General features: G+C 37.0%; 3 protein-coding genes across 4 annotated transcripts; all 3 read left to right on the forward strand.

Moving 5' to 3' along the window:
- Nucleotides 1-4,098: 4,098 nt before the first annotated feature.
- On the forward strand, nucleotides 4,099-9,442 carry LOC143853921 (translation initiation factor). The gene is made up of 6 exons (XM_077363614.1): nucleotides 4,099-4,384; nucleotides 5,803-5,900; nucleotides 7,217-7,288; nucleotides 7,577-7,701; nucleotides 7,919-7,991; nucleotides 9,221-9,442. Exons 1-6 carry the CDS (start codon nucleotides 4,099-4,101, stop codon nucleotides 9,323-9,325), a joined length of 759 nt encoding a protein of 252 aa, XP_077219729.1. The 3' UTR covers nucleotides 9,326-9,442.
- A 2,972-nt stretch (nucleotides 9,443-12,414) lies between these two features.
- Nucleotides 12,415-15,940, forward strand: LOC143854611 (S-adenosylmethionine synthase 1). Of its 2 annotated transcripts, none has more exons than XM_077364654.1 (3): nucleotides 12,415-12,526; nucleotides 14,308-14,692; nucleotides 14,878-15,940. In XM_077364654.1, the coding sequence occupies exons 2-3, from the start codon at nucleotides 14,310-14,312 to the stop codon at nucleotides 15,671-15,673; spliced, it is 1,179 nt and encodes a 392-aa protein (XP_077220769.1). In that variant the 5' UTR covers nucleotides 12,415-12,526; nucleotides 14,308-14,309; the 3' UTR covers nucleotides 15,674-15,940. The 2 variants fall into 2 exon arrangements, with proteins under 2 accessions (XP_077220769.1, XP_077220770.1); XM_077364655.1 differs by lacking the exon at nucleotides 12,415-12,526 and adding an exon at nucleotides 12,580-12,702.
- Nucleotides 15,941-18,451: 2,511 nt separating this feature from the next.
- Nucleotides 18,452-53,078, forward strand: LOC143854047 (vacuolar acid trehalase). Its single transcript, XM_077363771.1, is given in 8 exon segments — nucleotides 18,452-18,737; nucleotides 21,604-21,677; nucleotides 30,755-30,796; nucleotides 31,368-31,409; nucleotides 38,044-38,127; nucleotides 51,281-51,368; nucleotides 51,904-52,001; nucleotides 52,682-53,078. Coding segments are annotated over 8 exon segments (639 nt in total). The 5' UTR covers nucleotides 18,452-18,547; the 3' UTR covers nucleotides 52,703-53,078.
- The last annotated feature ends 19,011 nt before the right edge of the window (nucleotides 53,079-72,089 follow it).

The raw sequence follows: 72,089 nt of genomic DNA on the forward strand, positions 1-72,089 counted from the left end.
CTCAATTATGATGTTCATCGCGTTGTATGATTTCCAATAGCTAATAGTTATACCCCAATGCATATTGATATATTCTCTTATGATCCTTGTACGGACATCTTCTGGGAGAGCGAATAAACGTAAACATGTCTCAGCTACCCAAGCTGCTGTAACGAGAGAGTGATCATTGCCCCTTATTTTAGCTGTACACGTACGGTCGACAACAAACGACATCACTACCACAAAAGTCATATGATTCACACCCGTTATACCCCATTTGTAACCATCTTCCTTGCATCGAATGGAGTATACTTTGCCTTCTTAAAGATGAATCTCTGTCAAATAGCAGATTCTCGAACAACCTTCTTGAAGTGTCTCATGTCATAAAACAATGCCCCAACTATTAACTGGTCAAATTTTAATGTATCAGCTTCTATCTCTTGGGCTTCAACAAACATGACATCTACTTCCATTGGCCCACTACCGTCACTCAGAACCGATTGAGTACTACCTCTGATAGGAGTACCCCCTCCGTTAGGAAAGCCTCCGTTAATAGGCTGAGCGGTTGGACTAACAACGATATTTTCTCCTCCTCCTCCTCATCATCATCATCATCATCATTATCATCATTTCTTTCTTCTTCATAATCTAAACCCCTTACACAGAAATCATTTTCAAAAACATTATTGACGTCCACTTCATGATCTCCAACATTTTGTAACTCATCTATACCTCCGGTAACATGGTTAGCATGCTTGTCAATGTTTCATTTAAGTCAAATCGAATCCTGTATAGTTCGAAAATATATAATTAGCCACACTCCATATGATTAATTCATAATTTGAACTATGGAAGTCTTGAAAGATTACCAAAGAACAAAAGTACATTATGCTGCGTTCTCCTGGACCACCTCCTATACTGGTATCAAGGATCTCTTCACTTACAAATTCACTTTCATAGTCTTTTTGCAAATCCACTTCAAAACGTGGGCGAAGTTTGACATTTTCCCGTTCGCGTGCACATTCTTGGAGCAGAATCGAAGTAGATGGAATGTTACGATTAATAGAGGTTCTACTAGTACAAACATTGTTTGGGGGAAGCATTGACGAATTCAATAAATTAATATCGTTCTCACTTATGGTTTTCGTCATGTATATCATCATAGAATTGAACATGTCTCCGTCAAACATCCTCAACATTGTTTGAAGGACATCATCATCAACGTCGATTAAAGTGATTATATATGGGTCAATAATGTATCGACATTTGATCGATAGTAAAACATTCATTTCTATTATACCAATTCTTCTTTGGATTGCACTTTGAAATTCATCAAAATTAATTCGGCGGGAAACCGATAACAATGTCTTCCTCCCCCCGACATAGTCCCAAGAAACCTCATCCTTCAAATGTCCATCATAGTGTAAAAGAAGAGAAACCATTGATTCGGGCATTTTTCTATAATTTTACACAGGGGTTCTAAACTCTCTAACATAAACTTCAAGACTCTAAAAGGGGCTATAAAGTTGTGGCTTAATGGAGCTTACCTAGGGTGTTTTCAATTTGACAGATTGGAATAAAATATGGTCATGGACTAAAAGGTGGTTTTCAGTACCTAAATGGGGGTTTTCTATGGGATTATCAAAGCCAAAAAATAAGGGATTATTTTTTGGATAATCCCTTAGACAACCCTAATCACGGCAGTTATGAAATACCTATCAAGGGTTCAACTCAATGGCAGGGCCATCAAACATTAATAACACTTATCAACCCTTATAAACCCTTAGACAACCCTAATCACGGCAGTTATGAAATACATAGCAAGGGTTCAACTCAATGGTAGGGCCATCAAACATTAATAACACTTATAAATCCTTATAAACACTTAATACACCCTTATACACCATCATAAAAAGACAGAGTTATCAAACACATTAAATGAGATATTATGGGTTATAAGCACAAACCCTAAGAGGACAAAAATAAAACTCACATTTTTCTCCTTTTTTTTGTTCCAGGTGTTAATGGGAAGGACCAATTACCAATGGGGGACAAACATTAGGCAAAATTATCAATAGGACCCATGCTTTTCAAAAATTATCAACGGGGGACAAAAGAGGTCTTGTCAGTAAAAGCTGGACGAAAATACCCTTTGGCATTTACAACACGTTTTGACCTTGTTTTCTCCTTCTTCCCTCTTCTTTTACTTTTCCATTATCACCTTTTTTATTTTTTACCCTACTAGTCATCTTCCTCCTTGTTCAGCCACCATTGTTGCTGGCAAATCTTGAAAACTTGAATGTTGAGTTCTTACCATCTATCTCTTTGTATTTAGGTTTTCTTTTTCTTTTTCTTTTTTTAAGGGTTTTGCACTATTTTTCATTCCTTTGTTTCTGATTTATCTTGTTTAGGGTTTAAGCGATTTGTTTTTTAGGGTGAGTTCTGGAGATAATGCATGGATGGCTTCACTCACTTTTTTGGAAGACAAGTGATTGTATAAGAAAAAGTTGATGTAATACATGAATGAATGGCTACACATTTTTTTATTTACTTAATTTTTTTTTGTAATACACAAATTGGGATGTAATACATGAAGCACATTTAATGAAAACAACATTCATTTCTTTTGTTATTTCTATCATGAGCAGAATTATAATGCCATTAGAAGAGTTGTTATAGGCAGGGGGTTTTGTAGCAGAAGGGGTTTATCAACTCTCTGGAACGAGGTTAGTAGCTCTCAAAAGTAGGGTTACCAATTTTTCGAATGGGCTTATCAAGTGCTTGAAAATTGGCCGAGGGTACTGGAGTTTTGGAAGAGGGTTTTCAAGTCTCTAGGATTGGGGTTATCTAGTATAAAAAATGGGGTCACCAATTTCCGAATGGGGTGATCAAGTCCCTAAAAATTGGCCAAGGGTACTAGAGTTTTGGAAGGGGGTTTTCAAGTCTCTGGGATTGGGGTTATCTAGTATAAAAAATGGGGTTACCAATTTCTGAATGGGCTTATCAAGTCCTTGAAAATTGGCCGAGGGTACTAGAGTTTTGGAAGGGGGTTTTCAAGTCTCTAGGATTGGGGTTATCAAGTATCAAAATGGGGTTATCAATTTCCGAATGGGCTTATCAAGTCCCTGAAAATTGGCTGAGGGTACTGGAGTTTTGGAAGAGGGTTTTCAAGTCTCTGGGGTTGGGGTTATCCAGTATCAAAATGGGGTTACCAAATTCTGAATGGGCTTATCAAGTCCCTTATGAACACGTTTTTACTTCCTGTTTTTTTTTCACTCGTTCATTTTCATGTTTTTTTCTTTCTACCGTACGATTCGTCTTCCTCACCTTCCATTTAAAGGGAGAAGGAGAAATGCAAAACCCTAAAACAAATGAAAAACAAAACCTAGATATTGAGAGAGAGATGGGAATGAACTCACGTTTCAAATTTTCGAGTTTTCCCGCCTCCAATGTTGGCTAAATGATGAAGAAGATGACTGGTAAGGTAGAAAAAAACAAAGTTGAAAATGAAAAAGTAAAAAAAATAAAAGAGGGAAAGAAGAGAGGAGGGAAAAGTGGAAAAGCAAAATGTGTTGCTTAAGAAAAGGGCATTTTCGTCCAGCTTTTAATGACAAGACCTCTTTTGTCCGTCGTTGATCATTTCTGAAAAGCATGGGTCCTGTTGATAATTCCACCTAATTTTTGTCCCCCATTGGTAATTGATCCTAATGGGAATTGGGGAAGGAAAAGGGTTGGTAGAAAAAGAAGGGAACACTTTTTTATCCAATTTTTATGGCTTAACATGTATTTTGAGGGTGGAAGGGTATTTCGGTCAAAAACCTTGTCATAAAAAGCAAAATGAAACCCTTTGACAAGTTTGAATTCAAGGGATCCGTCTCTCTAATTTCCTTAAGAATATTTTGTTAGAACAAAAGTGGTACAACAACCAATCTTGCAAAGCATACGTGGAAAGAGCCCTGTTCTTCTATTCTCTTCTGGCCTTCCTTCTTCCACGACTTCCAATATTGCATCAATCCAATCTCAGTCTCCGTACCTCTCTCCTTATCATCTCTCTTTCTCCCTCCTTTTTTTAACTGAGGAGGAATAAGAAGAAAGAGAAACAACATTCATCCGGTAGCAATGGCAACACAAACCTCCCTTTGCCTTCTCTATCCTTCTTCCTATTCTTTTATCCCCATTTCCTTCACACAAACACCATTTTCACTCCCTACATCCTCACAGTATCAAATAAGAGCTAAGCCTCTTTTGGGTCATCTTCAAGGAGGCTCTGTTATTAACCTCAAGAAGGAGGTTTCTGAATCCGAACAAGAAAATGGTTTACAGAGAATGATAAAGGAAGAAAATAAGAAGAAAGAGACCATCTTGTTCTCGCTCTCTCCTTTGCCTCTTCTCGCACTTCCTGGAGGTAACAAAACCAGCACATTTATTTCTGCTCATAAATTTTAGATAAAGTATGATTTGGAGATGAACATTCAAACCCTAAACTCTTCTTTTGTAAGAAAATCAGAAACCCTATCTTAATTTCCTTTCTCAACTGATTCAAAGCAAGAAAAAAATTATACGCGTATAAATTTTAGAATTTAGATAGAGTGTCAGCATTGCATTGCGACAATGAAATTCGTATTTTGAAACTTAAAACACTGATAGCCAACCAACATTGAAACCCTAAAAATTGTGTTATTAGTAAATCAGAAACCTTCTTAAATTCAAAGCAAGAGAAAAAAATTCTGCTTAAATTTTAGAAAGAAGTATCAGCATTGCATTTCAGCAATTAAATTTGTATTTTGAAACTGAAATAAAAAATGCACGTTGCAACACTGATAGCCAACCAACATTGAAACCCTAAAATTTGTTGTTATTAGTAGATCAGAAACCCTTATTCCCTTTTCTTATCTTTCTTCAGTTACTTAGAATTTCGAAGAAAATGGAATATCATAATGCCAAGAAAATAAAGATAGCAGAGCGGGTAGTGAACGAGGGAAATGGGAAATGAGGAACAAGGGTTTTAAAAGTGTTAGCTTACCAACTTCTCCAAAAGCTTAAGCTGTTGGAGAAAGGTGTTATTTATCTTTTATACTTTAACACTCCCCCGCACGTGTGGCCCACTTGGCACATGTGGTCCCACTTTGGGCCGACCATCGCATGTGGATTTTTGCTATCGGGAGGTTTGAACTCAAGACCTTTAGCTCTGATACCATGTTAACTTACCAACCTCTCCAAAAGCTTAAGTTGTTGGAGAAAGGTGTTATTTATCTTTTATACTTTAACAAAAAGTAAGCAAACCGAAAAGCACCAAGTTAGCACTAAATACAGGAAAGAGAAAACGTGTGGGATGCATGATTGGAAGTGAACATAAAGCATGTAATAGTTCTCTCCAAAAGCAATGAGAAGCATAAAGAGAGGATTATTGTAGGATAAGATTGTAAGGTAGCTAAAAGAGGAGTTTGTGATTGATAATTTCTGGTTTGTCAGTGCTGATCTACCCCATCCCCCATCCCATTGATTAGTCACCCTAATTAAATAGTGTAGTGGTGACTTATGTGGATGTCAACCAATCAACTATCAATCAGATAGCAATTATGGCCCCTTCTGCTGATCATTGTTAGATTGCAATTTGGGATTTCTGTATTGATAATTGATAGAAACCATTTAATTTGATTATATGATGTACATTGGATAGTTGCTTTCCAAGATTATAACCCAAATGCCATTATTCTTTACAAGATCCAACTATTCTTATAAAGTACTTTTTACTCTGAATTTTTTTTAATTACTTATCATGCTACTAACTTTCGACTATTTGCTGAACACATTGTGCAATAGCTGAAGCATTGAGGTCATCATTTGGGCCTTTTGTTGAGCTTGTCAAGTCATGGAATCTTCCTGATTGGCTTGTACATTGGGGTCATCCTGGGAATATGGTAAATGCCAGTCCTTTTCTCTTTATTTGTCAAATCCTTTTGTTTTCTATTTGTTTGAATTTTGAAATGAGTTTTCATCCAGGTGTTCTGTTATGTATCTCAATTCTTACCAGATGAAAGATAACCCTAAATTATATATAAATATATATATATATATATATATATATATATATATAATGAGAGAACATTTCCTACACACTTGTGTAGGTAAGTTACCTACACACTACCTTAAAATACAGTGGGGGCCCACAATGTTTGGGTGATCCAAACAATTCATTTGAATGGTCCTCACATAGATAGGGTGTCCACAAAAAATCATATCCATAGGATCATCCCAACCCTACGAGGGACGTGTATAAACCTTCACAAATTAGTCCATTTTTTGCCTCCATAGTTTGAATGGTTAGGATGATCCTATGGATCTGATTTTTTGTGGACACCCTATCTATGTGAGGATCATTCAAATGAATGGTTTGGATCACCCAAACAATGTGGGCCCCCACTGTATTTTAAGGTAGTGTGTAGGTAACTTACCTACACAAGTGTGTAGGAAATGTTCTCTCATATATAATATATATATATATATATATATATATATATATATATGAGAAAACATTTCCTACACACTAGCTTAAAATACAGTGGGGGCCCACATTGTTTGGGTGATCCAAACCATTCATTTGAATGGTCCTCACATAGATAGGGTGTCCACAAAAAATCAGATCCATAGGATCATCCCAACCATTCAAACTATGGAGGCAAAAAATGGACTAATTTGTGAAGGTTTATACACGTCCATTTTACCTCCACAAATCGTAGGGTTGGGATGATCCTATGGATCTGATTTTTTGTGGACACCCTATCTCTGTGAGGACCATTCAAATGAATGGTTTGGATCACCCAAACAATGTGGGCCCCCACTGTATTTTAAGCTAGTGTGTAGGTAACTTACCTACACAAGTGTGTAGGAAATGTTTTCTCTCTATATATATATATATAAACAATATCCTCCCTCTCTTGTTTTAATAATGACACTCTTATTTGTGTTTAGAGAGGGACAGTGAAGGGATCTTTCTTTGGGGTATTGTACAACCATCATTGAATGATTAAGGGCTCTTTCTTTAAAATTAATACTGGGATAGTCCCAACAGCCTAACTTTCATCTGGTGGTAAAACATTTTGTAATTTTTCCTTCTTGTAATAATTAGTGGATATACTTGAATAATACCTATAAGCTATTCCAGATTTCCAAGACTAATGGTTTTCTTATGATCAAGTGTGAAATTAAGCATTTCCCTTATCTTGCAATTTCACAGGCTGTTGTTCTCTTTGCAATGGGCGGCTTTGGATCATATTTAGGTTTCAGAATTCGGTTCTCTGATGATGTGGTAAGCCATACTCAAATTCATATTAAAATATTAGTCTTCATGATTTGTAATGAATCAATTAATAAACGCTTTTTCCCTGATATAGCAACTACAAAACAATGTCACTCATCATTCAAAAAGAAAAAAAAACAATGTCATTCTATTGTCTGGTTCATTTTCATCTGCCCCTCTTTGTCCCTCACATGTGTGAATTAGAAATGCCTTTAGCATTAAAAAAAATAGAACTTTGATCTTTTTTAATCGTACTGGGCATATACCTGTTGAAACTTGTTTCTTTCATCATGGCAGGAAGAGAAGGCCAAGGCCAAAGACTTGCACCCAAAGCTCCTAGGTGGCATGTTTTTCTTCTTTGCTCTTGGGGCGACTGGTGGAATTACATCTCTACTAACTTCTGATAAACCCATCCTGGAGAGGTACTCTGAGAGTTAAATAGGGTATATTCACCAAGAGAAATCAAAAGATATTTTCTCTATTTTGGACTATGTGTACTGCACTTTCTTTTCCATTCTTTGATCAAAGATCATATTGGTGAAATTCTTATAAGAAGAATTGAAGTTGTGTTTATCTGTATTTTGCTATCATTTGTTTGGAATTTGATTTTCTTTTACGCTGACATATTTGTTTGTGCAGTCCTCATGCTGTAACAGCTTTTATTGGCCTTGCTCTCTTGACAATTCAGACCATATTACCTTCCCTGTTTGAGGTAAGAGCTCGTGCTTTGGTAAATTTGATTAAACCCATTCTTTCATGATGCTAAATTTTAAATTTTAACAGAGATGCCCCATCACGAATGACTTTTTTTTTAAAAATGGAAAACATGGCTTGTCATTTTAATTTAAACTATTTATCTGTTGAGAATTCAAAGTCAAAATCCACCCAATTTCATCGAAACATTTCTCCATTTGTTAGTATGTGAATAGACAAATAGGATTTGGTTATATAATTTTTTGGTGTAGCGAAAATAAGTTCCATGTCTTCTTAGTTGCTAGAAATTGATTTCCATGAGAAACTAAGAAAAGAAAGTGCAGTCAGATTTTTATGTGTTTTACCCGTTGAGGAAACCAAAAGATGCAAATATAAAATGGTTTGAAACATTTCCACAACCTGCCTGATATTTTATTTCCATAATTACTTACAAAAGTAAACACAATCGGATTTTTGTTATTTTTACCTGTTGAGGAGACCAAAAGGTGCAAAAATATAACTGTGTGAGACGTTTCCTCAACCTATATTTGATCTTAATACTATGGCATACAAGTGTGGGGACCGTAACCTACTTGGTGATCATCCCCATGCCGGAGAGCCAGCAAAACTTGATTGGATCACTGACAAAAATGTCTCACATTCATGATTCAATGTGGCTATTACCATGGCTTATTTCTCAATACAGAAATCTTATATAACTAATGAATATTTGCTCCTCTTGAAAAAGTGTCTTTTGGTGGAGGACTTTGGTTCATTGGAATGGAAGGGGGAAATCAGAAACATATTGATTCATTCTTTATTTTTTATGAGGGCCCGTTTGGATACCTCATGCATTTGTATTTTGATTTGGATTTGAGTTTTGGATACAAAACACATCAATCATCTTCATGATCATGTTTTAAGAGAGAGAGAAAGAGAGAGAGTGAGGGAGGGAGGGATGCCTCGCTGCTGCCGGAGCAATGTCGAGGAGCAGCGATGGTGACGGAAGTTGCCACAAACATTGATTTCCAAATAATGTCTCGCAGAAAAGATTTGAAAATTGGAATTTTTTGCACTGCTGTAACTGATTTGGAAATTCTAAGGATCTGATCTAGCTCAAAATATCAACTAAATCTAAATCTTGCTGGTATCCAAACGTGGCCTGAATTCATTCACTGATTTTGATTCGAAAATTTGCAGACCTGGTTGAGGGAGAATTAATCTCTCTTATTATCTATCTTGTTGCAGGGAAATCCAGGACTAAGGAACGTGCATGGGCTCTTGGGTAGCAGCATCATGGCCTTATTTCTTTTTCACGCCACACTTGGCCTCCAACTTGGTCTCAGCTTCTGACCTGTTAGCCATACCAGCAATTGCTGATTCAAATAATTTACACAAATTCTGCATATGTAACAGAAAATACAGAAGCCGCAGTGGTTTTGGTTTGAAACCCATTACTCTAATAGTCTTTTCTTGTTTTATCACTCTTGAAATTTTTGATTTGTTGCAGTTATTTTGTTATGAGAGAAATGTTTTAGCATTTACAAGGTAATAAATATGATTTTTCCCATACTGAAAATAACAAGGATTACTTTGAATTTTTCTTATCTTTTCAGCGTATTGACAAGAACAAAGTAAATTCTTTCTTCATCACTGTATTAGATCAACAGGTATAACAGGCGACCCAGTTTTGGGTGATAGAACTGCTTAAAAACCTCAGATTTGTTTGATGTTGAGTTACATGGCAGAGTACACATACTTCAGAGCATCAATATCACAGTTATTTCTAATTCAATTCATCATTCTAAGGATACACATATATTGATATGTAATTTTATCACATTTTTTTCAAGTTTTGCATGAGTCAAAAATTTTAGTTAAAATAGATTATGAAGCAACATGACATGGAAGTAATTTGCGCCCTTAATAAGGTATCATCTCAAAACAAGATTAACATTTAGACCACAATACACCCAAGCCTCTACCCATATGCCCTGTTTGGATTGCAAGAAAAACATTTCTCACAAAAAGAAAATTCTCATGAAGATTTTTCTTCCCTCAATTTACAGGAAAATAATATGATTATTATTAATTTAGAGGGATATCTTCATAAATTGAAGGTCTCTCTAATTAAAATTGAATAGGGTTGGTTCAAATTATCCTTTTTCATGTCTTAAAAAAGTAAGAAATTTTACAAATATTTTTCCTTTCTTAACTTAGAACCCCACTGTAACCCTTCTCATATTTATCCCCAATAATTTTACGCCATGGAGCGTCCTTTCACACACACACACAAAAACAAAAATACATTGGTAATGACAAGCCCCCAAAGTACTGCAAGATCCTTTAATCTATACTAAGGCATTGACCTTCGCAGCCAGAGTTTTCCACAGTTTATTGTAAGCCCATATTCCATCTTAAACTATCCAAGATTAGACTGAAAATTATGGGCTTCTTCTTCACTGTTACTGGCAAAAGGTCACAATATCTTCCGGAGTCATTTCTGTTTATGGAAAACAATTTTCTTGAAAATGTGTTTTTTTGTAGTTTGGTAAACTCATTTTCCATGGAATCAGAAGTATTGAAAATGAATTTCTTTAATATCGGAGATATTGGGGTTGCTTGTTTAAAATCATTTTTTCTAAATAAAAAAATAAATTTTCAGATTAAAATTCTCCATGTTTTCTAGGAGCACATTGATGGATAAGAACTATGTACTGTGATGCAAGAGGAATGCGTCAATAGAACATGACATCATTGATATATAACTAGGCGTGCCCCTTTGCATAGTGGGTCCCCTTTGATTGATCAGGACCGTCCGTCCGATGGTCCCTACGTTGAGTCTCCAAAGGTCGGGATTGGGTGTTTTTTCGGGAAGGCGGGGTCCCAAATGTGTCTGCGTGTGTGCGTTTGTGTGTGTGTGTGTGTGTGAGAGAGAGAGAGAGAGAGAGAGAGAGAGAGAGAGATGGCTTCCCTACCGCATCACGGTTTTCATGAAAGGAGACACAACTTCAACTTCGGCAATGTGGGGTGTGCCTTCTGAAGGCATACCGAGTCATGTGGGGTGTGCCTTTTGAAATGGCATTTTTGCTCTAGAATTCTCTAGAAACTATGACATCTTCTTTTAATCACCATCATTCATTTGTCTTTTTTATCCTACAGCTCACATTTGTTGCTTCATAAAGAAGCCATGTCAAACTCCAAGAATGCCCTTAAAATGAGAGATTACTTCATTTACTACCCAAAACGCTTTTTGTTTTTGTTTTTTTCGAAAAAGAAAATTTACTTTTCTTTTAGAAACAAAAGATAGTGTGTCATTACAAAAAAAAAAATATTAATGATATTATTAATAATAAATAAAAAGAATTTACTTCTCGGATTCGGATGTTAAACGGATCGGATATACCATTTACCAGATTCACATCCGCTAAGAGCCGGATATCTCATAAACGGATTCGGATAATATCCGCTTGAAACGGATCCGGATAATATTCGCTTTAAACGGATTCGGATGCGGACGGTAATTGAATTTTCGAATATCCATTTACAGCCCTAGTCAGGGCATTGAATCCAGTTGCCCGGGTACCCATCCACATGGACACACTTGGGGTTGCCCTTGGTAGTTTGAGGGTTTTGAAAGTATTGTTGGGGTTCTAGGAAGGCTAGTTTCAAGTGTGTTCAGAGATTGAGTTGTGCTTTTGGTTCGGTGAGCTCAGACTCATTATCACAGTGCTAGGCTTCGATCGGTCGTTGTCCATACAAAATGAGGTGTCTACATAGGTGTCAACGGATCCACCTATGTCTTAGTCATGAATTCATGATCCATTCAAATCCCTTATTGCTCGGATCGGATTTAGAGTCTTCTTTGGATCGTACTTCCTTTGTCTTGGTCATAATCCATTTCAAATCAGACCGTCTATCGGAGTGTCCTAGTAGGTCCTACTGATATTGTACTTAGTTAAAATTCTTAGAAGAGGGCAAGGGAGAGTGCGAGCCACAGTTGTTGCAGCCTAGTGAGTTAGAGACTTAGGGTCAATGGTTATAGTAGAGAAAAGGGTGACTGTCCGTGTCCATTGACACCTAGAAGAAGCATTGAAGAACATGCTCTTAGCACATAGTGGGCCCAAAAAATGATTGCTACAAAGGAAACAAACAGTGATAGTCCCTTAGCATTTTCAACATAATAATTACACACATGACATACGTGTACAAGATCTGAGAACCGTCCATTTACAAGTCCTCAAATCGAAGAGCTGTGATTGTCTAATTAGGTGTAAGTTTTAGGATATGGCCCATCAAAACTTAAGATCAACGGTCCAAAAGTCTTATTGAGATTGCAAATGGGAGGCGATGGAGGGGGCAAAGGCGTTGCAATCGGACAGAGACAAAGTCAAAATGAGATCCCTTCTTCTTTCAAAATACAGCCTTTTCTCGGAGCCTATAAAAAACCTCAACCCCCCATTCTCCTTTCCTCTTGCCTCATAATATTATCTTCTTCCCCCTTCTTTTGATACCAACCGCCCAAATCTCTTGTTTTCTTCTTCAACCAATAAGGTACGTATGTGTGTGTCTTTTCTCATATCTACTTGTTTTTTCTTCTTTTATATGGGATCTGTTCCATCATATGTAGAGTTGAGATTATCATAACCTTGTGTTTTTTAACATGAATTGTGGACCCATTTGAAGATCTTGTTTTTTAACCATCGATTTGAATGGCTGCTGATTTGAAGGTTTGAGATTGATTGATGGATGTGTTGTCTTGCTTTAATTGTGACTTGTGAGATCCATTTAGTTTGGTTGATTATCCAAAGATTATATGTTTAGGTGTAATTAATTTTACCATCTATAGGAGTTAAATACGATGATTGATAATCCAAAATGTACAAATAAGATCCGACGGATCATATTTCATAAGATTGATATTAAAATTAAATTCTGATTTTACCATATAATGGGTCATGTTCGGGTAGATTCCAATTCATTTTTTAGCAAAAGCTCAATCCGATCTGACCCACATTGCACCCGTAATCTCAAAGACCCACTGATATTTCCGATTGACTAATATAAGCCGAGCCAACTCACAAAATCATTCCAAAATCACCAACTTGACCGAGTTGACTCGGTTATTTCTTAGCCAAGTTCTTATACGAGTCCCATTTTTGCTCTAACAAGTCAATAAAAAACGATTGTCGAGTTTAATGAAGATTTTACTGCTTCAATCGTTGTGACTTGTCCGAGTTGACTCTTCTTTTTTTTCAGTTTGGCTGAGTTCTCTTGGAGCCCTGGTTTTTTAAATGTGGTTTATTTTGTTAAGATTATTCTAGGTGTTGCAATCTAAAAATGGACTGTGGTTGCAAATTTGTGTGTTAGATTTGATCTAAACTCTTTCAGATTGCAAGCTTAGAGACAAATTGCACCCAAGCCCAATTAGATTATATACCCAAAGTAGCTCACAGTGTCAATTTCTTTTCAATTTCAAGATCAATAACACCTAACTGCATGTAACCATGGTTTTAAATGTCGGGATTTCGTTAATGGTTTGGTTGAAATATGCGAAATATGTAGCTTTTCCGATAAAATAAAGCAAATTTCAACAGAAACCCTAACCAAAATCAACTTCACGCCTAGAAAAGAGAAGAACAACAAGATTCTTTTAAGATATTTCTAAAAAAACAATAAAAAAAATAAATAAAACGACAAACTGTTGTTGAAGAATCTAACTTGGATTTCGTCCATAATTTTGTACTGAAATGTTTATGTGATTTTACAAGTTTTCAACCAAATTTTCGTAACAAAATCGAAATGTTTCTGTTTCGCTGATGACCGGAACTGAAACCAAAATTTAAAAACTTGAATGTAACTTTGACAATTTACCCAAAGCCATTTTCAGATCTTCTTACTATCATTTATGTATGTTTGTTGTGAAATGAAGAATCAATTGAAGATTAAAAGGCCATGGTTGGCGGGCATGAATTTTTTTTTTTTTTTACATAAAATGGATGTGGGAAAGGGGCAAGGAAGGTGGGATAGGGAGAGAATACGGAGGGCATGAGTGAGGAACCGGCTGAAAAATAAGGAAAGAAAAATTAGAAAATGGAGTTTTTTCTTTCGTTATTTTTAAGCCACTTGGTGCCATTTCCTCATTCATGCCCTCTCAATTCTCTCTCCACCCACTCTCCCTGCCCCCCTCTCACCACTTGGTGACCTAACATTCCTAGGGAAAAAAAATCAAGGTTACCAAACATGGCCAAAAAATTGGAAAATTTTGTTGAAATTTTTTCTTTCAAATTGTTAATTTTGCTCTTGCTCTCATGTCAATTCCAATGGCAATTCAGATATGGATACCTTCCTCTTCACCTCGGAATCCGTCAATGAGGGCCATCCCGACAAGATATGTGACCAAGTCTCCGATGCCATCCTCGATGCCTGCCTAGAACAAGACCCCGAAAGCAAAGTTGCCTGCGAGACATGCACAAAGACTAACATGATCATGGTCTTCGGCGAGATCACCACCAAGGCCAAAGTGAATTACGAAAAAATTGTCCGTGACACATGTAGAGGGATTGGTTTTGTCTCGGCTGATGTCGGCCTCGACGCCGATAAGTGCAAGGTCCTCGTCAACATTGAACAACAGAGCCCCGACATTGCTCAAGGTGTCCATGGCCACCTGACAAAGAAACCCGAGGAAATTGGTGCTGGTGATCAAGGCCACATGTTCGGGTATTGTTAGAATTTTGAACCAAAATTTAGAATTTAAAGTCAAAATTTGGAGAGGGAAGATTTAAAATAAAGAATCTCCCTTTTGCCTTTTAAATCTCGGCTTTTGTAGTGCCTTGAGAATTGAACCCAAAACCTTGTGTGGTGTGTGAGTAGGTTTGAATTCCAATGCATGTTTTTTCCAATAGGTATGCCACCGATGAGACCCCAGAGTTGATGCCACTCACTCACGTCCTTGCCACAAAGCTCGGTGCTAAGCTCACCGAAGTCCGAAAGAACGGGACATGCCCGTGGCTAAGGCCAGACGGAAAGACCCAAGTAACGGTCGAGTATCGTAATGACGGAGGGGCTATGGTCCCACTTAGGGTCCACACCATTCTCATCTCCACCCAACATGATGAAACTGTTAATAACGATCAGATTGCGAAAGACTTGAAAGAACACGTGATCAAACCGGTGCTCCCGTCTCAATATCTCGATGATCAAACCATCTTCCATCTCAATCCATCAGGCCGATTCGTCATCGGTGGGCCCCACGGTGATGCGGGGCTCACTGGCCGAAAAATAATCATTGACACTTATGGCGGTTGGGGGGCCCACGGCGGAGGTGCATTTTCTGGCAAGGACCCCACTAAGGTGGACCGGAGTGGGGCCTACATTGTAAGGCAGGCCGCGAAGAGCGTGGTGGGGTCGGGGCTCGCGAGACGTTGCCTTGTTCAGGTCTCTTATGCGATCGGAGTACCAGAGCCTTTGTCAGTTTTTGTTGATACATACAAAACAGGTAAGATTCCGGATAAGGAAATACTTAATTTGATCAAAGAGAATTTTGATTTTCGGCCAGGGATGATCTCGATTAACCTTGATCTTAAGAGAGGGGGGAAGTTCAGGTTTCAGAAGACGGCGGCATATGGGCATTTTGGCCGGGAGGATCCAGATTTCACCTGGGAAACTCTTAAGCAACTCAAGGCTAATAAGAAAGCTTGAGGTTGATCAGTTGGGTAATTCTATTTTGTTTTTTTGGTGTTTTTCTTTTTTGGGTTTGGAGAGGAAAGATGTATTCTACTATCCATGTTTGTGTGAGATGTTTTTAGAGGCTATAGAAATTGAGTATGGGAGAGAGTTGACATTGAGAGGCTTTTAGTAGATAGGAGGAGGGAGCTCTCTTGTTATTGCATTTGCTTTTGATTTTATTTGTCTTCCTTTGAGAGTAACTGTTTCTATTCTGTCAATGAATGAATGATTTTTTCATAAGTTTGCCTCTCCTTGTTTCTTAGCATCTACACAATGTTTATTTTTTCTTTTTTTTTATGAGTAAATGTTTATTTTTTCCTAACACCACATAACTCTTCATTATTAATGAAGCTTTTACAAGAAACAACAAGTAATGTCATGGACCCATATCCTCATGGTCATGATCATTTGTTCTAGATGTTATGGATTAATTGTGATATCCTATTCTAGGGGTCCCACCATGGTTTCAAATTTGGGTTTTAGAATGCATTTCAGTCCCCACCGAATCCGAAATTTTGGCCGAAATCCGATTCACCAATTAAAAATAATATTATATTTAATACTAAATTTTGCCCGAAATTTTGGGGAAAACTTTATATAATTAAAAAAAATCAAAATTTTTGGGTTGAAATTTTGAAATATCGGACGAAATTTTGGAAAAAAAGGTCGAAATTTCGGCCGAAATAAAGTACCATTTTAGGTATTCCCGATTTCGGTCCAAATTTAAAACCATGGTCCCGCTACCAATATTACCCCTTGTGCCTTTAATTGAGTAAGAATTTGGCCTAAACATTTAGATTATGTCATGGGCCCTCAGAAGTTAAGTTTTTCGTCATCAGGATAAAATTAATTTGGGTGTGACCTCAATCGTTCACTTTAGATAGTGTAGAGCTCATCATCAAATTTTGCATCATCTATGCACATACAAATAAGATCGTAAGTATTGCATAGTTTTAGAAAAAATTTATATGAATAACTAAAGGAATATATTAAGAAGAGAAATGCTAAACTGAACGGTGTCCTAGGGCGGTGGCCCCAATTGGATTAATTTTACATTTGTAAGTGCTATTATAAAAGCTCTTTAATGACGTGGATCCCATGGGGAGCTGTTACAGTAGGGTTTTGCAAGGCTGCCCTTCAGTTTAGCATTCCTTTGGTAAGAACACATTACAACAGGTCGCTTCGAGCTCTTTCCTCTACCTTTGGGAGCTTAGTTGGTTCCACCGTGATTGTAGTCATATCCCTATTGGTCGCATAACCTAAGTTTAGGGTTTATGGTTTAGGGGTTTATAAGGAAAAGCTAAATCATTAACTTTTGTAGTCCTCTACAGCCTACAGGATGTCCATTCAAGATGGACCAAGACCGTGTTTGTCATCTCATGATGTTCTACATACATGTCCCTATGTCAGACCCAAAAAATGATCATCAATATCGTTCCCAAAGGTATCTATTTACATGCTTGTTCTCCCCTATTAAATGCCAAAATAACATTGGCCAAAAATTCATATTCAATCGAGATTGGGCGGGCTACCTGATTTGGTAGTCTATTGGGTACCACCCTTTCCTTTTAACAAGATCGACTTGCAAAACCATCTCATCTTGCTCTGATAACCGTGACCATTGATATTGTGGGCAATCAGTAGGAAATCTAGGATTATCAACGGTCACGATTAATGAAAACAATGTGGGGGCCTACGGTAATTTATATGGTGGAAGGTTGTAAATGTACGTGCAGCCTCAAAAAACAGTGGCCCCCAATTGTTTGGGTGATCCACACCGTTTATTTATCGGGCCCTAATGTAGATAAGGTTAGACTTGGCAAACCGGCGGGCCGGGCCGGGTTGGGTTTGACCCGGGCCGTACGGGTCTGGGTCAAAATGACCCCGAAAATTTTACGGGTCGCACCCAGCCTATACAGGCCGGGTCTACCCACAGTCACGAGGATTTTTGACATATTTTTTAAGATCTTTTTTTTTTCTTTGTATAGGGATTTGCTAGCCACCTTCGCCAACCATTTATGTTGATTGTTTGAGAGATTTGTCTTATTGTCGACGTGGAGCAAACTACAAAGATTGGAAGAAGTACTATTTGTGAAAATGTGGCTAGCAATAAATAATAATCATGGGTACTAAGTTTTAAATGAGAAATTATGGAAAAATAAAAGCAAAGTAGAAAAATTACGAAAAAAAAAAACCGAAATAATGTTCTAAAATATGACAATTACGGAAAAAACTACATACAAAAAGGAAAAATTATGACAATTAAGAAAAAAAAGCCAAAAGGTGCAAAAATAAAAGGTTTTGCACTTCTCTACGCGCACCCTCGGGTCCACCCGGCCCGGCCCAGTTTTGATGGACCAGGGGGACCCGCGGGTCAATTTCAAACGGATCACTGATCGGTGACCCGGACCCGTAATTTACTGGCGGGCCGGGTGGACACGTGGGTCCAGGTCACTTTTTGCCGTCTAGATAAGTCTGCCGAGAAATCATGGTTTTTATACTGCGCCGTCCATTTTAAACCTCCACAAATCGAAGGTTAGTAAAATCCTACGGAGAAGTTCTCACATGCTATCCACATCAAGGCCCAACAAATGAACGGTTTGGATCACCAAAAATAATGTGGGCTTCACTGTTTTTTTGGTACTGCACGTGTATGCAGGGCTGTTGACTGTAACGGGAATTGACGATAGAAAGCGTTAAAGTCTGGCGCGTACCCTCCTTTACAAGGGAGCGAATTATCCTATAGGTAGAGCGAATTTATCATCGTCCTTTCTTTTTTATGAGAAATTATGTAAACCCCAATACTGTACACAGTTCAAAATGAGTTACGGATAACGAAGCGAAATCATGGCTTCTGCCGTCCCTCTGCAAAGCTTTCTTTCTGGGTTTCCTCCAAATCGTTCTTCAAACCGTCTCCTTACTTCAATCTCTTCTATTTCCTGTAACCCTTCTGTTATTTCATCGAATTCTGCCCTAATCTCTGCTAAAAATACAAGTTCCTTCAAGTTTAAGAATGCCCTTGGAGCAACCCAAGAAGGTATATCTTTTAATTTCTCCCCAAAAATCATAGATATTTTGATAATTCATATTGTATTTTTTCGTTTTGTTACTTTCCCGCTATCTTGTGTTGTGATTCTGTTAGCAATAATTTTAAATGTTTATCTTAGTTGTTATGGATGTGAATGTTAAGTTCCTAATCGGCGGTAACACAAATAAACAAAAAAAAAGATAGAAAAAGAGAAGGGAAATGGTTGAATCCAGGCAACTAGACCTCCTAATGGTTCAATTCGAGAGGATCCATGACTCTCCTACATAAAGTCTCCTTTGCTGTAAAATTTTCTTCTCCTCCATTTCATTCAATTACTACTACTTAAATACAAGCACAAAGGTAAGCCACATCACCAACCCATTTGCCCACTTACAAAACCCATTTACCCACTTACATGACACATGATAAATATCTAACACTTACAAATCTAAAAAGCATATCCTACAGTAACTATTTTGTAACTACATCATATACACCATAACTTGAATTTATCGGTGAACTTTTTTTTTGCCTGATAAGAGTAAATTAACTGTTCCACATGGCTTCAGTATCTAAAATGAGAATATAATGTCGTCGCCCATCTATTTTAAGCAGAATTTATATTCATAGACGTTTGGATCATATTTTCGAATTGTTGTTGCCAAAACCCACCGCCAATAAATCCAATCAATCTTCCACCAGCGAATAAACGGAAAAATCTAAGATCTTGTACAAATAAGATGGAGAAAATATATATGGCAAATAACCACAAAGGCAAAGGGAGCAAAATAAATAAATCACAAGCAACCATTAGAAGACAAGAATATATGTGGTTCACCACACATGGCTACATCCACGGACAAGGGAACACAAATCTACTATTTCAAACCAAATAGTACAATGTTACCTCCACACCGGTAAAAGCCACCGAAAAACTCTTCTCTTCGATCTTCTATGCAACCACAAGGTAACCCCCAAATCTCTACACCGAGTACGAGATAAAAAACCTTTGGAAAACCCTCCAACACTAGGGTTGCAAAGGAAAACAAATGGAGAAGAAGGATGGAAGAAGAAGAACACACCTTGAGTAGCCAAGAAGAAGAGAAAAAAAAACTTTGTTTTTGCTTCACCACAAAAGCCCTCCAAGGGCTCAAGAGAAAATCCTTCTTTTTTGCCCCAACCTTTTCTCCTCTCTTCTTAAGCTTCTCCCTTTTCCCCTTTTCTCAAAAACCTATTTCCTTTTGCCTACACCCACCATGTATATAGAGAGAAGAAACCATCCCACTTAAAGGACAAAGTGGGACCCACTCCAAAGAGAATAAAAAAACGAAAAGGTGATTATGTATCACCGGCTCAACAATCTCCACAGTGGTTCATAATCACCAGTTTGTCAAGCCTCCCTTCTTGAAACCAAGGGACTTTCGACATTTTGGCAACTCCACCAAATCTCATGTCTTGTTCTTTTGAAATGCTTGTATTTGTTCTTCCATAGCCTTTATCAACCGCCATGTTTGCGACATCATCAACCATGACACCTCCCAATAACTTGTACAAGAGCCCAACCCGGATTCCCTTTATGATCACAAGAGCCCCTCTAAACACTTTAAGGACTCCATCTCCACCCAAAAATCTCCAACCCTCAAACTCCAAAGGAGGCGAAGAAATCAAACTCTTTGACATATTTGGAACATGCCGGACATTCTCAAGTGTGTAGATCATCCCATCAAACATTCTCAATCGAACCATGACTGCTTTCCTAGGTTTATTGTATGAATTTAGACTTTAGACATCATGTCCATTCTCATTTAGTTAATTAGCATAAATTGTAAAGTAGGTTGGTGGTCCCTGCTTTTTTTGCAGTTTTAACTATCAGTTTGGGGGATGTGGTTGTGTTTTGTTTAAACTAATCTTGATAGATTGAATTTTTCAAAAACTAGCCCTGATAGATTTTCTTTAATGTGTTTCCCTCCTTTTTGATGGGCAACTGACTATGGAAGAATAAGAACAATAGAAAATTTCCCCAAAGTTAGGGAGAACCGAAATAGTATTTAATTCAATATATAGAAGCCAATTGTCAAAAACATGGCACTTTTCTACAAAACCCACCTTCAACACTAATTTAATTAAAAATAAAATAACTAATGCAATCCATTGTAAAATAAAGTTTGAACTTAAATACACTATACTTTCTAAATACTAATTTAATTAAAAATAAAAATTCAAACTTAAATACACAATACTTCCTCAATACTACTTAATTAAAAATAAAATATATACTGCAATCCATTGTAAAATAAAGTCCAAACTTAAATAATTTTGATTAAAAATAAAATAACTAATGCAATCCATTGTGGAATAAATTTCTAACTTTAGAAAGAAGTTAAATAAAATTGGAGACCTTCTATGACAAGTACAATACACATTCAAAGCTCCGATGAATTATAAAATTTCCATGAAAGTAGCTCAAAATTAATGACCTTTGAAGGTGCCAATTATGGCCTTCTTGACAAAATCTGTCAATATTACGCCTTCTTGATCCTCAATTAAAAATTTGAAGACAAAGTTACGCCCACACCATGTCGTATGTACAGAAACTTGAAAAACAACCTGTTCCTATGTGTGCAATGTCCATGTATTTTTCCTAAAAATAAGCCTAGTAAGTCTATGTATTTTCATCTATGAATTTATATGATTTATGTTAAAGATGTTTTCCCGTGCCGTTATCTTGCTCTAGAATCAAATTGTGGCCTTATTTTTTCATAGTGGTCACAGTTGCATCAATTTTTTTCTTTCTTTCTTGTGTGTTTTGTTTGTTATAAAATTAGATAATGTTTTTATTTGTTATAAAATTAAGTAATGTGCGAACTTGATGCAGGGGTACCTAGTGAGTTAATTGAAGACTCAAAATTTGTTCCATTGAATGCTGATGATCCCAGATATGGTCCACCTGTAAGTTCTCAATAGTTTTTTCACTAATCTTAGGAAATGATATCTTTTTTGAATGGTACTTGGGAAATGATATTTGAACTCCCTTGTTTGGTAATAACACTATATTTCACACTCTTTGATTAGTTTATTTATAACATCATAAAATCTCTAATAAGGAATCATGAATATCATTTTCCCTTGTTTTCATTGTTCAATTTATACACACACATACATATGCTTGTATGCATATGCACACACACATAAGTATAATTCTTACATATATATACATATGTATATACAAGCATGACTACACAACTACATATATCACAAACAAGTGTTCAACATCGACCTAATGAGATTCATCTTTTTAGGACCTTAAATAGGGGTTCTTCCTCCTCCGTTGCATGGAACATGCAATAGAATTTATCCCATGGCATCTTTTGCAATATTAATCATACGTATCTTGTGAGCATTTAGGATGTTTGGTCATTCCCTAAATGTAATTGATTTGCTTCAACAGATAAAAAAGAAACCATCTTTAACTTCAAAGTCAAGGTTTGTTTTAGTCATCTTGTTGAAAGGTAGTTGCATAACTGGCTTGATTTGAGATGTTTTGTTTCTTCTCTTCTAAATCTTTTTGCTTCCTATAGTCTCTTTTGATGTGCCCCCTTTTATGGCACCAATAACATTCAACTATGCTTCTCCGTCTCGATTTGGATCGAGATTCAACCCCATCTGGCCTCCTATCACGAGATTGACCACGCCTTGGCCTGTTATTGACATTCACCACAAGTCCATCTTCCTTGGATTTTATGCAATAACCTTCTTTATCTTTTTTACTTACAAGAAAGGCTGAAGTTACGTATGTCGTGGCCAAGGTATTTTTCCCAAATAGAAGGCTAATAACTAAGTGATCATAGGAGCATTGGAGAGATGCTAAGCGAAGTAGTGCCTTGTTATCCTCTTCCAAAATGCTTCCAACATTCAATAATTCTGAGACCATCATGTTGAAGGTGTTGAGATGCTACAACTAGCTTATGTTGAAGGTGTTGAGATGTTGCAACAAGCTTGTGTTTTTTTTATCCGAAGAGCATATAATCGCTTCTTGAGAAATATTTTGTTGGTTAGTGATTTCTCCCTCATTCTTGAGTTTTCGTCAAATCCCGGTTAACAATCTCTTAGCCGATCATGTTGTACACGACCTCATTTGCCAAACACAAATGGACCACGCTAACTGCCTTCATATCTAGCTCTTTTCAATCGCCTTTGCTCATCTTTGCCGGTTTCTTAGATTTGCCTAATAAACCCTTCACCAAACCTCTCTGAACCACAAAATCTCTCACTCATCTTTCCCACGAGTTGAAATTCCCTTCCCCATTGAATTTCTCCACGTCAAACTTGGTGCTTATCACAACTGCAATTACCCAAAACCTGGCTCTAATACCACCTTGTTGAAGACCACGAGATCTCTCAAAATAGGATCAAACACGATGTGCATCAACGACACAATGAGATGCAAGAACCACAAATACATGATAAGAACACAAGATTTACATGGTTTGACAGTGTGACTACGTTCATTGGAGAAGAATTTCACCATTTCGATTAGGAGTACGAAACTCTCCTTCCTCTCGGCACACAAAACCTTACACCTCATATATTAGTCCGCCAGGGTGATCAATCACTGTCAAAATACAAAATATCTACTTAACATATATCTTGTGACAATGTATTGTTTGTTACTTTTCTTATATTTAATTATATTCTCTCATTAGGTGGACGTTTTCTGTTTTTTTTTTTGAATTGGGATGATTGGAAACATTTTATGTGTTTTCTTACGTAAGCTTCTCTAACGATACATTCTTTTTGATAGCTGAAGTAGAAATATATTGGTAGGAGATTGCTATTAGTAAGCTTCTCTAAGGATACATTCTTTTTGATAGTTGAAGTAGAAGCATATTTGTAGGACATTGTTACAATAGTATATATGAGTTATAATTTCCAATTGCTTGTGTTTTTTTTCTTCTTCTTAAATCGGTGAATTGGTTATTCAATACTACACTTAGAGAGATTAATAGGAAAAATCATTACATGGGATAGAAAACATGTTTTTAATACAAACTCTGAAGTTTTATTCAAGGAAAGGTAATGAGGAGACAATGATGAAGAAAGATAGAGGTGAAGGAAAACGATAGCAAAAATTTTGGGGACCCATCATGAGTGCTTTGCTAGGATCCAATTGAAGAAGACGATCTCTCCTTGCTTGGTGAGGAGAGGGTCCTGATTTGAACCACAAGGAGCCTAAGAGTGCATGCGAAGGGATTGAAAGCTAGATATGTTGCCTTCATGAGAAAAATGGAACGGACGCATTCATCATGGGTGCTTTGCTGGCCTCCAATTGAAGATACCTTGATAACTTATCAACTTCTCCAAAAGCTTAAGTTGTTGGAGAAAGGCGTTATTTATCTTTTATACTTTAACACTCCCCCGCACGTGTGGCCCACTTGGCAAACACATGGCACATGTGGTCCCACTTTGGGCCGACCATCGCATGTGTATTCTTGGACACAATACAATAAGCCCTAATGAGTGATTATATAGAACACTCAAAGGGTTAAACACAGAAAGAGATAAACATAACCAAGGCAAGAGATAATTCTAGAAATTTTACCTACTAAGATTAGGTTAATTGCTAATTTAAGCTAGCTACCTAATCTAGCTAGGTTACCCCATCAACCCACTTGCCTAATCTAGCACCATGGTGATCCAATGAAGTGAATTCAACATAATCTGACTATGAGATCTCACATATTCTAACATGCCCCCTCAAACGTATGTGGATTGAAAATCAACATACGTTTGATTACAATGAAATTCCCAAATAAGAAAATAAAAACTTCTCCCCATAAGAAAATAGAATCTTTTGATTTGAAGCGCATTGCCGAAGTTTGATGATGAATATGCCTTGATGTTGTTGCCGAAGAAGACGCCGCTTGTTGATTTGCCGTGAAGAGATGGATGAGAACAAATCATAGCCTCAATGGGCTAGACAAGACCAATGCCGGAATGGGCAAGAAATGGGTCACTATGGACTGATGCCGGAATAGGCAAGAAATGGGTCACTATGGATCAATGCCTGAATGGGCAACAAAGATGAGAAAAAAAAAAAACAAAGAGATGGGCGGCAATTAGCGGCAAAAACGATGATGACAATTAGTGCTTAAAGTTGGCAATTCCGATCATGTAGACAGTGTAAAGAAAACAAGAGGGGTCCCGAGATCAAATTTAGGGGTCATTGAAGGCAATATCAACTTTAGGGGTGCCAAGATCAAATTTGGTAGAGTATTTTAGATGAAAAAAAATTAGGGGTGTGAGAAATAAAATCAGGGGATGCATGCAGATAAATGAGGGGTTCCAAATTTGTCTTTTCTTTACAGTCCCTTGCCATGCCAGTATTGCCTTGTCCACAATTACCATTTCCCATGTTTAAAGAGAACAAATGCTTCAAAAGGTACTGGCAGGTTGGTGGGTGAACTGCCATTTTACTTTGGCAACCTGAGAGGTATTCTCTGGTTTTCAATGGCATTAAATGCCTTGCTCACTTAATTGCTTCTCGGTGGAGATAGTTTGACGAAGCAGCGAGGACCCCAACAATGGCAAGGATCGGGAATACGAAACAAGCAATGCGGGTGATAAACATAGAAAGAAATATCGTCATGTTTGACTCATCCAACCCATTCATCCTAGGACCTCACATAGATAAGGTGTTTCATTGGGGAAAGGGGATGGGGGATTGGTTTTGCTTAGCATGCGCTTACTGGAATTTCATATGGAGGCGTTGTTGTCGATGGTGTAATCTAAACAATCGGGAGCATTTGCTTGGTACTTGGGGGTTAAAAGGAAAAAGAAATAAGGTGAATTCAGACTCAAACTGGATATCCGGGGACTAGAATTGCTTAGACTGCAACTACCCCAATTTTAGATGGAGGGTCAAATGTCGAAGGTGTCATTTGATTGTGAAGGGTACTCCCTCGCCTGGTAAGAAAAAAATCAACCCAGACACCAGATTGGATAATGTTAATAAGGAAGATGATCGATGGCCTGACTCGGGGACGATCTCTTCTTTGATCGAAGGGGGTATCCCGTCTTTAATCATCTCGGGCAAGTAAGTGGACACAAGACTGGCTACTCTTAAAAATTGCCTCATAGGGAAAAAGAGGAATATTTCAGAATCCCTTGGAGACCTGTGGCAGTGGGCCAAGAAATCCTGGAACATCCCCTCTCGCTCTTGCCCATGTGATCTATCAAAGGCCGAGAATTTGTTTATGTTTGAGTCAGAGGGGGAAGCCGCCTTGATCCTAGCCAAAGGAAGGTCTGGGATAGTAAATTGAATTCCCTTTCAATTTGGGGTACAGACTATGTCCCAGGTGTGGAGGCGATATGGATTAACTTTTATGGTATCCTCCTTCATGTTTGGGCATTATCCACTGTTGAAGCCTTATGTGGCCTACTTGGTCGAGTCTTGGAAGTTAAAATGGAAGGGGTTCACAATCATTGCATGTCATTCGTATCAGCTAAAATTCTCGCACCAGGGTGGAAGTAAAGTTACTTTCACCCTCTATTCAGATCCAAACAGTGGGCCGATGTTACTCAGTTGGAGTCGAGATCTAGGGTAATAATCGGCAGTTGGGTCCTGCAACTATTCAGAATCCCCAATCTAGATTGGCCCCTCCCCCTTTGGCACTTGATCCTTCGGAGATCGTTTCTCAGACCCCGGTAAAGCTACCGGCGACACCGGAGATCTCGCTTAGGCATTGCTCGGATCTGGATATTGAGACCGTTGGTCCTATGGGGTCCTTGAATTCAAATTTTAAATTTCAGCTCCTGACAACAGAGTCATGTCTCTTGCAGGGTTATGTGCCCCCCCTTCTTTCCTGTCACTTCCTTTCAAAAGGGACAGGGCCGAGTCTTGTCATGTTAGTTCTATCCGTCATAGGCTTTTGAAATGTAGAATTGCGAAGTTAAGGACCGATTTGGGGATTTTTAGGCCTCGGGCCTCTAGTCTATGCAACAAGGAAACATATCTGAAACTTAAAAAGACGAAAAGCGCACGTTTAAGGAATCTCGGACTCAGAATGGCCACGTCTGGTCCTGCGGGGAGGTTATCTTATGACAAGGTTATTAGGGACATTCCCTTCAAATCTACATTCCCAGAGTAGGTGTCGTAAATGGATGAGGGGTGTCCCGAGTCTAGCTTGGGCTAGGATCAATTTCTCTCTCACTTAATGGTTGATCTGGGGGTGGGCCATTTTAACTTTTAGTGCTAAAATATTTCCTATCTCTTTTTATTGAAGATCGGGAAGGTATAAGGCCTTGGACTTGGATTTATAGGACATTGCTTAAGGAGTAGGGTTTAGGTTTTGGGCGATTCTTCCTCCCCTGAATAATCAAATCAGTATCCAAGAATGGATAATCAAGACAATTCTAATGGTTCCTCTTCTGGCTCGGTTGGGCGGAGCAGACAATTCACTGAGATTATAATCTTAGAAGTTATCCTCACGAGAATGAAGTTGATGACTTATGATGAGGACAAGGCTTTTAAGATTGAACCGACCCACAAAGTAATGATCGATGAGCTCCTTCAGAAGCAGTGGAAAACCTTTAAACAAGATGCCAAGGATTTCCCCTTTACTTTGTACAGACTCTGTGGAATATGTGAGGTCAAAGATACCCACTCGCCGTTACTTAAGCACCCCTTCTTCAGACTACTGTTAGCTGAAGAAAGGGCGGAGCGGAGAATGATTTGGGAAGCTAACAAGGTGGTAGGTATCCGATTAGTGGAAGAAAGGATTGCTGAAAGAAAAAACCCTAATCGCCTGTACTGGATGCCGGAGGAACTTCTCATTGACATGCCGGATTTTCAAATCCAGCACATCTTGGAGGCGTTGGAAAAATTCTCAGTATAGGTGAGCTACTTCAAAGTGAGATGTTGCTGTAGATGCCCGAAAGAGGAAGCTCCCTTAGCTCTGGGACACTGTTATAAGTTTGGTTCTTGGGGATCTGAATAGTAACTGTGGAGGTTCGGAGGAAGATTTAGTAGTGTTTATTTCTATAACATAGGCTAGTTTTTGGACCCTCTTTATGGCCTAGGAGTATGCTCCTGCCTAACCTATTTGATATTATGTAATATAGGTCGGGACCCCTGGTCCCCACTGTATCTTTCATAGTATCAATGAAATCGTCATCTTTCAAAAAAAAAAAAAATCGTCATGGTCTCATCTGCAGGGAGAGGCAGCGGTTGAGCGGGTTGTCCAAAGACGAGACGAAGAAACCCGGCAACAAGGGTGACAAAACATGAACCCATTAGGAGAATAAGGGATAACGACTGCTTCAGCAAGACGGCAAGATGATGGGGATGGACCATGGTGAATATATTGTCTGTTGCTTCTTTCAGAAGAGATAAAAAAACAAGAGGCTATGGTTGGAGCAGTTCTAGAGGCCCAAAAAATAGGAAACTGAAGATGGGTTTGAGGTTTCTACTAGATCTAGAGGAAGGTGGTAGGTGAATAAAAAAAGAAGAAGAAGAGATTGAGACCGGGCGGACGGCTAGATCAGCTGCCCACTGGAGAACGAAGCTGCTTCTTGTTGTAACCAAGGCTAGGTCCGATCGACCCGCTTTGATACCATGATAACTTACCAACTTCTTCAAAAGCTTAAGCTGTTAGAGAAAGGCGTTATTTATCTTTTATACTTAAACTCCCCCGTACGTGTGGCCCACTTGGCAAACTCGTGGCACATGTGGTCCTACTTTGGGCAGACCATCGCATGTAGATTTTTACTATCTGGGAGGTTTGAACTCGAGACCTTTGGCTCTGATACCATGTTAACTAACCAACTTCTAACAAAATTAGGCCTAAATTATGTTTTACGCATGCAACCAATTAAAATAACTAAAAGCTAATGTAAGTACCAATGAAATAGATGTAACACAAGCATGAAAATAATAATATCCAATGAAGAAAAACAAAAACAATGTTCAGCAACTGTAAAGGCAAATGGTCCAGTTTTGGGCTGTAAGAGTATTTTGGTAATTTGGCAGATCGGGTATTTTGGTTTAATACTGCTGTCCAAATCTTAGGTTAAGGTTTAGAAGGTAAAAGAAAGGTTGATGGTAGGTTTAGGCTCTGATTTGATCGTAGGTTTAGGCTAGGGATCTTTAAAACGGGTTTCCGGGCTTGAAAATGGTGCGAATTTTTAATTGGCTACAAAAGGGGTTTAAAGTTAGGGTTCTTGGGTGTTTAGGCTGAGGTTTAATCATAAAAACAATCAGTCAAAATCTCATAATAAGATCTTCGAGAACAAGGGAGATCTATGGATTTTGGGATTTCTAGTTTTAGGGTTCAAGAACAAAGAAACTAGAAAATCTGATTTACTAACCTTGTTTGTGTTGATTTGATTGAAGAAATAGAAGATAATAGATGAGATGAGATGAGAGAAGAATGGCTCCAAGCCACCAAGAGGACAAGAGAAGAAGTTCAAGCCACAATAGCTCTAAAAAAAATTCTCAATTCTATTCAATATTCAAAGTCTCTTACATTGCTTTCATAAGATGCATTTATAAGAAAAGAAACCCTAGAAGATATCTTAAAGTTAAAAACTAATCTCAACCATTCATCTAATCCAAAGTAAACTAAGTAAAGATAAAAACTTACATAAAATAGTAATCCCGTAATAGACCTTTACCACTTCCTAAAAACACTCATAACTTGCTCAAATCACATCCAAATCATGTGATCTTAGGCTCATTAGATAGGTAATTGAAAAACCTTTCTAATAATACAAAAAACACGTCAAACGGATGAGATTTGATGCCTAAAAAGTAGGCTACAAATAAAATGACAAAAATAGAAAGTAAATAGTAAAAAAAAGACGACAATGTTTGTGACCCATGTTAGTAAAGTCCCCGCCATCAGTCTCGTCCACGTCTACGCTTGTAAACCTTGAATTGACGCCCATTGTTGATGTCCCCATCAGTTTCCTTCATGAGAAAAATGGAACGGACGCATTCTTTTAAATTTCCTCCAAAATTGACACAAAACGACCAAAATGTTTTATTTTCCATCCCCACTTAAATGCGTACCGAAATCGAAATGTATACTGAAACAAAAAAATGTAAGTCTATCTGTGTTACCAACATGTGTTACGTAATTATATTTATATAATTTTTTTGTGAAATGTAGTGTATTGTACGTATTATTTATAGAATAAATATTTATGTAAATTACATGTGAATTGTGGTATGTACTGAATTATCGAACATGAGCGACAATGCATGTCACTAGGTGTTCAATGTTTTAAAATGATTATAGCTGTTTTTTTGCTTTTAGGTACTTTTTGAGTGTGTATTTGTGCCTATTCTATCTCTAGCACTTCCTGAAGTTTCATCTTAAATGTCCATTATTTGTGTATGTTTCCATACATTTTCGTGATTTTACTGTATCTCTACGAAATTTCCATCCAACATTGTTTCCTTCTTACCGAAATGCATACCGAAACTGAATCCTGAAACCTTGAATGAAATATCGAAGTTGCTAGAAGGTACAAAGAAAACAAGTTGTTTCCTATCACTTGGAGCTTTATAAGGAAAATCATGACATGAATCTCTGCAAATTTCCTACTGTTTTTACTGAAATTCATTGCGATAATATCTTTCTATGTGTTGAGCAAAAATCTTGAGAACTCTTGTTTCTGCAACACTAGTATTTCTTGAGAAATCTGTGTTATTTGACCCACCCTTCTATCCAATCTTGAGAAATCTGTATATTGATATAATTCGTTGTCGATTCTGTTGTATGTGAATAATATTTGGTGAATGGTTTGTTATGAGAAATTCCCATTTTCTTTTCTTTTATATCTCATTTTCCCGTCATCCATTATGTGTTTTATGCTATATTCTATCACTTAATTCCTTCCTGTCAATTCTATCACTCGTCTGAAAAGGAAATTTCCTAACCTGTGTTTTGAGGTCAATGGACTGTCTTTTCCTATGAACTCTTAATGTTTTGTGAATGTTCAAGACCAGTGGTTTTTTTTTATAGGCTTTGTTGCTGTTGGGGTTCAAAGCAGAAGAAACATTGAAGGTAGATTCTGTCTACACATTTCTATATTATTTAATTGAAATTTAAATAAGTGAGACATTCTTTATTGTAATGTTACCATTGGAAATGGAAACAAATCATGAGAATGTATGTTCTTCTTCAAATGTGGCATTGAGAGATAAATGATTAAACATTTATGAATAAAGATTTTGATTGGGATATGAATACAACTAGAAAACAACTTTACTCGTTCAGTTGTTGATAGAATGAATCACACTTTTACCACTAAACTTTACCTGCTACTTTATTGTATATGATTTCACTATTTTGTGTAGGCTCTGTTTTGTACTACTTTAAAGATGGTGGTAACCGGGCCTGTCTTTACTAACAAAAATAGTCATATTGCTTTGTAAACCTTTGTTATGGTTGTCAATCTGCTCTGACAGATTCTACGAAAAGGATGTGTTTGATACTTGTCATTGTATTGTGTGGACATCACATTAATCTGGCATGGAGCAAGATTGTTATTTCATCCGAAATACTCTTCCTCAGGGTTTTTCTAATATTTAGCTTGAAAAGGCTCTAGCTAAATGTGCTTTTTTTTCTGTTTCAGATACAACAACTTCTACAAGAGCTAGATGGTGAATTCATGAAGGTAAACTTTGTGTCTTGCCATGACAGATTCTTAACATCTTCATTTACTTCTTTTTTTTTTCAATAAAGCAAAGTGTTACCATGGATACCATTTCAAAAAAAAAAGGGAGGAAAATGTTACCATGGATAACTAATTTTCATCTATTCATTGAGCGGTCATGTGACTAGTTCCGAAACTGTTTTTGAGTAGAAGTCATGGAATTGTTAATTCTAATGAGTGCATTATCTCATGATTAGTAGACAAGTTTACCATCCCTTGTGCCATTTGGTCATTGTAGATTGGAAATGCGTCAGGTATTGGCTATAAGCCAGTAGATGACCTAGAGAAGGGTCATCACAGTGATTTTGTTCAATAGATTACCTCGAGAATGGTCATCCCATCTATTTTATCCAATAGATTACCTAGAGGTGGACCATCAAACATATCTTTTTGTGGAAATTGGTTTTAAGCCAGTTGTCAAATCCTTCTGGGAGGTAGAGATAAGATTTTTTTTTTTTTTGAAAGATGACATTAAATTTATAAATCATACTTATAAGTCCATGAGAAAGGGACCAGGAGTCCCCCATGATTACAAGCATGAGGACATCAGAGCAAACTCTAATGTTGATAAAAAGAAACCTTAACCAGGTCAGGAAAATACTGTATATCCTATTTCTTGAACATTCTTTAACAAAAGCTTCACACAACTCCTTTGCGATCCCCACTAGGGATCTTGAACACTTCTCGATCTTAAATACTTCTCCATCCTAGACACATCCCAGACGATACACATCCCTCCAATGTCACCCAAATTCCTTCAATTTCTTCCAGTTCATATGAGATTACCAAAAGGCTCCCTTCGGCAGAGGCAAGAAAATAAGAGGTTTGATAAGAGTCGAGCAACTACTTCATTTCGTACACACGTCTTGCTCTTCAGAATAGAGAAGAAAATACATCCCAAGCGGCGAAGAACATGATTCCTCAAGCCCACTCTGATGTTCTTTTCCTATCTTCTAATTAGCACTTATGTTGAAGAAAGAACTGCTGGGACCCTGCCTCTAACAACATCTCCCACTTTAAAGACTCCTTAAACTGAGGTATATTCTTATTCTTGCTCAAAACTACGCCTCCACCACAAACTTTCAAACAAAGACTTCTGCTCCCAAATCCATCAAGAACTTTTCACCAAAAAAACTTTTAGAATCAGAAAGGAGAATCAAGGACACAAAAAGCCTACCCAAAAAAATATATACAAAAGTGAGAGGGAGGGGGAATTTCTAGGAACTAGGGTCCAAAGACCCATCCCTTTCATGTCCCTGACTCTCATTTTTTTCCTTTACCTCCCTTTTGTCCTTTGGTGAATGGTTACCCAACCTTGTTTCGAAGACATTCCCTATCGCCAAGAGACTGTCCACCTCCTCCCCTACACCGGCATCCTCCTCTACTCGACAAGACATCGGTTCCTCCAAGGGAGCTAACTGAAGGCTTTCTCTCGCTCTTTGCATATATGCCCACTTTAGCCTCCTTTCTTCTCTTTCTTTTGCAAGGGCTTTTTTAAATTAGGGGAGCTTATTTAAAATCCCCATTTCTAATTCTTTTGGTGTCGGAGGCCCTTCGTAAGGCCTTTTCTCTTTGGCCTTTGGTGGTTTTTCGTTCACGTCAGATGGCTCCTCCCATACGACCTTCCTTTTCCCTTTTCTATCTTCCTCGTTTCCTTTTCCTAAAGAGTTAGGGTTTTCCATTAAGTCTTGAGAGGATGAAGGTACTTTTTTCTTCTTGTTCTTTCCTGCTTTGAAACGACACTGAAGCTTTCTTTTAAATAGCGATAGCCCACCTTTAGAGGCCCAAAGCTTCAGCAGATTGTAATGATGATTACTTCTCTTGGATTTGCCGCCTCTTCTCGAGACGGAGCCTTCTCTATTACGGTACCTCTTCGAGTTCCATACCCAAAGAGCCACGATGTCCTCGTAAGTGACTCTTGCCCTTCTTGGCCCAATTAGTTTTTTCACTTGACTTTTTGAGGCTCTCATTAGATTTTTTCGAGCCTTTAAAAAATCCTGTAGATATTTCTTTACCTTTCCATGAAGCTTGCCTAGAAGCCTTCGGCTGAGGGCTATCTATGCTAGCCATTATTGCACTCTGGGACTCCATACAAATGGATTTTCCTTCGTTTTCTACTTTTTTCTTTTTTTGACCTGACGTACACCAACCTAAGTATTGCACTTCGGTCCGGGATCCCCCGCTTGATTCAAATTCAATTTTTTTTAAAAGCTCTTTTTCCTCCCTTGAGCCAACCCTTTGAAAAAATTTTCTTTTGATTTGTATGATTGGGTTTCTCTTTAGTTGTGACCTGTTACTGATCTTGCCTTCAACCTCCTGAGATACACCGGGATATCCTTGTTGGATAGAATTTCACTAGATGGCACCCATTCTTCTACCTCTTCAGCATGTATCAGGAAACTGCTTGAACCAGCTTTGAGGCTGTTAAAGTATAAAAGATAAATAACGCCTTTCTCCAACACCTTAAGCTTTTGGAGAAGTTGGTAAGTTAACATGGTATCAGAGCCAAAGGTCTCGAGTTCAAACCTCCCGGATAGCAAAAACATTCAACATGCGATGGTCGGCCCAAAGTGGGACCACATGTGCCACGTGTTTGCCAAGTGAGCCACACGTGCGGGGGAGTGTTAAAGTATAAAAGATAAATAACGCCTTTCTCCAACAGCTTAAGCTTTTGGAGAAGTTGGTAAGTTAACAGAGGCGAATAAAAGGGATCTGATATTTCCATTCTTTGGATAAAACCTTAGTCGAGGCATATCTCATACAATGCTCATGGCCGCCTGCCAATTGAACTTCGATTACTTCCCCGAAGTACTTTCCTAGGGCCTCAACTATTGATGTGGACCATACATGGAGCTGAATATCATGGAATCTGATCCATCTAGCTTTCACTGAAGAGGTTAACGATGGATTCCAGGGTTTCAAAGAGGAAAGGAAGTCGCCAAAGGCCCTTATTCCTTGGAGGAGCCGATCGACTATTCGGAGTTGAAACTGAACAGGACTAATAGTGGCCCAATCAAGAAAGGTTTTGGTAATTGGGGCATATTCCAGAGACTTTTGGCTTTTGCCCATATCTCATCCAGACTCCATATACTCTTAATCATCTATCCCACCAAACATTTTTTCAGGGCCAATGATCGCTCTTCGATCTGCTTGATTGGTATGAAAATCTTCGGTGGGCCACTGCAGGGTCCAGTCGAATGGGGTGTATCTGCAAAATCTCCTAGAGGGTGCCTTCCTTGCACTCCTTCCTTGCGCCAAGTCGAACAACTCCGATAGAGACTCCGATTCCCAAAATTCCTATATCCACAGCCAGAGCATTTCCAATCCGACGGATGGATAGCTTTAGTGGTCCCCCTACTCCTCCCCCCTCCCCCCCTCCCCCCCTCGACTCTGTCTCTTTTCTAGAGATTTTCTGACCATTTTGTGGAAAAGAATTCCTTGAATTCCTTACTAACAAGGACTGATACCAGAAGGGATAGGGAAACTCTGTTGAGCTTTTAGGCCTTGGTCTTAACCCTAAGCGCAGAGCTTCTCTGGAGAAGAAACCCATCCACTATCTCCTTTTGGTTGAAGAATTTGGGAAGAATGTAGAGATAAGATATGACACCATCTCTAAGGGGTTTTGTAAAGAGTGAGTTGCAAGGCCTTTGAGCTGATGTGGCTAAGAAGAGTTGTAATTTATTTGGCTCAAATTTCCCGAATGCCCTTTACTTCCCCACCCCACCCCAAAATAGGGTCCACCACAGCTAGAGATCCTGGCCATAGGTCTAAGGGTCTATGTCAACGTAGGTCCCATATTAATGCTCTTTTGCCATGTCTCACTGATTGTTCCCTGATTAATAGCCACACAATTGCAGTCTCCTCTTAGTAACCTACATCCTTCTTGTAATATTTTCAGAATATTAATAGAGGTTTCATCCTAGTCTTTCTATGACTGTGCTAATCAAGGTTTTAAATTTCAGCCGAAATTTGAAATTTTGGTCCAAAATTTCGGATTTCGCTAGGGACCGAAATTTGGAAATGTCGGATTTTAGCTTAAATTTCGGCCGAAATTTGGCCATTTTGGCCGAAATGACTGAAAATTTGGATTTAAATTTTGGTTTCAGTAGAGGCCGAAACCGGAACCGAAATTTCAATTTTTGGTGCTAAGTAAGTTGGTCTTTCTGTTCCAACCTAGAGTCTGAGCCTTTGAGGCAGCTTCAAAGATGCAGTCATCATCAATAAATTCATTTTTCTGTTTTTGATAAAAGAAAACTTTATTAATGGATGGAAAATGGCAAAAATTGCTCGATAGTCAGCTCCAACCTCAGTATAGCAAGTTAGCATCTGATCTATAATCTGGCCTGCCCTCCACGGGTTCAGGCCTTGAATAGAAGCCCGCAAAATCATATTAGAGGAATCACCTTCCACCCAAGGTTTAAATCTTGGTTTCGGTACGAAATTTCGGATGAAATCTTGTTAAATCAGAGAAGTGAAATTTCCGAAATTTCACTGAAATGTCCGAAATTTCACTGAAATGTCCGAAATTTCAGAAATTTCGGTCGAAATTTTGTACTTTTCCGACTCTCTGTGAAACGAAATTCCAGGTGAAATTTCCGAAACGTTTCGGCCGAAATTTTGTACTTTTCCTAAACTCTGTGCGAGCGAAATTTTGTACTTTTCCGACTCTGTGAAACGAAATTCCAGGTGAAATTTCCGAAACGTTTCGGCCGAAATTTTGTACTTTTCCTAAACTCAGTGAGGGCGAAATTTTGTACTTTTCCGACTCTCTGTGAAACGAAATTCCAGGTGAAATTTCCGAAACGTTTCGGCCGAAATTTTGTACTTTTCCTAAACTCTGTGCATTTCATTTCGTTTTCTACCGAAACCTTTATATTTCGTAAAAAATTATCAGAATAGTAGTAGACTAGTAGGCATTCAGTACTTGGCAGTACCAAATAGGTTCACCATCTTCTTTTTATCATTTCTTAAAAACCCACCCAAACTCGTGAGCACTGAATTACCAAATGAACTACCACTGAGGTTGAGCTCTAGGGCATTATTGTGTGGGAATATCAGCCTGGAAATTGCTGTCCTCTTTTAGCCTTACTCTAATAAACTCCACACGTTGCAGCCTTTGGAGGAGTGTTGACATCCGAATAAGGGGTGGTAAAGAATGACTTGACTGAGAAAAGGCCTTGCTGATCTCATATCAACCCTAACCTGAGAGATATGGGCCTCTTTTATGATTCCAAACAAACCCTAAGAGTCACATCAACTTGGAATTATTTAGGATTTCTTCAAAACCCACTCCTACCCTCCTTAAATGCAAATGGATCACCATGTGTCTGAGCCTTACTCTAATAAACTCCACACCTTGCAGCCTTTGGGAGAGTGTTGACATCCGAATAAGGGGTGGTAAAGAATGACCTGACTGAGAAAAGGCCTTGCTGATCTCATATCAACCCTAACCTGAGAGCTATGGGCCTTTTTTATGAATCCAAACAACCCTAAAAGTCACATCAACTTGGAATCATTTAGGATTTCCCCAAAACCCACTCCTACCCAGCTTAAATGCAAATGGACCACCATGTGTCTGAGCCACCCTTCGACCAAATTCCTTATCCTCCCGATCTGCATAATGATGAAGCTTACTATGACCAGGCCAGACTGCCAGGGTAATTATAAAGCATTTGTTCTCACCATTAAAATTTAGACATGAAGGTACATTGTAATTATGAAGCTATCTGTTCTCACCATTAAAGGTTGGCCATGAAAATGCCTGTACCATTCAATATGCTGTTCTCCATTTTCTATTATGTATTCTAGTTGTTGGAGAGAGACCTTATTATTTTAACTAGAGCATGGGACGTCCATATCCTGTGGTTTACTTCTAGAGGTTCTGGATCAATCTTCATTTTTATCATAATGTTGGCCTCTATTCTCTCTCATAGTTTCTAGTTGTTGAGGAGAAAGTGCTTATTCTTTTAATGCTGTGGGGGATCAGGTCATGTCCGTATCTCCCAAGTTACATGCTTGAAGGTTGTGTAGGGATACAACCTTGACCGCTTGGAGGACTCATTTCCTTTTCAGTCTCAATTTGTGATCTAGGCAATACGATGGATCGATTTCGCATTTTATTTAGTTTAAATGAATTTCATTGACCTCTTCTAACATGGGCATCATATAAGTAAAAAAGGCTATACTTGGAACATAGGTAGTAGCTTAATGAAAAAAAAGAAGAAGAAAAAGATTATAAGAAAAAAAAATTGAAGGACTTAAAGACCTCCCAAGTTGATCTTCTTCCATCAATTAAGAGAAACATCCCAGATCAGGTGCTTGTCGTAATACTGCTGCCCTCTGCCTTTGTCTGTACTTCTTGAACTTTCATCGTGAACTTCTGCGTCTTGGAACGTAAGAGGCAAAGATGTTGGATTTTGTTATGGGCTCTTAGTAATAGTATAAGAACATGTTTCACATAGAAGTGTTCTCGCGTGTTTCAGCAATCTATAGTCTCGGTGCATGAATATTTGTATTGACAAACATTTTATGTTCTTTTAAATCCCTTGCGTTATTTCAGAAAGAAGTGCATCTAATTTTTATTTATTTATTACAGATCATTCATTGTACTGATCAAATGATAAACCAGTCACTTTGGGAAGCAATGCAAATTCAATAGCCCAATTTAGGAGTAGTGAAGGTATGCACTTTTCAACTTCTAGTAGTTTACATGTCTGGTTTACTATCTTTGTTCCATTAAGGCCCATTCTATTGCTATTCAAGGTCAACAAGAACCACAAAATTTGTTCATGTGATTATTTCTTTTTTGGAAAATCCCGTGGCAGGATAGAATATTTACATCTGAGTAAAAGAAGATCTTTCATTAGTATGATCAGAAAAGTGGTTGACTGTATATAGCCCTAATTATGCTAAATATAAACCCTTTTCATTTCTGAATTTTGAGTTCAGAATTTCATATTTTTTCTCGTATTCTATTTGTTCACTTTCTCTTTCTTCACTCCCTCCTACATGACCTAAAGATAAAACTTTCCCTTTATTGTAAAATTCACAAAATTCAAAGGATGATGCTTCACTAAAGGAAATTTAACTATTGGAAGTAAACAAACATAAGATAGTAAATAAATTGTTTATGGAATCTTGTGAAAAGCTAAACATGCCCGAGTGGACAAAGCACCAGGGTATTGCTACTGTATGTTAACTCAATATTCAGTACATAGTGACTCAACTAGAGCTCATAATCCTTTTGATTAAAGAATTATCTACAACTATGACATTGCTTTTCGTGCCCTCATTTCATTATTTTTGTATGCTGGTTTCTCCCCCACTTCCCATGGAGAGTATCTGCAAGTATTACATTGCTTTTCGTGCTCTCATTTCATTTTTGTTGTATGCTGGTTTCTCCCCCACTTCTCATGGATAATGAATCCCACATTGCTCTCACTCTGAGAACCCATATTCAGTCGACGAATTTTTGTGGAAAGATGGGAGGAAATGGTGGTGTACCTTCTTTAGTGCTTAACTTTAGTATGAAGTATAATTGCATAAGCTTAGTTGAGCTTTAGAATATTTGTTTTATTATATTATATCATGACTCCTACTTAATGCCTCAAAATTGACTTGCCTATTCGTGCTTACTTATCTGCTTGCTAACTAATTCAACCTTTACCTTTCCATTAAGACAAGATGGAGCACATGGAAACCAGGTCAGGAATATTCTAGATATTCACATGATTCCCTTAGGGTACTGCAGGAACTACAATCCAAATGATCATGAATTTTCTTTTATGAAGTTGGTTTCCAGACCCTGCAATCTGTTAGCCCAAGGGTTCCCATGGGTTCGACCATTCACCTTTACCTTCTTGTTTTGATGCTAACAAACCCAAATTGATAAGTCTTTATGGACTAATGTGATTGCTTTATAGTATTGTGTCTAAGACAAGAAAGTCAAATGTCAAACCAAAGATACCACATTACAACTCAACACATGGCTTGCGGATCAACATGCACAAGGAATCAAATGAGCTTGTACATACATTGGAGACATCATCCTTGGAAGATGGCAAGTCAAGAGCTCAAGTCAAAGATCCCACAAGCATGCCTTGCAAAGTGCTAGAAGAAGCTTGGAGATGAACTAGCATTGGTGACCACCTCATGTACCATTGAAGATGTTCAAAGAATGGAGGAAGTCACAAGACTCAAAGCAAGTTGAAGAGTTCATTCACAAGTTGAAGATATCCTAGAAAGTGCTAAGGAGCCAAGACAATCCAAGAAAACTCAAGGTTATACATTTTATAGATTGTATTGGAGTCCTCTTGATTAAATATTTTTTGCACTTTCAAAAAGATTTTCAAATAGTTTTCATAACAAAATTGACATATCTGAAAACCATCCACACAACTTAAAATGTATTTGAAAACCTTGGACAAAAGCTCAAAGACCATGGCCCAAAGCCTTAAAATTTAAATATGTAAAACAAATTTTCAAAACAGGGCCGGTCGACTAGGGTCTTCCGGGCGACTGCGGAAAGTGTGCTTGAAATCCAGCACCTACCCAAACATAGAGGGTCGGTAGACCGAGGCACCGAGGTCAACCGCGGATGTGTTTCTGAAAATCCAGAAACAATTCCGCATGGTTGGGCCGGTCGACCGCCATAGGGCCGGGCGACCGCGAATAGGTTTGGACAAAAAATTCAATTGTCCAGAAAGCCATCGGCTGGCGACCGCGATAGGCCCTGTCGACCGCGATGATAAAAAATTTGAAAATAAAAAGGGCGCCCGATAGGGGTGGGCGACTGCGACACCCCGGTCGACTAACCCCCTCTGGAAAACTAGCCGTTGGAGCTTGCGCGGCTTGACTTTTTCTTAACAATTTTTTTTACTAAAATGCCCCCAAACGGTCATATTACTACGTGGGCTATTTATACCCTATCGTTGACCAACTGAACAACCTTTTGCAAGATCATTTAACATCTATTTGAGCCTACACTTTCAAATATAAGGTTTATCCTCTTCTATGCCTTTGATTTGTGCATTTTACATTCAACAAGAGGATCTCCATAGGGCTTTTATCTTTGTTATGCTTTGGAGAGTTTTGGGAGCTATTATCTTTATATGAAGCCTAATCAAGAGGCTAAGAGAGTTCTTCGTTCTTCTTCTTATTGTAATCGAGGGTCTACGATTCGGCCCGTTAAGAAAGGTGAATCCGGAGTTGCAAAGGGGAGTTATTCTCTTGGAGGTGGTTTGCGAAGAGGGTTAATTTCTTTTGAGGCGTTTGCAAAGAGGGTTTGTTCTCTCGGAGGCGGAGAAGTGATTGTACAGCTAGGAGATTCGGCTTTAGTGGAATCTCATCATTAATGGAGTACCTAAGGAGATAAACTTGGAAGAGTGGAGTAGGTTTTGTTGATAGACCGAACCACTATAAAAATCTTGTATTTCTTGTGGTGTGCTTCTTCTCCTCTCCTTGCATTTGGTGATTGGTAATATCTATACCCTATTTCTTTTGTCTTGCTTAATTTAACAAGGGTTATATCTAAATTGCTTAAATTGGTAAATTGATTTTAACGTTGCATTTAATTAAAGGCAATTTTTTTTAAATTATGCAATTCACCCCCCTCTTGGGTTGCCTTATTAGGATTTCATTTGATATCAAAGCTTATGTGCACAAGAAAATTGAAAATCTAGTTAAAACATGCATAAGTGCGCATATTAGAATACATTGTCTCTATAGAATGTATTTGATATTTGGACATCTATATTATCCATATGACATTGATAAGTTTTCAAAAATTCTAGATATGTGAATTTCAAACTTAAGTGGAATCTTTAAATGAAATGATCATCAAAATCCACTTAGTTAGAGGCATGTGATTTAAAGTGATATACACACACACATTTGCCCATTACATGTGATCTATGTATATCATAGTGAAAGATTCCCAAGCTAGATCACTATAAGTTTGAGTTATCATTCACTCAAACTTATATCTCATGGGTTCATTGCAAATTGTGAACATCATCAAAATCATGAGATTATTTGAAATAGTAAAAAATGTGCTTAAGACTGAAATATGTATATAATTGGCTTTAAAATAGAAAAACTGAAATGAAGTGTGTTTTCATGCTTAATCATTCAAATAAATATAAATCTATCAAAACACACTAAAACGCTTTGCGAGGAATAGATGAAATTAAACCCAAACCTTGAAAATTTCATATAACTAGATATACCCTCTGCCTAGATGCAACCTAGCATGTCTCTATAGGATAACTTACTTGAACTAGTTGCATTCACATTCAAATAGAGTTGCTTGCCCTAGAATAACATGTTTAGATAGTCGAATTCACTTTCCTAGGTGTATGTTTCATTTGACAAAAAGTATAGCACTCTATGTATATCACCCCTTGTTTGATATTAGGTGCATGGTAAAGATGTTAAACCTTAATGTTAAAAGCTATTCAATAGGTGCCCATGCCTTCTTTGAAGGAACAGTACCATCACTTTAATTAAAACATCTAACTTCTCTGGCTTCTAGTCAGCATCTTCACCATGATAAGTCATATGTGCCTTGAATTGTTATCTATATATATATATATATATATATATATATATATATTATATGCACATAGTTAGAGGGAGCATGTGTTGCTAGGATGTCTCACCATCTCATTTGACATCATTTGAGTATCTTTAGCAAACATGTAATTGTAGCCCAATGGTTGTTTTTCAACTAATCACTTCTCAAACCCTTGGTGACTCTGTGTCGGACAACCCTTTGAATTCATACGATGTATGAGTTACTAACAAAGGGGGAGCTATATATGTAATATCTGTCATCTTTCTGTCTTATCATATGTTGTTTGATATGTATTTTACATTACATATGATAAGTACACTCATTTGGACCGACATTGCTCCATTTGTGTTGTTGTTGGGACTTGTCTTATGCCTTCCTACTGAGACCATCTCTCATGTATGACAAGTGCTCTTAGCCTAAGCCTCAGTGTTATATCTTTCTTAGGCTTCAAACTTATCTTTAATGGCCTCATAATGGTTATTACATTTGCCATTGATAAGTTTATATTTTTGAGCTTTATCTTGTAAATCTTTAAAATTCTATTCATAGGATCCTATCTCACTTGATCATCTCATTTCCTATGAATTTCCACTCTTATCATGTGCTTTTGAAGCTAAGTACATCATTCTCCATGATAAGATCCTTTGGCTAATCACTAACTGTCATATCTTTAGCCATTTTGCCTTGTCATGCCTTGCTTCTTAGGTTTTATCCATGGCCAATGACAAATAGTTAGGGGGAGAACCAAATTGTCTCATCCTTGTGTTTATATGGACCATAGTGTTGTGCTCACAATGTCCATTGCTCAATTAGTTGTGCTTAAAATGTAAATCTTATAAATTCAATAAAAAAAAACTGCTTGTCTTGCATGATATTTGTTAAACCTCTATGATAAGCATTAGGAAAGCTTAAATGTCATATCATCATTAGTTTCATGGGCTATAGAAGCAGTTTGTAGTATATACCCTTTACTTATGCCCATCCACATAGCTCTACCTGAGACCAAACATAAGAATGCTTCACACTGCCATCTTATATCTCTATGTTTGATTTCTCTTATCATGTATATTTCACTTTAATTATCTCATATTCATGATAAGTAGATAGGGGGTGTAATCATGTCACTATGTTTTGAACTTTCACTGTTAAATCCTTCATTTTTGTTGCTGCCAAAAGGGAGAGACTTTTGGAATTGATTAGGTAGTCCATATTCTATATGCATCTCTAGCTTTATATTATCATAATATACTTGTGCATATAGTGAGTAGGAGCAATGCTTCATTGTTCATATCATTTGATGCTTATTTCTCTATTATTTTGATATCTCTTGCCTCCTAATCAATTTGGTTTGCCATAATAAAAAAGGAGGAGAATGCTAGCCCAAGGGTTCCCATGGGTTCAACCAGTCACCTTTACGTTCTTGTTTTGATGCTAGCAAACCCAAATTGATTAGTCTTTGGACTAATGTGATTGCTTTGTAGTATTATATCTAAGACGGGAAAGTCAAATGTCAAACCAAAGATAGCACAATACAACTCAATACATGGCTTGCGGATCAACATGCACAAGGAATCAAATGAGCTTGTACATACATTGGAGACATCATCCTTAGAAGATGTTCAAGCTAAGAGCTCAGGTCAAAGATCCCAAAGCATGCCTTGCAAAGTGTCAGAAGAAACTTGGAGATGAACTAGGATTGGTGACCACCTCATGTACCATTGAAGATGTTCAAAGAATGGAGGAAGTCACAAGACTCAAAGCAAGTTGAAGAGTTCACTCACAAGTTGAAGATGTCTAAGAAAGTGCTAAGGAGCCAAGGCAATCCAAGAAGACTCAAGGTTGTACATTTTATAGATTGTACTGGAATCCTCTTGATTAAATGTGTTTTGCACTTTCAAAAGAGGTTTTCAAATGGTTTTCATTACAAAATTGACATCTTTGAAAACCATCCACACACCCTAAAATGTATTTGAAAACCTTGGACAAAAACCCAAAGACCATGGCCCAAAGCCCTAAAATTTAAATATGTAAAACCAAATTTCAAAACAGGTCTCCCGGGCGACCGCAGGAAGTGTGCTGGAAATCCACCACCTACTCAAACATAGAGGGCCGGTCGACCGAGACACCGAGGTCGACCGCGGATGTGTTTCTGGAAATCCAGAAACAATCCAGCATGGTTGGGCTGGTCGACCGCCATAGGGCTCGGTGACCGCGGATAGGTTTGGACGAAAAATTCAATCGTCCAGAAAGCCCTCGGTGGGCGACCGCGATAGGCCCGGTCGACCGCGACGATAAAAATTTTGAAAATAAAAAAAGGCACCCAATAGGGGCGGGCGACCGCGACACCCCGGTCGACCGAGCCTCTCTAGAAAACTAGCTGTTGGGGCTTGTGCGGCTTGACTTTTTTTAACAGTTTTTTTACTAAAATGCCCCCAAACGGTCATATTACTACTTGGGCTATTTATACCCTATCCTTGACCAACTAAACAACCTTTTGCAAGATCATTTAACATCTATTTGAGCCTACACTTTCAAATATAAGGTTTATCCTCTTCTATGCCTTTGATTTGTGAATTTTACATTCAACAAGAGGATCTCCATAGAGCTTTTATCTTTGTTATCTTTTGGAGAGTTTTGTGATCTATTATCTTTGTATCAAGCCTAATCAAGAGGCTAAGAGAGTTCTTCATTCTTCTTCTTAATGTAATCGAGGGTCTACGATTCGGCCCGTTAAGAAAGGTGAATCCGGAGTTGCAAAGAGGAGTTATTCCCGTGGAGGTGGTTTGCGAAGAGGGTTAATTTCTTTTGAGGCGTTTGCAAAGAGGGTTTGTTCTTTCGGAGGTGGAGAAGTGATTGTACGGCTAGGAGATTCGGCTATAGTGGAATCTCATCATTAATGGAGTACCCAAGGAGATAAACTTGGAAGAGTGGAGTAGGTCTTGTTGATAGACCGAACCATTATAAAAATCTTGTGTTTCTTGTGGTGTACTTCTCCTCTCCTTGCATTTGGTGATTGGTAATATCTAAATCCTATTTCTTTTGTCTTGCATAATTTAACAAGGGTTAGATCTAAATTGCTTAAATTGGTAAATTGATTTTAGCATTGCATTTAATTAGAGGCAAATTTTTTTAAATTACCCAATTCACCCCCCTCTTGGGTTGCCCTATTGGGATTTCACAATCCAAACGGTAAGGTTGCTCCATTGTGACCTAGTGGTCACCGGCTCGGGTCAAGGAAACAGCCTCTCTACAAAGCTGGGGTATGGCTGCGTACATCTCGCCCTCCCTGGACCCTGCAATGGCGGGAGCCTCGTGCACTGGGCCGCTCTTTTAGAAGTTGGTTGCCCATGAGGATTTTTCCATGCATCACATACCATAAGAATATTATAGTCCTATGAGATTCCATAGAGTTCTAGATATATGAAATCTAACATCAAAGAGATTGAGATTAATCATCGAGTGATAAGATATGACATGAAACTCAAAAAAAAAAAAAAAACAAAACGATTTGACATGAAACTCACCTTTATATCCAGAGGACCATATAAGATCATCGAGGTAATCAACATTAGGAGGATAATATCGAAGACATTCTTACTACTAGGCTGAGAAACTCAGAAACTTTGATGAATATACTCTCCCAAAGGATATGGGTAATATACCTGTGAGGACCAGATCTATCCATGTAATCAGCCATTGAATAGGCTCTAGCTATAAGGAGAAGGGTAATAAGTGGCCGAAGAGTTCACACCATGCCATTTATTAAGCCAAAAGAAGGTGATTGACATATTCCCCACATAGATTAATACTGTTCTTGAAGCGCTCAAGTTCTTGTTTTCAAGCTTTCCATATGGGGAACCATCTGGCAACCACTTAAAATCCTATTTCGGTTGATATATATATATATATATATATATATATATATATATATATATATATATATATATATATATTTTTTTTTAAAATGATTTAGCTAGGAGGATCACATTTTGGCTTATAATGCTCTTAATTCCAAGTCCTCCACTTTTTTTGAGGGTAATCTCGGGTACTTTATTGGGAGTGAGGATTCTGAGAAATTTTATTTCTAGGCGATGGACTCCTCTCAACTTTATTATACTTGAACCAAAATGAAACATCAATTTCAATTTGTCCATTTGTAGATGATGTAGGAGTCTTTGCTACAAAGATCACAAACTGTCTGAACTGAAGGAGCAAATAAACAAACCGAGGAGGTTGTAAACCCCTTATCTGTTGAGAAATAGGTGTTTATACTTTATATGGTATATACATCTCTACAGGGGTAAAATTGTAATTTCCCTCATTCTTACCTACCCGTTCTTGTAAATATTACACCACATTATTTAAATAAGGGAGGGAGAGAGAGGGAGAGAGAGAGAGAGAGAGAGAGAGAGAGGGTGATTGACAAACATGTCCAGTCTCTCTCTCTCTCTCTCCATGATTTCTATCATCTCCCTTATCTTCTGTTCCACCTTCCTTCCTCCATTCTTCATCTATCACTCCAGGGCTTTAATGAATGTTTTCTACTTAGTATCAGAGCACTTCCTGCCATCTTGTCAAGTGCTGATCCCACCCTACTAAGTTTGGTGTTTATTCGGATTTCTTCTCGTGATTCAACACCATCATGTCAGGTGCTAATCTATCAGTAAAAGCTCACGATTTATTGCAGCACTCCTCATAAGGATGTCACAGATTGTTGGACCCTCAAACGAATGTTGTGTATGAGACATGGCTTTGTTTCATTTTAAGACAGTTTTTTTAGGATTTTGATTTACCTGACTCGTAGTCATCTGATTTGAATGAAAATTTAACCTTGGAACACTTTTTTCATGTGTGGAAGAACTCTAGGGTTGTGGGCCCAAATGCCAATCATTGAGGGGGGAATTTCCATTTTGGGTTTTTTTTCTGGTTCGTGACATGTTGAAAATCGATCGTTGCTGATTTGTCTTCTTGGCAAACAATGATACTTGGATTGTATTCATTGCTGATGTGGTTCTACACAAGTTGATGCATTAGTATGTGACTGGAGTGTTTTAGATTGTTTAGTGTGTAAATGGTCTTGTTGGTTGTTTTCTGGGTCTTTGGTGTATTCTGGGACCTTAAACTCCTATTGTTACTTCAAGTTTTTGTTCGTTTTTCAGATGATCTTGTCAACTAACCTATTAACTAAACTAGATGACTGGTTGAAGAAAGAATTCCTAGACTGGACTGGCTTACCTTAAGGAAAGCATGTCTATTTGTTACTCAAGCAACACAAGGTGTAGGGCTTACTTACCAAATTATATCAAAAGATTCCACAGCAAGATAGATGAAAGATTCTTTCTCCATGAATTCCTGAAAGATCTTCGCACCACAAATTCACACCATATATATTCCCTTTGTCTGGTAACATGTTAAACTATTGTTGATTGGAGAAATAGAAAATAAAAAGTTAAAAAGGAGAAGTCACAGTAAACCCTAAACCAAAGAACGCGAATTGATGCACGAAGGATTTCAAGTCTGTAAAGACCCGGCCCCAAACGGGCCTAGAAAGTTAATAACCTTAATTAAATCTGGACCGTAGATCCTCAGATCCAAATCACAATGTATTTTAGGTTTTTTAGTATAACCAATTTTTGGGCATCAAATCTTGTCCGTTCGACATGATTTTGGTCCCGGTAGATAGATATTTCGAATACCTATCCAACGGACCCAAGATTTAGCAATTTGGGCGTGATTTGAGCAAGTTATGGCCTTTTTTCCGTCAGGGTTAGGCATAGTTTTGTGGAAACTTTTGGGTTTTTATTTTTATTTAAAAACTTTAGTTTAGTTGTTAAATTTGATAAGTACACCCTTAGAGAGTTTTGATAAAGATGGACTCTTGCTAAATTTTTTTTTTTTTTTTTGAAATGGGACTCTTGCTAATAAAGATGGACTCTTGCTAATTGTGGAAGACTTGGATTAAAAAACTAATTTTTAACATTAAATCTAATTGGGAAACCTACTTTAAGCACAAAACTCATTAGCTATTAAAAGCCCAAAACATGGGCTTTTGCAACCCTACATGTGCACATCAAAAAACCAAGAGAGAGAAAAAAAAAGAGACGAAGAAGAAGAATAAAAATAGTTCGTGGCCTTAGTCTTCTCCGGGTAAGTGCCCTAATTGTTTCTTTTTCTTTCTCAAGTGTATTTCCCAAAATATTTAGGGTTTTAATCTTTGTTTTTCCTTTTATAAACATGATTTTCGTAATTAAATTAATTCCTAAATTTTCACAGTTGAATTTGTGTTAGGAATCATGATTTTCGTATTGATATATATATATATTCAACAGTTGATCTATGTGATTAAAATTTAAAATTATGATTTTCGTGTATGTATAATAATTACCAAAATCAATAGTTGAATAATATATATATATATATATATATATATATATATATATATATATATATATATATATATATATAAAGATTTTGTGACTGAAAATTAATTTCCAAACCTAACAGTTGTATATGTATATAAAAGATTTTTATTTATTTTTATGAATATATTGATCTTCTAAATTAAATAATCATAAATATATATTAAAAACATGATGTTCGAATTATATATTAAATCTGAATTATAGCAGTTAATTTATTTAAAAAAAAGTAATTTTCGGATTTTAAATAAATCTGAAAAATTATGCAGTTATTTAATTAAATCTGAAATTTTTATATCGGAATATGCGTATAAATATGTAGTCTTAAATCTGAAAATTTTATGTTAAAATATATTGTTAAATCTGAAATTTCATTTTATATATAACTCTAAGATTTGATTGTTATTCGTGGGCATTAATAAATTATACATATATTTTGATGTTTTAACCGCTATTCGTACACATATTTGTAACCACATCATATTTCGATTAGTTTTTATTTATGTGCATGTTTTAATTACCTAAATCTTGATTTTTAATATATATTCGTACGTATTTAAATTTTCGTGTGCATATCCTCATGTATAAAAGATTCATAATTTTAGGGCATGAACTGTATAAATAAAGATCCATGAAATTGTTAGTATACTCATGTACAAAGGGTTTGTGTATAAAATCTATGATTTATATCAATTTCATTTATGCGAGAATATGGGAATGAGAACTCGTGATTCTCATCAGTTTTGCAAAACCAAATATAGGATATAATTCCAAGATTTCGTCAGTTACTTACACATATATTTATTTATGATTTCGTTAGTTACAAACAAATGTATATATGGACCTGTAAGTGTAATCTCATTTGGGAGGTAGTCTAGGGTAAAAGAGAACATTTAAGCATAAAAGGATTTTCATAACTCAACTTAGAAGGAAACTTAAAATTGTTGAAAACTTAGTGTGTGTGGTCTCTTACTTTCAGGTTAATCATCATCCTCCACTCACTTAGAAATTTGCAGACTCTCTCACAAAGTCAGCTTTGAATTCAAAGTAGGTGACAATACCCTAAACTTGTATTCTTAAGCAATGATTGATTTATATGCATGCAATGAAAATTCTTAGTGGACATAAAATTGTTAATGATAATGATGTAGTTAAGATGATTGTTTCTTATTAATATGCATCTCGCTCTCGTGTTTTGTTATATTAGTAGCATGCAAATATTGAAAAATGATGCTATGCCAGTAGCTTACAAAAGATGAATGTTATGATTCCTTGTTAAAGGAAAAAGAAAAATGTGGAAAGCAAGAAAATTGCTAAAAATATCTTTTAGATATTGAAAAAAAAAGATATGGATGATATTCCGGAAAAACTGGTAAGACACAAAGGCATTGGAAAAATAATTTGGTGGATTGGGCGGAGGTATGAGTCGTCCAGGGATAATGAAATTCCAAGCCGGCCTTGGGTTTTAGCGCATCCCCTTGGCGGTAAATGCATCCTCTTAGACCATGATGTCAAGAGGTGGAGTGGCTATTAAGCACGTCGTAAAAAGTCCTTCATACCCATTACCTGTAGACGAGGGTAGTGGAACGTATTGGAGGCAAGGCAACAAGCTATGAGGTGCTCGATTGCCTTGGGGAGTCGTCTCATGCATTAAATTAATAATAAACATAAACCTCTTAAATGTAAAATGTTGTATGTTTTATGAGACATTTAATGGATATTATGGCGTGCTCTTTTATTAATATTTCATGTTTCAATTTGAAATAATTGTTCTCACATGTTCACTATTGAATTGATTTGTATGCTTTTAAATTCAAGAGTTGTTTAATTGTATTTGTTTAGGTACCGAATGAGTCTACTTAGTTCGTTGAACTAACCCCTAAAAAAATCCCACACAGGTTTTGCTACAATTGATAACATTGAGACAAATGCTAATGAGGAAATCGAGAAAAAAAAAGGGTGTGCAAGAGCGAGGATAGAGTAATTGGTGTGGCCGTGTGGCCTTGGTGGCTATTCGTCTTATTCTTAGTTTGTTTCTGTTTTTGATAATTATGTCAAATTCTCTTGTTAGACTATTTAGTAAGCTTTTAATTGAGTTTTCAAATTTGTAAGAAAAAAAAAATTGTTTTCCCTTGTTAACGGTCCGGGTTTAGAGTTCTTCAAAAAATCCGGGTCGTTACAAAGTCACTTATCTCGACTCGTCTCCTCACCTTTATATTGGTTAAAACAACAAAATTACATCAAGTTCCCCTGTATTACCCATAAAAAAAGAAGTTCCCCTGTATTGTACATAAGCTGTTGGGGAGAATTAGTAAACTGTCCAAGTGACTTATATACACTCAGACTCTTGCATATATGTCTTAATACATATCTTACACCACTAATTATATACACCATGAAATAGTGAAATAGTGTATATAAGTGATAAATAGGCAATTTTCCACACCTTTTGTTACCCCAGCTGTCTGCCCACCTTCTTTGGCCTGAGCTTGCATCCAAGGCCTCGGTGGACACTTTTACATCGTTCTCTATGCCTGCCCAATTGCTGATTGCTGTGTCAGATCTGGGAGAGGGAGGGAGGGCATTTATGGCCATTAGGTAAAAAAAATGACATCAAGTGTGAAGATGATGAACAAAAACGGGTAAGAACAAAAGAGGTGGGAAGTATCCACATTCATATATATATATATATATATATATATATATAAATTTGTATAGCTATATAACAGATACGTATATCATTGTTTTACGAAGATCATAAACCCATGAATTAATATAGTAACACATTATTTTTTACCCCCTCATTTTTATAATGATATTCAGAATGTTTCTATTTGCAGATTGCAGAATCACTGCCTCGGATATGCATTTTGTCTGGTCTAAGTGGGGAGGAGATGATGATGTTCATTGATGCATTTGCAGAAACTGGTATCATGGGTTCTCTATCATTGTAGCTTACTTCTTATGAGAATATATCTTCTTCAATGCAATATAGCATGAGCTGTTCCGTTCCTCTTAAAAGTATGCAATGAAAATATGGTAATCAGTGTTCTTGCGCAGATATCTATAGAATTGTGTTTGACCATACATAGATTTGATTGAAGATACCAAAGTAATTATGTTTCTTCATCTATTCAGTGTGCCAATATTTGTTGCTTATATGTACCTGCAGTCATGATTTGAAATTTCGGCCAAAATCCGAAATGTCGGGGCCGACATCGAAAGTACATGAACCCTAAATTTTGGTGAAATTTCCACTGTAATCCAAGATTTCCACTGATATTTTAAAAATTTCCACCTAAATTTTAAGATTTCCACGGAAATTGCCGAAATTACTAAATTTTGGAAATTTCCACTGAAATCTTGTAAAATACCGAAATTTTACATGATTTCGGCTGAAACTTCGGCCGAAACCGACATTTAAAACCTTGCCTTCAATGTGATTGCCTTTAGTTATATGCAGGGCTTGAACCAGCTGCATTTGCGGCTCTTGTTCCCAACAGTGCAAATAAACAACTAGGAGAGGTGATGGAAGAAATCATGGGTGATCATGAAATGCTGGTAAACCCTTTTCTCCTTTCAGTATGTGGTGTCTGTAATCAAGCACCCATTGCCTTATGCTCCATTTGGTTGCCGAATTTTTTTTGGTTCTTGGGACTTTTGTGGAATTTCCGCAGGAAACCCAAGTTTGGTTGCTGGGCCCAAAATAATCCCAGGAACCAAAATAACCCTGCACGAAACCCTACCTAGGAAAAAAAAAAAACTCCCAGGAACCAAAATAATCCCAGGAACCAAAAATAAGCTTGCAGAAGTTTTTTTTTTCTTCCCAACAATTCAAGGAACCAAACAAAGCATCTTTTTTCCCACCATTGTCCGGTCAACCAAACATGGGATTTTTATTTTACCGGGATACTTCCAGAGAGTTTTTTTTGCACCAATCTCCCGGGGAGTTTTTTGTTCCACAGAAATCCCAAGAACCAAAAAAATTCCGGCAACCAAACGGAGCTTCTGCCCATTAAACTTTTAACCCTGCGCAGTCAGAGAAACAGGAACGCCCATCATAGAAACATGCGAGTAAGATTTGAAGAATTCAGGATCCTTATTCCATCCAGATATGCAATTTTTCAATAAGTGTAAGTTGGAGATGGTTATATACATATTTATTTGAAATGCGGTTTCTTCATACCATTCATGTAGTCCATCAGTAGTATTCAGTTCTTGAGGTTTTTGTATCTGTGTAGGACACAAACTCTTTTTTGTGAGCCCTCCCATAACAGGAGGAATGTGGAGACAGCTTATACTTCCTTGGCAGCTGCTACGTGGAGTAACTTTACTTGGGTTGAACACTAAGGTTAGACTTACTCATTGGATCCCTCATATTCATGATTATAAACCAGATTTATATCATTAACTGAATGCTAAATATTTATTGTAATACGATCACAGAGTAGCTGTAATAGTTGGCTACTTCACTCACCTTAGGTATTTGATCCCTATCTGTGCCCTCTGAATAGAGTTGGTGCATCCTCCAGATGTTTCATTCTTATCTTGCTGAGCTAAGGGTACTTCTTGATATTTTGTAGCTGCCAAACTTTGCATCCCCAATGTCTATAGACCGCACTGTCATTTTGCTTTTGAGCGATTGAACTTTTTTCTTTTATTATTATTTTATTTCTAACCGTACTTTGTCATTTGATGGACCAAAACCGCCACAACCTCAACTGCCATCGGAAAAACACATACTAACTGACGCGGCGGAAGCGTGTGGAAAAGGTGAAGAACACCGTCTTCAACCCGTCGAAGATGAACACCGTTTTCTTTGATAAAAATTCTTTGAATCCACAAAGAAAAATAAGATAAAACCTTGAATCCACAAGGGAAAAATGGAAACGAGTTTATTCCATTGAGAGAGCTCCTTCTACATATACACATGTCCATACTTATGGAACACTTGTTTCCTAAATTCTCAACTAAAATACTTACAAATACTAATCCTATAAGGATTCTAGCTTTTCCAAGATTAGAAATTCAAACTTACTAAGAAATTTAAATAAATTAGAAAGTGTCCTACATCACTAACCGGTCTAAATTTCATATCGTGACTCGACTCGACTCGTGAGTCAAATTTCTGATTCGCTTGGTAGTGTTCAAATTTCATATCTGATTGTATGATATGCGATACGTGAGTTATAAGTATTCTTGTTTCCACTATTATGTTCAAAGTTGCTCTAGTTCTACAATTCAAATTTCAAATGTCAGTCTGATGCAGTGAGCGCGTGCACAAGTAAAGATAGATTTGAAAAATCGGACTCTTGATAAAAGGGCGGCCCAGTGCACGAGGCTCCCGCCATTGCAGGGTCTGGGGAGGGCTAGATGTATGTAGCCTTACCCCTGCTTTGCAGAGAGGCTGTTGCGCCAAGGCTCGCAACGGGCTGTTGATAGTGCCTCTAAATTTTCACTGAAATCATCATAAGATAATAAAAAAATTTCTATTTCCATCCCCACCAAAATGCATAATAAAATCATAACGGCACTGAATCCAAAGCTGTAACGACATATATTATATTACTTAGGTTAAAACTTAGAAATTTGTCGGTTTCAGTTGGAAATTTTTGTGAAAATCTTGTAAAATCTTGAAAATACATGGAAACATCTATACATATGAAAATTTAAGTTTGAAATTTTAGAAAATATTAGATTTTATTTAAAAATAAGGAAAATAATTAAGTTTGTATATTAAAAATAGGGATTTGCTAGGGACCATCACATTAGGCATTTCACGGACGGGCTGTTGCGTGAGAGAGCAGCCGACGCAGAGGAATTAAATGAATGACACAAAATCTGTGCCTATGTGACTGCTTTCTCATGCAACAACCGGTACAGGAATTGCCTTCCGCGATGATTCCTACCAATTCCCTTCAAAATATTAGAAAATTATAAATAATATTTTAAAATAATAAAAAATTATAATCGATAAAAATAATATAAATAGCACAATTCATATTATGGAAATGATTTCAGCACAACCATATTTTGATACATGCGCACATGTATCTTGTCTTTTAGTACTTAATTGTCTCGTAAGTGCTTTTTTTGAACTGTAATAACCATTTCAAAGCTCTTTAAATACTAAAAGACACTATACATGAGCACATGTATCAAAACATCTTTGTGCTGAAATCATTTCCCTTCATATTAATGTAGTATTATATATATAGAAAAAAAAAAAAAAATATATATATATATATATATATATATATATATATATATATGAGAGAACATTTCCTACACACTAGCTTAAAATACAGTGGGGGCCCACATTATTTGGGTGATCCAAACAATTCATTTGAATGGTCCTCACATAGATAGGGTGTCCACAAAAAATCAGATCCATAGGATCATCCCAACCCTACGATTTGTGGAGGCAAAAAATGGACTAATTTGTGAAGGTTTATAGACGTCCATTTTACCTCCACAAATCGTAGGGTTGGGGTGATCCTATGGATCTGATTTTTTTGTGGACACCCTATCTATGAGAGGACCATTCAAATGAATTGTTTGGATCACCCAAACAATGTGGCCCCCACTGTATTTTAAGCTAGTGTGTAGGTAACTTGTGTAGGAAATGTTCTCTCATATATATATATATATATATATATATATATATATATAAGCTTATATGAGGTGGCTCTCACAAAGCATAAGGGGCCCACATTGTTAGGATGATCCGAAGCATTCATTTGAAAGGCCCCATCATAGACAGGGTGTGTCCAAAAAATCAGCTCCATTGGATCATCCTAACCCCTCTAAAAGTGGGGGAAAAAATGGGCAGATTTGTGGACAAAACGTGTCTATCCATTTTTGCCCCCACTTTTGGAGGGGTTAGGATGATCCAATGGAGCCGATTTTTTGTACACACCCCTATCTATGATGGGGCCTTTCAAATGAATGCTTCGGATCATCCTAACAATGTGGGCCCCTTATGTTTTGTGAGAGCCACCTCATATAAGCTATCTGAGGGCATCCTTAGGAACTCTACTCTCTCTCTATATATATATATATATATATATATATATGTGTATATATTATATTTTATAATATTATATTTACTTTACTATTTTTATTAAAAATTTAAAAAGGTAATTAAAATTGTAGAAAAACTAACTAAATCAAGGAATGTGCATATTTAGTCATGTCTTCCATACACAAAATTTATTGTATATTTTTACTATGTTTTTTTTATAAATTTTAACAAAATATTAAGAAAATATTTTTAAAAGAAAATATCTTTCTTTACCACTAAGAGTATGGGTGGCAAAATTGGCCGAACCGGAACTGAGCCGAAACCGAACCGAAAATTCGGTTTCGGTTTGGTTAAGCCAAACCGATTCAAATTTCAGTTTGGTTCGGTTTGGGGATCAAACCAAACTTAAACCAAATATTTCCAATGATTATGAGTAAGGGGTGGCAAAATTGGCGGAACCGAACCGAAAATTCGGTTTCGGTTTGGTAAAACCAAACCGATTCAAATTTTGGTTCGGTTCGGTTTGGGGGTCAAATCGAACCATTGCCACCCCTAATTTAGAGTGTTAGTGTTATATTATACTCTTATAAAAAGGGCGGCCCAGTGCACGAGGCTCCCGCCCAGTGTTATATTATACTCTTATATGTTACATAATTATATTTATATGAACTACATGTGAGATGTGGTTATTGTAAATTATAAGACATGCACGGCATCATGTTTTTGAGTGTATTTGTACTTATTCGATCAATTCCTAAAGTTTCATCTTAAATGTCCATCATTTGCATATCTTCTATCATGCCCCCAAGCCATACATATACACACATAACCACAGCACAGGGCTTAAGGGTGCGACATCGCCGTATACCTGCAAAGCAAGCTCCACAAGCATACAAGGCTAACGAAGCAATATCAAAATCATCTGCAATAATCTAAATAACTAAAATTAAATATCTTACATTAATCCAATAATCAAATCTCAATTCCTTTCCAAATCTCTCATCTATCAATCTCATCAAAGTCAAGTACGTAATCAAATGACATAGTCTTAATAAATCATAAACGATACTCACTGTCAAATAAATGTAAAAGTATTGGAAGATAATGATAGTCAGAAATCAGAGATCATGCCTACGCTTCCTCGTCGTCTACACGAGGATCAATCTCTGAAAATGATGAACCACGGTCAGCTGAAAAGCTCAGTACATAATAACGCACTACAAAAGTGGGGCCATTGCATGCTACAAAAGAGAGGTTCACAATAGGATAAAAGATATAAGCCACAAGTGAAGTGATTAACACAAGTCAATAAGGAGGGAACAAAGCTCGTAAGGGCACAAGTCAAGTATCACATCAGAGGACACAATATTCAAAGGTCATTGAAGGTAATCAATATGGTTACGATTCCACCCCGAGATCATCGGCTTAGTCTAAAAAGCAAGTTATTTTCACTCCGACTGCCAACGGGTCTACAAAGCGAGTTATTGCTTACACTGACCGCCCACGGTGTCAGAACTAGTTCTTAGGTTCACATACCTGTCGGCATGGCCAACATTTATCCCCCATTAGCGGGATGACAATTCTTATGTTCACATATAGGCTAATGCCTATGCCCCACTGGCGGGGGTCTTTTCTGAGTTCACATAACCTAAGCCTCTCAATAGGTGTTCAAAGTTCAAAGTGGGTGTTTCACATTAGTTCCAAAGTGGATTCATATAGTAGAGGATGGCTGGTAGTTCAAAGATTCATATAGTTAGGAAAACTGAAAGGGATTTCACGAGTCCAAAGTATTACACCTAGTAGGTGCACCAAATAACAAAATTCAATAGAGTTCATTCAATAAAAGGGGCTAAAGTATACAGGACCCAATATAGATCTGAGATTCTATTCAAAAGTTCATATATTCAAAGAGTTTAGGCAACTTATGATCAAAGAACGTAATATCGAATGGTAAATCGTAACACTAAAGTGGTACGAAATTACGTACCTCTAATGACGAATCTTTCCTTTTCAAGTTCACCTTAATCTCCTATAATCAAGAATATGAATATTCTCCATGAATTTCATCATTAATTTCACTCCTATCAGGCATATATATATATATTCCTACTGACACAAGGCACCCTTTGGTGTCTCTTCGGGAAAGAATCGGCAAACCGTCCCAGGGTTCTTTTTAGTATTTTGGAATTATCATCATTAAAAAAATTTCAAAACTTTTTGAAACTATTTTTAACAAAGAGAACGCATTTCCGGCATATCCATAGAGTACAAGAGCGTCGAAAACGGACGAGAAACGAAGAAGTTATGAATTTCCGAAGTGTGAACTTCCAAGGAAAAATTCTGGTGCAAGACGTCCGGGAACTTTGCAGGATGTCCGGGAATCTCTCAGTTTGCCCAACTACATATAGTCGGATGATTGCTATCTTTTGCTGGACGTCCGCCCATGTGCGGACCCAGTTTTCCCCGAAACGCGATTTTTCACCCTTTCTGACACTAAAACGACCATAACTCATTCGTTTGAAGTCAAATTCGTGCGTGGTCAGATCTGTTGGACTCGTATCGACGAGAGGAATCCATAGAACCCAATTTCATGCTATGAAGTCCTCAGATCTAATTACCAAATTTAATCTAAGCTTTTAGGGCATAACTCAAACCTAGATTCTTAGAGTTTCAAAACTCAACTTGTAGTTTCTTAGGGATCCATAAATTCATCCCTAAATTCTTATACAATTCCTTATACGAAACCTAATCATCTAAATCATAATAACAACACCTAAATTATAATAATAAATCTCATTAGATCCTAGTTTTAGGGTTTTTACATGCCAAATCTTATGTAGAACATATATCTTATCTTGATCTTCGCTTTCTTCTTCCAAAACTCGATCTCCTCTTTCTTTCTCACGAAAATCCTCTCTTGGGGCTGAACAAAACGATTTTAGGGTTTGATTAAACTCCAAAAAGATGTATTTATAGGCTTTCTTTAAGAAGCCCTAATCAAAACCAAACACTAGAGGACAAAACGCCCCTCCTTATAGGAGAAAACGAATTTTCGTTTAGGGGTTTTTTCGGGTATTTACATCTTGTTTCCATGTTTCCATGATTTATAAGATTTTGATCAAAGTTTATATCCAAAATCGACATATTTTCATTTATGTCGCGAGCAAAATGCATACCAAAATCAATACTTGATGCATAAAGTATTTTTAATGGTAGCTTGAAACCTTAATTTGGATACTATTGTGTGATGAAAAATACAATGATGGATAGACTTAATCGGAAAACCTTCTTTGAGTTTGCCTAAGATCTTTGGAATTCATTTCTTTGTCTCAGGGGTGACTTGCTTTGGGTTTGCACATTTCATGTAGCAGGCTTGTATGATCCTGGAATATGAGTATCCGATCCTTATAGCCTAAGCCGAAAAGTACAATATGTAAATCCAGCGTGAAGATTTTCATCCTTCTGTTTTGGTAGGATTAGCTTCTAATCATCACAATGCAGCGAGAACATAGGGCATAGTAGTGGGTCTATTCCATCTTAGGATTTGCTTCCTTTTGCCCAACATGCTATTTTATATGATGTGGGTGTGTATTTTCATGGAAATAAACTGGCATAAAAAGTAAATTGGGAACTACCTATTTGGATTATCTAAATCATTCATTTATTGATCAATTCCGTATATAGGTCATGCCCCAACAAGCTTCTCTATAGGATGATCTTAAACCCTTCGATTGGGTTTATATAATGCGATTTTTTGAATTTTCCGATTGGTCCATTTTCTATCAAATATATCAAACAATTTAAATCATCCTCTAGAGAAGTTTTTTGGGGCATAGCATATCTGTGACGGTCACCAACAAATGAATGATTTAGACTACGGGGCTAATAAACTTGCCCCCTTTTAGTCGGCCTTTAATGACACTTTTAACGCAAAATGTTTTAAAGTGTCTCTAATACAACTGGTTACCTATGCTTTTTTACTTAGGCTAAGTGGACGTAGTAATATGATAAAGCCTTAGTTATGTATCATGACGATTTTAATAACTAACAACCATCTCAATAAAATAACTTACTTATCCTAACCAACTAACTACCACTTATTTCTTAAGAGATTGCTAAACCTACTAAAGTTAAAGAACTAATCCAACTTAAAAAAAACTTAGGTTGTTGCCCATATCTTAGTCAGAAGGTGTACGCTTTATGTCCAGCCATTAGGTTATCATTTAAAGAAAGCCTTTTTACCCCAACAAAAAAAAAAGAGAAGGAAAAAATCATACAAGCATCGACTAACGAAGTGACATGAGATAAGATGATAAAATATGAAATTACTTTTAGTATTGATTTTAACATTATTTTTATATATTATTGACATTTGAAGTTTGAACAAGAACGAGGGCACGTGCATCATCAATCCAATGTTTAGTCAAGGAGCATGGCATCTCATAGCAGGAGGCGTGCGATAAGCTTCGAGAATTGATAGTGATTGCATGGAAAGACATGAATCAAGAGTGCCTAGACCACCCAAATCGTTAATCTCGCACGTGTTATGGAAGTACTATACAAAGATGAAGATGGATACACCTTTTCCAACGGCAAGGCCAAAGAGTGTATCACCTCGTTGTTTGTTGATCCGATTACCCTTTAAGAATAAATGCGGTTTACTTATTTTTATGGTTTAGATGTGCTTGAATAAAGTAATATTGATTATCTTACTACTGTTGTATGTAACATGTAATAGCGTTAATAGTACTTTGTGTTTACCATGTTGTCCAAATTGTTGGATATATAATATGTAATAGGCTTACTAATATTTTGTGTTTAATATCTTCTCTGAATGTATGGTATGTTTTGTCCCAAACTGAATACTGAGTGACCTACGGAACATGTCTAGCAAAGTTCACTGTGAAGAGAACAAATGAATACTGTGATAACATACATGATTTGGGTTATCATAGATTATCTTTACACTAATCCTTATACTATATAAAGCAAGAATCGTTGAGTTTTTCTTGCACCCTTCAACTAAAATTCCATTTATGTCCTTCGTTTTAGTCCGTCAGATTTCAATTCCGTATAGTCGATTACTTCGACCTTCTCATGCTCCTTCAAATGTGCTCGGGGGTATTGTTGCCATTCGATGCCCAATTTTGCCCCTCCAAGATGCGTCCAAACCTGGCCTTTTTCACCACCTATCCCATCGCATTTACTTTTCATTGTACCAATTACTTCTTTCCACGAAAATGAAAGAAAGTCTCGTCCCCTGTCTGTTCCTCTATCCAAAGCGAAAAAGTAAAAGCGTGAATCGTTAACAAATTCTTCCACCATTTTACCAAAATTCCATCTATATCCCATTAACCTCCTTTCATCTCCGGTTGTTCTTTATTCATTTTATTTTTTTATTAAGAGTATTCATGCTAATCGGATTGAACTTTACCCCTCCAAAAAGAAAAAGCCTGGCCTTTTCTTCCAGCCAATCGCCATACGGTACTTTTAAAAAATACTTGACTATATGGACTTACACCATAGGTTGTGTGCCAAAAATCATTTCCATAGGATGATCACAAACCAGTGATCTAGAGGTTTCCAAAATATGTCATTCCTCTATAGATTGTAGGGATGGGAACATCATATGGACGGTTTGGATCATCCTATGGTGTAGGCCGCAAATTACTTGAAACATACTTCGCTACATTTTTTTTTATAGGTAAGTTGGGCTTTGGCGGGGACCCCTACCAGCTTATTGAAAAGTACTACTTCACTACATGGGCTTACCCTACCAGCTTATTGAAAAGTACTACTTCACTACATGGGCTTACACCGCATATATTCTAACAAGAATTTTATGACACAGCTTGCAAACCAAAAAATCTTTCTTACACTCCCTACTTTTTTATACATGACAAAATATAATTGAAACCAGCCATATTAAAAAAAAAGTACTGTATGACTTACACCATACGATGATCCAAACCGTTCATTTGATGGGCCACAACGTAAATAGATTGTTCCCAAAAAAACACATTTCCATATGATGATCCTAGCCCTGCAGTCTATAAAAGAACGGCATATTTAGGAAGCATCTATTGATTGGAGGGTTGGAATCATCTTATGGAAATGGATTTTGGCACACAGCCTATTGACATTGTGGCCTATCAAATGGACGGTTTGAATCAACCTACGATGTAAGCCATACAGTACTTTTTGAAAAATAATCACTATAAGGACTTACACCATATAAAAACTCTCATAATCACATCATTTCCCTCTAAATCATGGGGGAAAGAAATTCCCCCAAGAAATTTTTTTCATCAAAAATGTTTTTCTTGCAATCCAATCAAGATTTATTAGGAATCAACCCTATTTAATTTTTATTTGGACGGACCTTCAATTTATGAAGAACATCATTCTAATTTAGCCATAATCATGTCAATTTCCTTTTAAATTTGTGAAAGAAAACATTTGCTTAAGAATTTTTTTTCCATAGGAAGTGTTTTTCTTATAACCCCATAAAGATTTCTCTTGGGTAAAAGATTTTAGGACCTTAAATTTTGACCAACCAATACTCATCTGACTTTAATACACAACACGGACAAAAAATCCCCCCCCCCCCGCTAGAAAATTTTTCCATCATAAATCTTTTTCTTGCAATCCAATAAAGAAGTATCAGGAATCAACCCTATTTAATATTTATTTGGAGGAACCTTCAATTTATGATGATATCACTCTATTTAACCATAATCATATAATTTTCCTTTAAATCATGAAAAGAAAATTTTTTCTGAAGAAATTTTTTTCCATCGGAAATGTCTTTCTTCCAATCCAATAATCATTTCTCTGGAGTGAAAGGTTTTAGGATCTAAAATTTAAATAAGCCAGCAGCCACCATAGGCATCTGACTTTAGTACAGAGCTAACAAAAACATTCTTTAAATTCGCCAAATTTAAATAAGCCGGCTATTGCTTTTCCTACAAACATTTCTTCCACTCTACCCCTCATGATACAGCCCCAAAATGCATGTCCATCGATTGATCCTAACCATCCGATATATGATCAACCCTCTAATGTTCGGTCCCCCTATAGATCGGATGGTTAGGATCAACCTATGGAAATGAATTTTGGGGCACAACCTATTTCGGTTGTGTCGATATTATGGACGGTTTGGATGATGTGTGGGCTATACAATACTTTTTGAAAAATAAAGGACTCTTAAGGCCTTTCATCATATAAAAACTCTTTTTGACCGTTATCTATTTTCTTTAGGCTATTTCTCTCATTTTAAGCAATAAAATACACCACTACAATCGTCCAAAAAAAAAAAATCACCATCTGTTGCTTTTTCCTACGAACATTTCCTTCAATATGCATCCAAAAGTTGCCTCCTTCACCACCATTCTTGTAACGCCAATAAAACTTCTTAAGACCACCAAACCTATCAACTAACCTATAGATTGCCTCTTTAAAAGCCAATAAAACTTCCCTCTTTTCTTTCGCTTCCAATAAAACTTGCATGATCATATCATTTCCCTCGTAATTGTAGAAAGGAAATTTTTCCCTTAAAATTTTTTTTCGTCAGAAATGTGATTTGTGTTAATTTTTTTTATTTGGGACCCAAACATTAGTTCATATAGTGTAAAATTGAGTGAGAAACAAATTTTCTTGCAGTCCAATCAGATTCAATAGAAATTAAGTATGATTTGAAATTATTAAAGGAAATATTGGAAACAGAAAGAAAAAAATATGAATTATTTGCAATTTTTCAACTTTTGACTGAATATTTATAGATAATAATATGAGGAAAATCATCATTCACATGATTCAGATCTTTCTTTCTTTTCTTTTTTTTTTTTGGATTGGTTTTTCTTTCTCTTTAGTTACATCATACATGTTTGGATTTGCGTTTTCCTTTGTATGATTTAATGTTAAATCATTTTGTATGATATTAGTGATCGAATTTGACAGTTGATTGCAATTTAATTGTGGAGCTATTAACGAGTTTCTCTTCTAAAACTAATTTATGATTTTTTTTGACAGCGGAAAATAAGACATAGGACTCATCACTATAACCATGGGCACATCAAGAATGATGAATCATAAGACCCCATAAGTACCTCTATAGGTGTCATTTTTCTCCATTGTTTCTTCTTTAGGGTTTTTGAATTATATAGGTTTTGCTCATTTGTTCTTCCCTTTTATTAAAAGATGAATTCAAATTAATGAGTTTCCCTCAAATATAACTTTGGGCAAGTCAAATTGATAAAAGAAATACGAGGAAGTCTAAACTGAAGGGAGCCCTTGCAAAAAAGAGGTGAAAGGGCTCCCCCATTGTCTGCACATCACCATCATGTTTGACTTTTCAACTGTTATTAATTCATGATGGTGATGTGTAGCCAATAGGAGAGCCCTTTCACCTCTTTTTTGCAAGGGCTCCCTTTAGTCTAGAATTCCTCAAGAAATACATCCAAGACAAAATTGAGTTTTTATTCATATCATGTTGTCGTTAGCTTGAGAATGAATGACTTAATGTTAAAAGTAATGTTTTTGCTTGTGCAAATTAATGATACTATCATTACAGGCGATACACTTGTGTTATGTTCTTCAAACAACACTCTAAAAGTTCTTTGACTTCTGACATTTTTTTTGTGTTTTTATTTTCCATCTTATTCTACTAACTGATTTAATCTATTGAGTCAAAACATGGGAAAAAAGGTCTACTTTTTTCTGGCGAAACTGAGAAAGTATATTTTATAGTTTACATTTACTTTCTTCTTAATTTGTTAGCTTCATATTAATACTATTTTTTATAGATGTAGATGTATTTAAGTTTAATAGTTCATTCCTTCTCTTCAGTTTCTGGCCTCTTCTATTTGATGTCACCTTTAGAATCAAGAGCAACCATTCATCAACAAAAGTAACACAAGGACAGGTTTGGATTTGCAAGGGGAGGTTCATTCCACTCTGAATTGATTATCAGATGATATGGAAGCTAATATTGGAATAAGTTTTGACCTTACAAAGATGAGGGGGATCTTCAAGTCAGGAGATGGGTAGCTTTGCGTATACACATCTGAATGTTATGCAGTGATGCTCCATAGTTTAGTTTTAGCATTAAAGCCATGTGGGAGGAAATGCCTACGCAACATGTGTGTAAGTACATAAATGTGTTTAATATTTGCAAGCTCGGAGAGCACTCTTTACATTGTAAAAGAGTCATATGCAAATATAGGTAGGTTACAAATCCAAGATTCAAGTTGTAGGAATGCTTTAGTACCGACTATGATAGGGTGATCCCACCTTTGATTGATCAAAACCATTCATTTTATAGACCTTGCTTTGTTTAGGCCCTGCTTTTTTTTTTTTTTGAGAACTGATTGAGAGTCAAAACTAACTATTAGAGTCAAAATAATGTTTAATTTTCAATCCAATAATTACTTTTGCAGTCGCATTTAGTTATGAAAATCTAAAAAAATTGAATTTAGGACCTGTCCGTTTTGGATTTTGAGAATCGATTTTGAGTCCAAAGGTGTTATTGAACTCAAAATTAAGGCCCTATTTGTTTTTTTATTTTCAGAACTGATTGAGAGTCAAAACTAACTATTAGAGTCAAAATAATGTTTAATTTTCAGTCCAATAATTAGTTTTGGAGTGACAATCGGTTCTGAAAATCTAAAAAAGGGGGACTTGGTACCTGTTTGTTCTAGATTTTGAGAATCAATTTTCAGTCCAAAACTGTTATTGAACTCAAAATTAACGCCACGTTTCTTGTGGATTTTGGGAACCGATTGTTGGTCCTAAAATGATTATTGGACTCAAAATTAAGGCACCATGTTTCTTCTGGATTATGAGAACCGATTAAATACAAACTGGAACTAAACTGAAACATTTTTTGTGCAATATTATATTGAACACATCGATGGTTAAACAATTGATCTACTCCATCAATCTGTTGATGGATCACCATCCGAAAATCACACTGGCTAGATAACTAGACTGATACAAGGTTTGGCGTGCAAATTGAAAGCTACACTGAAGTTTGCCAAATAACCAAATTCCTTTGTGTCATGGAAAATGACAACAATACCCTTATCTTAAAATGACCAAACTACCCTTCTCATGGAAAATTAGAAAATCGAAAATATTTTCTTCTATCCTGATCTGATTTTGCAGTGTGTAGGTGGAGTTGTCAACTGATTAACCCAACTCAAATTTCAGCTTTGATTCAATTTGCACGTGCATTTTTACTAGTAGAGATATTAAGTATAGATCACAATTATTCTAATAGATCACAACAGCACAAAAACTCTTAGTACAAGAAAATCCCCTTTTTTTTGGTGACGCACAAAATCTGTTAACATAAATCAAAAACCCGTCCCTAGAAGTAATTAGCGACCGAAAAATATTTGTATCGATAAAAGGTGTTGCTAAAGGTTTTTGCAATGGAAATTCAAGGAAATAGAGATGGAAAAAGTCAGTCACTAATAAGTATTTTTTAATAAAATTTAAAAATAAATTTAATTTAGTTTTTAGCGATGGAAAAAACTTGTTGTTAATATTTATTACTTTTAAAAAAATTAAGTTATTTTTCCGCAATAGAAAAAATTATTGCCAATTTTTCCTTTAAAAACTAATGGTTTACATTCTCTCCCCAAAGTGCTCTCTTTCTTCTGGCAACTAAAAAACAACCCATGTTCTTGCAGCTACAGCTGATTACAGTAGCAAGTTTTGCACCGATCGGCTTTGGCTTTGGCTTTCTTACGGGCTGCTAATGGAAAAAATATCAATAAGGCAATGATGGTGACATGGCCGAGAAAGGATTCCCTTTGTTTTTAATCGGTAAGCTGGGATTAGGTGGACCCCTACCAGTATATTAGATAAAGAAGAATAATACAAAAAATGAAACAAGACCACTCCCCAATCCTTAGAACAATGAGTAAGGAAGGGGCAGAACCACCAAGGTCAGAAGGGGCAGAACCACCAAGGTCATAATACCCTTTATATCAAAACTTAAAACAAGCAAGAGAAGAGAGAATACAAGAAAACACTAGAGCCAGTCTCTTTCAACCCCTAGGGATCCAAGACGTCTTTCATCTTCACGCTAAATTTCCTTGCTCTCATGCTCTTCCTCAATTTCTGAACCTTTGGGGATTTAGTTTTTCTTTGATGAAAGATTTCTTTTTTCTTCTGTTGGGGGTGTTCTTCCACACCAGCTTCCTGTTCCGACTCTTCTTTGGAGGAGTACTCTATTTCAGTGATTTTCTCATCTTCCAGAGGACTTAGCTCTTCATTGCTAGGCTTTGCTGGCAAGTCCTTCCTCTTGTCGGCATTTAAGGGTTGAGAGTGATTTTGGTGATCTCTCTTACCCCCTATCATTTTGGTGATCTCTCTTACCCCCTATCATTTTGGTGATCACTCTTTCTTCAGCATCTTGAAGAGTAGAGAAGGGGTTCTGAGTGATACTGGATGGGGAGGATGAGGAATTATGAGGGTTTAGTGTAGGAGGGTCATCTCCAAGAGAGTAGTCCGAAGTTCTAGGTTCATCTTCAATGGATGGACGGATTGGGTCTAGATGAATAGTGGAGGCAACATCATTTTCTTTGATTTTAGGCTTTTTTGGACAAGTCTCCATAGTTGCTTTGCTGGGTTCCCTTGGTCTTTTCTTTCCTGGTTTTGAGCGCAGTATTTGGATGAATGGCTAAAGGTTTTGCAAACAGGACACGAGGTTGGTTTCCAGTCGCATTCCACGGGTTGAGAAGAAGTTCCAGTGGAGTTTCTAATTTGAATATGGTCAGGGAGATGAGTACCAGCTTCAATCTCAACACACATTCTTGCAAAGCTCAACCTGGTGGAATCCGATGTTTGGCTGTCCATGTAGAGAGGGTTTCTGAATCCACTTGCTATCTTACTGAGAATTCTTGTCGTCCAGAATTTTAGGTGCAGATTTGGGAGTCTGATCCATATAGGGATAGATTTCAAATTACTTTCCAATCGGAATATCCTTGGACCATTTTCAAAGAATGAGGGGTCTTCCCCTGTAACTATGGGAAGGGGCTTTGAGAACTAGGGAACAATCTTCAGGATTTGAAAATTTAAAGAGGAAGAAACCATTGCTCATGGCATAGACTTGAAGATCTCCCTTTAATCTCCATTTTCTAGTGAGATGGTCTCTTAGGGCAAGGTAGTAGGGTCTTCTACCCAAGAGGTACCCCACAAGGCAGTTTTCCCATTTGATTTCTGCTTCATCAACTTTTTTGTCTTCTAAGTCTATTCAGATTTCACCATCTTCTCTTTGTATTAGTGGAATATATATGATGGAGTTTTGGAGAGGATTTGGAGCTGTGTTGGGAGAATAGAGCATTCCAGGGTTTGTATTCCCTGGGTTGGGGCTGGAATGGGTCTAGGGGCAAAGAGTCTTGGGGATTTGAAATCTCCCTTTCCCGCCCGATGAAGTTAGACTTGATGGTTTCCAAGGAAGTCTCGGGGCCATTTTGAATCAGAATAGGGGAGGATTTACTTTTTGATGTTTTCTTCTTGGTTGAGGTGGATCCACCAGAGGTTTGGGGGCAGGGATTGAAATCCAGGTTCTGGAATTTCTTCTTGCTAGGAGTAGAGGGAGGAGCTTCTGTTATGAAATTCCAAGGGTAGGCCCAAGTGGCAACTAAAGAGGAGGTAAAATTAGGTTACTAACAAGTTTTAACTTTTTGAAAACTTCTAACCAAATTTTGAAGATTAAGAGATCAAGAATGAAAGTTAAGCACACAAGTTAAATCCTAAGTGCAATGCAAATATAGAGCAAGAGATAAGAGAGAGTGCACCAGAGATTTAAAGTGGTTCGGTTCTCAAAATGCGAGGCCTACTCCACTCCACCAACCAAACCCGTTGATGGCTTCACTATTTGATATTCTTAACTTCGGTGAAGATCGGTGCCGATTACAATTCCGAATGCCTTTAACCTTGGTGGCAATCCTCACCACGGAGAGTGGGCTCCGCTTCTCTGAACACTCGCCCAAATACAATGTTCTTGATAAAGAAAGAAAGAACAAAAAAATCCCTCACAAGGGTTTACAAACTTTGAAGAAGATGTACAAATTTGAGCCTAATGATCCAAATCTTAAATCTAGAGGATGAGAGGCATAAACAAGCTTGATTCACTCTTAGGATATTCCAATAGGTTTTTAGAGTGTTAGGATATGTGATTGGGAAGATTAGAAAGCCCATATATATAGAAAAACCAAATATGACCGTTTGAGGGGCATAGTCGTAATTCTGGCAAAGTCCCAACGGCTATATTTTTCTTCCCGTTATAGTGGTCTCGGAGTTCTGGGAATACAAACAGAAGTTGGAAAAAAGCTACTGGACCAAATCTCGGAGCTCCGAGGATTTCTCGGAGTTCCGAGAAAATTCTTGGAGTTCCGAGAAGCCTATATGCAGCAGATTTTCAATTCTATTTTTGGGCTTCCAACTTTACACCAAGTTGGGATTGTTATGAAGGTTCCAAAGTGTTGGAATACCACAAGGACAATCACTTAAATATTTAGGGTGTGTGTTTATTTACTTAATTTATGCCTCTTAAACACCTAAACTAGGATTGGATCTTTACATTCTAAAAAGACTTTGATCTTCAATGCGATGCTTCAAGTCTTCATGCGTCTTGGATCTCCGATGTCTTTGGCCTTCCTAATGTGGTCCAATGAGAGCTTCTTGGCCTCAATCCAAGCAATCTTGTCTTAGCACAATTATGATCTACAACTTAGACATGCAAACACATTAGTGATCTTAAATCACTTGTGTATTGGAATCATCAAAAGAAGATGGGAATGCCAAGGTGGGAACTATTGGGCTTACAATCTCCCCCCTTTTTTATGATGACAAGCATAAGAGATTTTTCAATAAAAGCATACATATATTTTCTTACACTAGATTTTTCTCCCCTTTTGGCATCTATAAAAAAGATGGGGTAAAAGAAAATCAAAGGGATAAAATTTTCAAATTTAAGCTCCCCCTTTTTTAAGGAAAAAGACAATCATAAAACTCCCCCTATTTAGAGTTTTCATTCAACACAAGAGGGGATAATTAAATAACCATAAAAAGATATTCAATTTTAAGTTCAAGCCCCTAATATAAAACACATATGAAGATACTCATATGGGGGCTTTGGGAACCCAAGTCTTCTTGGTTCCACCACAATCCCTAATTTTATATGCACATTAGAATTGGTAATGACCATTGATTCCACAATAATGGCATCTAACATGAAAGTTAGATAGACTAGTCCTATCATAAAATGCATGATTAGGTCTATGACTAGCCTTCTTCAAGATTATGTCAATAATTTTATTGCCATTTAAGAATCCTTGGAGACATAATCCTAACCTGTCATTTTCATTATGAAGATGGGTTATTTGATTTAGAAAATTATTAAATTCATCTTCATAAGATTTGAAAGAGCTTGCCACATTTTGAATTTGTGCTAATTGGCAAGTTTTCTCATCCAAACAACCCTTAAGGGTTTTAATCTCAAGTTTAAAATTTTCAATTTGTGCTTGAGATTTAGATATGGAAGAAGATGACTCATTTTTCAAAACATCAAGTTCATTTTCTAATTTTGAAATAGATTTTTTAAGAACTTTATTTTTTGAAATTTGAGAATGCAAGGTAGTGCACAATTCATCATAAGATATGTTTCCACTATCACTACTTGATGAATTACACCAGGGGTTAGAATTTACCTCATTTTCATGGGTGAATGCCATGAAGCAAAGATCATCCTTATTAGCTTCTCCTTCACTTGAGCTCTTTTTCGAGGTGCTAGAAGCATCCCAAGTGGCTACAAGACCCTTGTTCTTCTTCCAATCCTTCTTTCCCTTGTACTTCGAGGAAGATGACTTGAGAAGTGGACACTCCGGTCTCTTGTGTCCCGTCTTCTTATAATTGTAACACCTTATTCCTCCTTCTACTTCATTTTCTTCTTTCTTCTTCTTTTTATCCTTTTTATGCTTCTTTCTCCATAAGCTTTTAAATTTTCTTAAAGCTTCTTCCTCATCGCTATCCGCATCACTTGAGGATGATGAGTCCGTCTTGGAGGCCTTTAGAGCTAGAGATCGACTTTCTTTTTCTTTCTCTTTCGGCTTCTTCTCTTCTTGACGGCTAGTGAGGAGCATCTCATGAGTGATAAGAGATTCTACAAGCTCCTCCATAGTTAGCGCCTTGAGATCCTTTGATTCTTGTATTGCGGTGACCTTTGGATCCCAATGTGGAGGAAGTGACCTAAGCAACTTACTCACAAGCTCATCAGTAGGATAAGATTTACCAAGATTAGCTAATTCATTTGAAATTTTAGAAAATTGGGTATACATTTCGGAAATACTTTCATTTTGACCCATTCTAAACATTTCATATTTGCTCTTTAACAAGTTTATTTTGGAATCCTTGACTTGTGATGTTCCCTCATGGGTAACGACAAGAGTATCCCAAATAATCTTGGCGGAATAAAAAAGAGCTACTCTATTAAACTCCTTCGTAGATAAGGCGCAAAACAAAGAGTTTATAGCTTTGTAATTTAAATTTGCATGCCTTTTCTCTACATCATTCCACTCTTCAAATGGCTTGGAAGGCAAAATGTAACCATTTTCTACAATATGCCAAAGCTCCACATCTATCGAAAGAAGATAGATGCGCATCCTTGTCTTCCAATGTCCATAGTTGGACCCATCAAAGAAAGGAGGTCTAGTTGTGGAATGGCCTTCCGGAAGTCCGGTTCCATTTTTGTTTGCCATTTCACAATTAGAAAGTTGCCAAAGATCTTATGATCTTTTCCTTGTTAAAAATTTGAAAAACATTTACCAAAGATTTCAAGAAAAGAAAATCTTTTAAGAGCCAAGGCTCTGATACCAAGTGAAATTCCAAGGGTAGGCCCAAGTGGCAACTAAAGAGGAGGTAAAATTAGGTTACTAACAAGTTTTAACTTTTTGAAAACTTCTAACCCAATTTTGAAGATTAAGAGATCAATAATGAAAGTTAAGCACACAAGTTAAATCTTAAGTGCAATGCAAATATAGAGCAAGGGATAAGAGAGAGTGCACCCGAGATTTAAAGTGGTTCGGTCCTCAAAACATGAGGCCTACTCCACTCCACCAACCAAACCCGTTGATGGCTTCACTATTTGATCTTCTTAACTTCGGCGAAGATCGGTGCCGATTACAATTCCGAATGCCTTTAACCTTGGTGGCAATCCTCACCACGGAGAGTGGGCTCCGCTTCTCCGAACACTCGCCCGAATATAATGTTCTTGATAAAGAAAGAAAGAACAAAAAAATCCCTCACAAGGGTTTACAAACTTTGAAGAAGATGTACAAATTTGAGCCTAATGATCAAAATCCTAAATCTAGAGGATGAGAGGCATAAACAAGCTTGATTCACTCTTAGGATATTCCAATAGGCTTTTAGAGTGTTAGGATATGTAATTGGGAAGATTAGAAAGCCCATATATATAGAAAAACCAAATATGACCGTTTGAGGGGCATAGTCGTAATTCTGGCAAAGTCCCAACGGCTATAGTTTTCTTCCCGTTATAGTGGTCTCGGAGTTCCGGGAATACAAACAGAAGTTGGAAAAAAGCTACTGGACCAAAT

This window comes from Tasmannia lanceolata, unplaced genomic scaffold (assembly GCF_043159265.1).
Source record: "Tasmannia lanceolata isolate RefF3 unplaced genomic scaffold, GAP_Taslan_0.1 ptg000020l, whole genome shotgun sequence".
In the NCBI taxonomy this organism is placed as follows: domain Eukaryota; kingdom Viridiplantae; phylum Streptophyta; class Magnoliopsida; order Canellales; family Winteraceae; genus Tasmannia; species Tasmannia lanceolata.

Coding starts and splice junctions, on each gene's coding strand:
- LOC143853921 (XM_077363614.1), top strand. CDS start 4,099: ATGGCAACACAAACCTCCCTTTGCCTTCTCTATCCTTCTTCCTATTCT. Junction 4,385..5,802: donor TCTTCTCGCACTTCCTGGAG/GTAACAAAACCA, acceptor ATTGTGCAATAG/CTGAAGCATTGAGGTCATCA. Junction 5,901..7,216: donor GGGGTCATCCTGGGAATATG/GTAAATGCCAGT, acceptor GCAATTTCACAG/GCTGTTGTTCTCTTTGCAAT.
- LOC143854611 (XM_077364654.1), top strand. CDS start 14,310: ATGGATACCTTCCTCTTCACCTCGGAATCCGTCAATGAGGGCCATCCC. Junction 14,693..14,877: donor GATCAAGGCCACATGTTCGG/GTATTGTTAGAA, acceptor TTTTTCCAATAG/GTATGCCACCGATGAGACCC.